This window comes from Chenopodium quinoa, unplaced genomic scaffold (assembly GCF_001683475.1).
Source record: "Chenopodium quinoa cultivar QQ74 unplaced genomic scaffold, ASM168347v1, whole genome shotgun sequence".
NCBI classification, from domain to species: domain Eukaryota; kingdom Viridiplantae; phylum Streptophyta; class Magnoliopsida; order Caryophyllales; family Amaranthaceae; genus Chenopodium; species Chenopodium quinoa.
The window spans coordinates 4317188-4389276 of NW_018742616.1; the positions used below are offsets into that span (position 1 = coordinate 4317188).

The 72089-nt window shown below is 34.2% G+C and overlaps 4 protein-coding genes and 1 long non-coding RNA gene across 5 annotated transcripts; 1 reads left to right on the forward strand and 4 right to left on the reverse strand.

The window, feature by feature from the left end:
* Positions 1 to 9149: 9149 nt before the first annotated feature.
* On the reverse strand, positions 9150 to 10113 carry LOC110721381 (expansin-A1-like). Its single transcript, XM_021900517.1, has 3 exons — positions 9886 to 10113; positions 9422 to 9743; positions 9150 to 9318 (listed from the first exon to the last, which is right to left on the reverse strand). Exons 1-3 carry the CDS (start codon positions 10031 to 10033, stop codon positions 9150 to 9152), a joined length of 639 nt encoding a protein of 212 aa, XP_021756209.1. The 5' UTR covers positions 10034 to 10113.
* Positions 10114 to 14708: 4595 nt separating this feature from the next.
* LOC110721352 (expansin-A1-like) lies at positions 14709 to 16086 on the reverse strand. Its single transcript, XM_021900490.1, has 3 exons — positions 15874 to 16086; positions 15413 to 15734; positions 14709 to 15297 (listed from the first exon to the last, which is right to left on the reverse strand). Exons 1-3 carry the CDS (start codon positions 16007 to 16009, stop codon positions 14988 to 14990), a joined length of 768 nt encoding a protein of 255 aa, XP_021756182.1. The 5' UTR covers positions 16010 to 16086; the 3' UTR covers positions 14709 to 14987.
* Positions 16087 to 20816: 4730 nt separating this feature from the next.
* Positions 20817 to 22299, reverse strand: LOC110721353 (expansin-A11-like). Its single transcript, XM_021900491.1, has 3 exons — positions 21968 to 22299; positions 21527 to 21848; positions 20817 to 21423 (listed from the first exon to the last, which is right to left on the reverse strand). The coding sequence occupies exons 1-3, from the start codon at positions 22107 to 22109 to the stop codon at positions 21114 to 21116; spliced, it is 774 nt and encodes a 257-aa protein (XP_021756183.1). The 5' UTR covers positions 22110 to 22299; the 3' UTR covers positions 20817 to 21113.
* Positions 22300 to 36640: 14341 nt separating this feature from the next.
* LOC110721382 (expansin-A11-like) lies at positions 36641 to 37655 on the reverse strand. The gene is made up of 3 exons (XM_021900518.1): positions 37508 to 37655; positions 37061 to 37382; positions 36641 to 36950 (listed from the first exon to the last, which is right to left on the reverse strand). The coding sequence occupies exons 1-3, from the start codon at positions 37653 to 37655 to the stop codon at positions 36641 to 36643; spliced, it is 780 nt and encodes a 259-aa protein (XP_021756210.1).
* A 27450-nt stretch (positions 37656 to 65105) lies between these two features.
* On the forward strand, positions 65106 to 70407 carry LOC110721689. Its single transcript, XR_002511456.1, has 3 exons — positions 65106 to 65604; positions 69286 to 69863; positions 70124 to 70407. It is a non-coding gene; the product is annotated as an uncharacterized LOC110721689 (long non-coding RNA).
* The last annotated feature ends 1682 nt before the right edge of the window (positions 70408 to 72089 follow it).

Consider the following 72089-nt stretch of genomic DNA (forward strand, 5'->3'; position numbering starts at 1 on the left):
TAGTTCTGAACAAATACCTGTACAAATGATTTATAACAATCATGTCCATGTAGCACAAGAAACGGTGCTATAAATCATACTACACACTAATCTCAAGTGGTCATTAAACGTCCATCGTTTAAATGACCTTGATTAGGGATAATTTTCGATTGAAATATTCAATGTTCACTTAACAGGTGTTTCTTTATCCAAGACATGGTCTTGATACCCTGTTTGAAAATTCTCATAAATCGAATAGACTCATTATTTAATTCTAAACCACAATTAAATAGAAATGGAGTAATAATAAATTTGCGGAAAATTTAATTGCTCCAAAACCGAATGGTTCAACATAGTGTTTTACATTAAGATATCAAGTTTAATTAAAACACATATACAGGGAAATCAAAGCCAATCTCCAACATGCTTGATTCCCACTGCCTCAACCTGCTTGTTGTGCTTCACTTGAGGTAAAGGTTTAGTCAATGGATCGGCTACATTGTCAACCGTTCCAATCTTACAAATTCTAATTTCACCCTCGGACTTCCATTCCCTTATCATGTGAAATCGCCGCTTGACATGTTTCACCTTCTGATGTTCCTTTGGCTCCCTGGCCTGAGCAATAGCTCCATTGTTATCACAATAGAGGTCTATTGGACCCTTGATGGAGGGTACAACATCAAGTTCACTAATGAACATACGAATCCAAACTGCCACCTAAGCTGCTTCCGAAGCTTCCAAGTATTCGACTTCAGTTATAGAATCTGCAGTGGTGCTTTGCTTAGCACTCTTCCAACTAAACGCTCCTATATTTAGGTAGAATATGTACCCTAACTGCGACTTGGAGTCGTCTCTGAGAGTCTGGAAGCTCGTGTCAGTACAACCTTCAATAACCATATCATTACTACCACCATAGACCAGGAACTTATCCTTGTTCCTTTTCAGGTACTTTAGGATATTCTTGTCCGCAGTCCAATGCGCCTCTCCTAGGTCTGTTTGGTATCGGCTCGTAGCACTCAAGGCATACGATACAGCTGGCCTAGTACATTTCACGGCATACATGATCGATCCAATAAGCGAAGCATATGGAATCTGACTCATCCTCTCTCGCTCATCAAGTGTCTGTGGACACTGCTTCTTGCTGAGAGTTATACCATGTGACATGGGTAGGTGCCCTCTCTTGGCCCCTTCCATGTTGAATCGTGCCAATACCTTATCAATATAAGTACTTTGGCTCAATTCAATCATCCTTTTTGATCTATCCCTATAGATCTTGATGACCAATATGTATTGTGCCTCTCCCAAGTCCTTCAATTCATTGAAAAGCACTTTCCAAGCCAGCCCTTTACAGACTCTAACAGTTTGTTGTTTCCAATGTGTAATATGTCATCGACATATAGGACGAGGAATGCGATGTCACTCCCACTGACCTTCTTGTAAACACAAGATTCATCTGGATTCTTGATAAAACCAAACTTACTAATGGCTTCATCGAATCGCAGATTCCAACTTCTGCTTGCCTGCCTTAGTCCATAAATGGACTTCTTAAGCTTGCATACCTTCCTAGCATTGCTTGGATCAACAAAACCATCTGGTTGTGTCATATACAGAGTTTCTTCCAAAATCCCATTAAGGAAGGCGGTTTTGACATCCATTTTCCATATTTCTTAATCATAATATGCAGCAATCGCTAAGATAATCCGGACAAACTTAAGCATGGAGACAGGCGAAAAGGCTTCATCATAATCAACGCCGTGAATTTGCCAATAACCTTTTGCCACCAATCTAGCTTTGTATATAGATACATTTCCATGTTTGTCGCTTTTCAACTTGAAATCCATTTGCAACCAATAGGTTTGTAACCTTCGGGCAAATCAACCAAGTCCCAGACTTGATTTTCAAACATGGAGTCCATCTCGGATTTCATGGCTTCTTGCCATTTTGCAAAGTCGAGGCTCATCATAGCTTGTTTGTATGTCGCTGGCTCATCTCCATCCATAACTAGATTGTCTTGATCTTCGGTTAAGACAATACCGAGGTATCTGTCTAGTTGAGATCTTGGCCGTTGCGACCTACGCAGGGTAATAGGTTGAGCATTTGCATTGTTGGTTTGACTCTGACCAATGTCATTAGCTGCTTCTAAAGCACTTTGATTGTCAGTTTTGTCAGGTTGACTTTGTTGCTCGTCCTCTCGAACTTCGTCGAGTTCGATTTTCCTTCCACTTGTCATTTTGGAAAGGTGTTTCTTCTCAAAAAAGACACCATCACGAGCAAAAAACACTTTGTTCTTGGATTTGTTGTAGAAGTAATACCACTTGGTTTCTCTTGGGTATCCCACAAAGAAACACTTGTCAGATTTTGGGTGAATATTCTCAGAAATTAATCTCTTAACATATGCTTCGTAACCCCAAATCTTAAGAAAAGACAACATCGGAGGTTTCTTCGTCCATAATTCATATGGAGTCTTTTTGACAGCTTTGGACGGAGCACGGTTCAGTGTTAGTGCCGCGGTCAGAAGTGCGTGTCCCCAAAGAGACATAGGAAGTTCACTAAGACCCATCAAAGATCGAACTATGTCTAACAAGGTTCAATTCCTTTGTTCAGACACTTCGTTTCATTGTGGAGTTCCAGGAGGTGTCAATTCTTAAAGAATACCATTTTCTTTCAAGTGATCGTTGAATTCATGGCTCAAATACTCGCCACCTCGATCCGATTGAAGCGCTTTGATTTTCTTGCCAAGATTTTTTTCAACTTCACTCTGAAACTCTTTGAATTTCTCAAAAGATTCAGATTTGGTTGACATAAGGTAGACATAGCCATATCCACTATAGTCGTCGGTAAAGGTAATGAAATATCAAAAACCTTGCCTTGCGGGTGTACTCATTGGTCCACATACGTCCGTGTGTATTAGACCCAATAAGTCACTAGCCCTTTCTCCCAACTTGGAGAATGGCTGCTTTATCATCTTGTCTAATAAACATCCTTCGCAACTTTCAAACGACTCTAAGTCGAATGAGTCAAGGATACCTTCATGAAGAAGTTTCTTGACGCGTTTGATGTTAATGTGGCCAAGACGACAATGCCACAAGTAGGTTTGATTTGACTTAGTGGTCTTAGCTCTTTTGGCGATATTGTTAACATTATAAACTTGTTTGTCTAATCATATGTAAAATATGAAATTTTCATAGAACATATAAGCAAGACATTCGAAAAATAACCATTGTTTTAGTCTTGTGATCAAGTAACCCGGCGTCCAACGCCATAGATCAAAATATGTTCAAAGGCATGATAATGAGTAGTAAAACCAATGAAATAAATTGCTACCTAGAACCTATTCATTTGCTTAAGTGGAATAGTTTACTAAGTGTACCCCGTGATGATCAATGATTTCCTTGTTCCTAGTCAGGAACTTGTTCTTAATTAACTCACAAACTTGCATAAAATCATGCACATTTAACATACCGATACTAGAATAAAGTAAACAAATATGTAATATTATTAAAATTTATAGAGATAAAATACTAACGTCATGTATTACCCTTCCTTTAATATGATTTGTTGCCATATGGACATAGTGACTTTAATTCCCTATAATAATGTTTAATTTACTTGAAAGACTCTTTATATGTAAAACCTCTCTATTTAATTTAAATTTAAATATCTTATATACATTAATGAAAGATAATATAGATTATTATATTTTTATTCAATTATTAATATTGTTCAACATTAAACCTTCTTAATTAATTTTGATCAAATTTATAAATTTATAACTAGATGAAACCCGTGCGATGCACAGTTCGTTTATATTTTTTAAAAACAAATATTTTTTGTATGTATGTGATAAAATTTGCTATTTTATTCGTTATACGTATGATATCATTTAATATTTTTATTTTAAAATAAATTTTGAATTTCCTCTCATTCTTTATATATTTAGATAAAATTCCTAATATTAAAAGATAATATTTATATTTAATTAATTTAAACTTTAAAAGCTCATTCGCCAAATTTTGCTTATGTGGCATTAATTATTTAATTCTAAAAGAAATTACAAATATTTTATTTAATTGGCTATTACTAAAATTTACAATCCATATCCTACGTGGCTCTCTAAAAGCTCAGGAAAAAACAAAACTTCCCTTTATATTAGTTTGGTGCCCCGTGCGATGTCCAGGTTGTTTATTGAATTTTAGGATAAACTTTTTATCTATGTACCAAGTTTTAAAATATATCATTGATATAAAATTAGTTAGAAATTGATGTGATTTTGTGACGATTTAAATTATGAAGTAGGCATGTAATGACTAATAATAACATTGGTGAAAATGTTTGATTTCTAAGCCCGTTAGGTTTAATGACTAATAATATTAGTAGGCATGTAATGACTTATAATAATATTGATGAAAAATGTAATGACTAATAATTATGTAGTGATCTTGACATAATAGAAATTTCTAAAAATTAGCCAAAAATAAAGTAAACAAAAAAATTGTTCTAAGCCCGTTAGGTTGACCCGAACCAAAACTTTTGGTTAGCATTGAATATTTCTTGACCCATGACCTGAAATGACTCTACTCGAAATGGCCTGTGACCCGACACGATTGATAGGTCTACATATAGTAATAAAATCAAATCAAATTGTGAAGTATTTTATTTCAATCGATTAGAATATATTACAAATGAATGTGGTACGTTTTGACATACTTTCTTCGCTCCCAAAAAAAATATGATATAAAAATACATTTATATGATGAATTATTATCTAATCTTTGTCTACGTAGCGCGACATTATTTGGTGAAAAGTTGAAATGTCAAGTGTCGTTGTCTCATGGTTTGGATAAACTTATAATTTATTTTATAACTATGAAATATTGATACGTAGTATTTTATCGGAAATAATTCGTAACCAACTATTTTATCATATGAATCTATCTAAATTTTATTGAAAATAAAACTCTAAAATAATTTTTTTATCCTAAAAAATCTATCCTAGTTTTTATCCTAATAAAAAAATAAAACTTTTTTATTCATAAAATTTTTATCCAAATAAATCCTACGTGTCTTATTAATATTTAATTATTGCCTATATGGCGTGACACTTGGCGAAAAGTAGAAACGCCAAGTGTCGAGGTTTCGTGACCTGGCTAAAAGTTTAGCTTGATATATTAGTTATATATAATATGATGTGGTGAGGTATCACCCGGACCGCTAATAACTATTTATATTTATATATGAAACTAACATGATTAAGTTAAAAATAACTTATTATTATTATTATTATTATTATTATTATTATTATTATTATTATTATTATTATTATTATTATAGCGCCATTTGTCTCTATCTACTGTCAAATTTATATTTTTACTAGTTTGGTGCCCCGTGCGATACCCGGGTTGTTTATTAAATTCAAGATAATTTTTTTTTATCTATATGCTAAATTTTAAAATATATCATTAATATAAACTTTTTATCTATCCAAATAAATTATACGTGTCAATCTAACGGTTATTTGTTACCTATGTGGAATGACACTTACGAAAAGTTGGAATGTCATATCTCGTGCCCTAGCTAATCGTACCGCTTAAGTTTTGTTATATTGTGTGACTTACAACTTTATATATTTAATAATGACTAAATTATATTTTATGTCAATTAATAAAATATGTCATAGATTTATTTTAAATTATTTTTTGTAGGGATATTTTGAATTACTCTTTAACACAAATATTATGATATAAGAAAAAAAATACATTTAAAAGATAATTATTGAATTGTTATAATCTAATTTTTTTATTTTATTTTATTTATTTTTTTTAATAAAGTTGTAATATAATTTGTTCATATGAATTATTGGTATTTTATCGAAAATAAAACTCTAAGCCAATAATTTTATCCTAAAATTCTATCCAAATTTTATTGAAAATAAAACTCTAAACTAACTTTGATATCCCACAAAATCCTTCTAATTCTATCCAGCATTTTATTAAAAAAAAATATTCAAATAAATCCTATGTGTCAAAATAATTATCCTTGTAGGTCGTCTATGTGGTGCGACACTTGGCAAAAAGTTAAAATGCCAAGTGTCGCTGTCTCTTAGCCTAGCTAAAAGTTTAGTTTTACATATTATTTACTAGTTTAGTGCCTGTGCGATGCTCGGGTTGTTTATTGAATTAGAAGATAAACTTTTTATTTATGTACCAAATTTTAAAATATATATCATGGATTCAAAATTAGTTAGAAATTGATGTAATTTTTTGACGATTTAAATAATGTATTAGGTATGTAATGACTAATAATAATATTGGTGAAAATGTTCAATTTAAAAAACTATAAAAAAAAAATAGTAAAATAAGCTTGAAATATTAGAAATTTATAAAAATTAGCCAAAAATAAATTAAACAAATAAAATTGTTCTAAGTCCGTTGGGTTGACCCGAGCCCGATATTTTGGGCTACCGTTGAACATTTCTTAACCTGTGACATGAAACGACTCGACCCGAAATGATCTGTGACCGACCCAATTGACAGGTCTACATATAGTAATAAAATTATATTCGATTGTGAAGTATTAAATTTCAATTGATTAGAATATATTTTTAATGAATGTTGTATGTTTTGAACTACTTCCTTCGCTCCAAAAAATAAATAAATTATAATATAAAAGTAAATTTATATGATAAATTATTTGACTGTTGTCTATGTGGTGCGATATTTGGTGAAAAAATGAAACGCCAAGTGATGCTGTCTCGTGATCTGGCTAAACATATAATTTATTTTTTACCTATGAAATATTGGTATTTTATCGGAATTAAAACTCTAAACCAACAATTTTATCCTATAATCTATCCAATTTTTATTGAAAATAAAACTCTAACTAACTTTTTTATCCTACAAAATCTATCTAATTTTGTATCCTAATAAAAAAATACAACTTTTTTATTCATAAAAAAAATCCAAATAAATCCTACATGTCATACTAATATTTCATTGTTGCCTACGTGGCTCGACACTTGGCGAAAAGTTTAAACGTCAAGTGTCGCTGTCTCGTGGCCTGGCTAAAAGTTTAGCTTTTGCGATGTCCGGGTTGTTTATTAAATTAGAAGATAAACTTTTAATTAATGTGCCAAGTTTTAAAATATATTATTAATACAAAATAAGTTAGGAATTGATGTGAGTTTTTGACTACTTAAATTATGTAGTAGATATGTAATGACTAATAATAATATCGGTAAAAATATTCAATTTAAAAAATTATAAAAAAAAAATAGCAAAATAAGCTTGAAATATTAGAAATTTCAAAAGTTAGCCAAAAATAAATTAAACAAATAAAATTGTTCTAAGCCCATTGGGTTGATCCAAGCCCGAAACTTTGGGATATCGTTGAACATTTCTTAACATGCGACATGAAGTGACTCAACTCGAAATGACTCGTGATTGACCTGATTGATAGGTCTACATACAGTAATAAAATTATATTAGATTGTGAAGTATTTTATTTCAATCGGTTAGAATGTATTATAAATGAATGTTGTATTGTTTGAACCACTTTCTTCGCTCCAAAAAAAATTATGATATCAAAATATATTTATATGATAAATTATTCGATTGTTGTCTATGTGCTGCAACATTTGGTGAAAAGTTGAAACGCTAAGTGACGTTGTGTCGTGATCTGGCAAAACTTATTATTTATTTTGTACCTGGAAAATATTGGTATTTTATCGGAATTAAAACTCTAAACAAACAATTTTATCCTATAAATCTATCCCTATTTTATTGAAAATAAAACTCTAAACTAACTTTTTTATCCTATAAAATCTATCCAAGTTTGTATCCTAATAAAAAAATACAACTTTTTTATTCATAAAAAGTATATATCCAAATAAATCCTACATGTCATACTAATATATAATTGTTGCCTATGTGACGCGCCACTTGGTGAAAAGTTAAAACGCCACGCGTCGTTGTCTCGTGGCCTAGCTAAAAGTTTAACTTTATATATTAGTTACTAGTTTTGTGCCCGGGCGATGCCCAGATTGTTGATAAAATTTTAGGTTAAACCTTTTGGTTTGAATGTTAAATATAGTTAAATAAACCCTTTTGGTAATGCAGAATAGTAAAAAAAATAAATATAAAAAGATAAAAAAAATAGGATTAGCATACAAGTTTTTATATTGAAACGTTTTTAAGTGAAAAACTGTAAAGTTCTAAGACCTTGCTAACATTGATATGAATTTACTTCAAAATTCCATTGTATTGTACAGTTTCTGTTGTGTCCTAATTTTAATAGTTTCATTAACAAAATCACAAAAATACACAAAAATATTAAAGCCTAATATGAAGAATAATTGATTCAAAAGCTTTGATGGTAAATCAATGGTAGACTAAAAAAAAAATAATAATACATGACCATATTTATAATTATAATTATGTGGTTATTCGTATAGGAGTAAAATTCTATTGTTAATTAGATATTCATATTAATTATAATATGTGGTGTGTTGCTATAAGTAAAATTCTATTGTCAATAAAAAGATAAAATTTTTCAAAAGAATTATCAATATTTTATGTATAATTTTTAATCCTAAACAAATCTATCCAATTTAATCTAACATGGCATCCAATCTAATCGCAATAATATCTATTTGACGACTACGTGGCGAGACATTTAGCGAAAAACTAGGATGCCAAGTGTCGCTGTCTCATGGCCTGGTTGCGAGACCGGCTTTATTTATTAGTGATATGATATGATTTTAAATAGATATTATCCTTCACTCTTTTACATAAATCTAATAATGAATTTTTTTTTCATTAATATTCAACATGATTTAATATCTTTTATGAATGTAGTTTAATGTTCATTCTTTCCTCTCCTACCTTTCCATTTTTCTTTAAATAAATAATACGATATGATATAATAATAAAAAAAAAATTTGATAACAGAGTAATACTAGTTAAATTCCCGTGCAATGCACGGATTTTACTAAATTATATAGTGAAATACAACATTAATTCCCGTGGAATAGATGCACGGTTATTTAATACGGAGTGATTATAATACAATAATTATAAAATGACATAAAAGAATAAGGACTCGACACCAATTATTAGAAAGTATGAAGTATATAAATAAAATAACCACATATAATAGTTATAATGAACAAAATATTATTTTAGAAAGTTTAGTTTAGACATCGCCATCCAGTTGGTTTTCGATCCCTTGATCGAAACAGATTGGATCGATCCTGCTCCACCTACATTGCTGATCAATACAAGCTCAAAGTAGTCCCTTCCATTGATAGTAAACCTCAAGCCTCCTTGCTTTATACAAGGAACCCTGTACATAATGAAAAACAATTCAGTATTTGGACGTATCATAAAATATATGCAACTAGGTGTTTAGACTAAGATCAAATAGGCTAATAAATGTTCTTAATTACCTTTGGAAGATGACAGGAATGATTCCACCTCTGTAAATGCCAATCTTCTCCCAGATGGGTTGTGCCATGTCAAAGTGTTGGCGAGGAGGATTACACCATCCTCCAGCATTGTTAGGCAATGCATAGTTTGGAGGGCAGAAGTTAGTTGCAGTAATAGTTACCGAAGCTCCCTTCCTACACCATGTTGGATCCGTGTTATAGTCACACATGATCCTGTAGCATTGCCCACATGCCGCACCATTGTTGAACAATGCAGTACTTAGAGCCGCGGTGCTTGTCCCATAGCCAGTGGAGTACAAGTTGCCGTACCCACATGCTCCTCCTGCAAATCAATGATCATTCGATAAGATTTAGTCCTTTGCTTCTTCGATTCGTTATGTTAGGGTAAACATATAAACGTATTATTGGTAGAATTGAATGATTTGTGCATCAATATAAATTTAAATGAAAAAAACTTGACATACCCATAGTTCCAGAAGCATCACTACCGCCGTAGAAAGTGGCATGAGCCTTTTGCCATCCAGAAGCCACAAAAGCATCAACATTAATGTTTAGGATACATAATCCTAGAAAAACAGTTGAAATGGCTAAGGCGGATTTGTTCATTTTCATGTTTCTCACTAAAAAACAGAGGAATGAAGAGGATTTAGCTAATTTTAGAAAGAATAATTTATGGAAAAGAGGATGTTGTATTTGCTGAAGTAAATGTTGGGAGTAATGCTTCCTTTTATAAGCAAGGGATTAGGCGTTTGTACGTGTAGTTGTAGGCCTTTAGTCCTTTACAAGTTAGCAACCACCTCACATGGAAAGTATATTATTGAGGTACGTAGGAGAGATGACAACACAAATATTAAATTTTATTATAATAATGTTTTTTAGTTATATAAAAAAAAGATAAACTTGGAGAGTTTGAAAATTTGGGAAGAAGTAAATCCCCTATTTAGGGTATGTATCTTCCAAAGGTAGTTTAATCCAGTGATTCAAGTTAGCATTTCAAATGAGTCGTATCTTTCTTACGAAGTAAAAGATTTTCTAATGTTTAAAACAATTCATTTAGACCAACAAAATGTAATTATCAATAAGAATTTTTTTTTTTTTTTTTTTTTTTTTTTTTTTTTTTTTTTTGGCGTATTGTCTTACTTAATAAGGTTGGGGTGTGTAAGGAGGGGAACAAAGAAATAAGAAAAAGTGCAGCTACTAAGCCTACTACTGAACGGAGGAAATACAATACAAAATATTTCTAAAATGAATGTGATGAACCTATGAAATGAAAGCAATACACTTTAGAAAAAGAAGGTTAATATAGCCTAATAAATGCCTAATCCTAAAACGTAACGTTTTCGGATCAATATGCATGTGGTCATGTTTGGGTATGTTATGTTGCGGTTTTGAAGGCCGCTTCTCATGCTCTTAATTTCCATTATCAAACTTGTTAACTAGCATATTTAGTTTATGCATTGAATGCTCTTAAATTCCATTATCAAACTTGTAAACTAGCGTATAGTTTATGCATTGATACGTTTTGCATCATATCGTACCAAATAATTTCAATAAGTTTATCTAACTTGTACCAACTTCCCTTATCATTCCTAAAATTCCGGTGAGTTCTGAGGTGCAATAATTGATAATAAGAAAACGATTAATGATTATCAACTCTGTAATATAAATATATAATGGATTGGTGTTAATAATTATGAAGCTAATTAAGATAGCTTGCTAGAAAATTCAGTCACCAATGACCTAATCAATATGCATCATAGCATATTAGCATGTGCTAATTATATGCGGATGTTGAGCCTTGGAAGTTAATTAAATTAACAAGCTTCAACTATATCTCTCTTTACAATGCAAGTAATAAGCATTATGGTTTACGGACACAAGTACAAATATGATCTAATTTGAATAACTATTTATAACTTTATTCATATCAATGAAATGAAAATATTCACCGTATACCCCCATTGGCCCCATATATACTTTGTATTAAGAGGCACATCGAGATAAATAGTTTTGATTGTACCATGCACAATGTATAATTGGTGATAATTGAAAATAGTTTATCATCTCCTAGCCTACTTTTATAAACTTTTCTAGAAAAGTTTGGTCAAATCCTTACGGTTTTAAATATTTTGTTTTCAAAAACCATTATTGGACCTTACTAATATAAGTATTATCTAGACATCTAGTAGGTTAGTTGGCATTCTTGGCAACATGACCCTGTGTAAATTGCCAAGCTTATGATCAACGGAATTAAAAAAATGCAAGTCACACTAAATATAGTAATCTAACATTGATCAACTATATTGCCCCATTATACGCACGATTTTTCGCCCTAAAATTCAACATCCGTATGTTAGTTAACACCATAAAGTACGTATAAAAGTACTAGTTGGTGCTTCATCATTGGCTTTTAACTAACAAACTAGTTTGTGGCTTGGGTGATGTCCAGAGTTTTATTTAAAATACAAAATGAAAAAATTACTTTAATTTTAAATAAAATTTAGAAAACATTACATTAGTTTAAAATAAAATTTAAAAAAAGGAAAATAAAAAATGGGAATAGAAAGAGAGATGTAGTAGTATACTTATAAATGTTACCGTCTAATTGCTAAGCTAGTATTGAATCTAGAAAATTAGCATCCAAGGAATCAACAACCATTAGTATGTGATTAATTTGTTACAAATTAATTTGTAGTTAATTGTGCAACTACTTAGAGGTTATATTATTCTAGGAAATATTAAGTATGAAGGTTACACATATCAAGAGTTTTAGAGTGATGACACAAATTGTGACATGTAAGGATGACACGTAATGATGATGTGGCGCCAAATCATATCGAGGAAATTGTGACACATGTTGTTAGCATCTTGTTCCATTGTGTTTTAATAATATTATAGATACTTGGTAATAATTATGTAAGGTCAAACGTATGATAATAATGTATTTGTACATAATAATGTCAATTGGGTGGATGATTATCTCTTCGTTCCCTTTGACTATTCATTCATTTGTTAATAGCTTAAGATCTATTTATATATCCGACTTTTTTATTGATCGAGTGAATCGCCCACCTTTTCTTCCCTTCTTTTTAACAACTAACAATAATGTATTTTGGCCTTCATGAAGGTTGACCTTATTAATTGTTAGCATATCCGTACATCTCATTCATTCATGGTTCTCATCTCAAAATAAGGTGGAAAGTAAAAATGTAAAATAGAAGTGTCAACAACTCAACACCCAAATATAGTAGTGGGCTAGGAACACAGCCATAATATATAATGAAGTATGAGGCTTAGCATTCAAAATTGGATTTTTGGAGGCCCATAAGTCTTGATCGCTTTTCTTTTTATTTAGGGATCGTTTGGTTGAATCATTTGAAATGAATTATAATGGAGTTAGAATCCATATTATCTACTTTTTTGTTTGGTTGATATTTTTAGTAATGGAATCTCATACCCAAGGGATTTTAATTCCCCCTCATACCCATGGAATCTCATACCCACCCCTCCCCCTAAGATTCACAATCCACTCTATTAATGAAGGATATAATCCATTCCAATTATAAAACCAAACAACTTTGGACTAGTATGGGTTTTAGAATCCATACCTCTTAAGTATGAGATTTCATACCACTCCATTCAAACTTGATGAACCAAACACCCCCTTACTGTATTAGATATATATATATATATATATATATATATATATATATATATATATATATATATATATATATATATATATATATATATATATATATATATATATATCTTTACTATATAAGTGTGTTTTTTTCTTCTTCTTTTTTTTTTGGTGTTTAGAGAGCCACAAGGGCGGAGGTGAGAATCGATCCCATAATCTCTTGAAAACGGGAGAGAAGCACTAACTACTTGAGCTATCCCTCACTCTCCTCTACTATATAAGTTAAGTCTAGAGAACTTTGATATACATCTTGATTATCTAATCTTCCTTACTTTTAATATACTCACTTGTGTTAAGCGATAAATCAGCCAAAAATAGTTGTTTAGAAAATTTAATAAATATATTTATAACTATTATTTTTATTTATTAGAAATTAGGCTTGAATTGATGTATGATTTGGACTTAAATGATACTTTTATAGAGAGTACAGGTTCCGCTTCTAAATATTTGAGAACCTGAATCGGAACCTTTTACAACAGGTTTTTCATTTTAGTACCCGGAATCAAAACCACTTGTACATGTTCTGGTTCTGGAATCTGCGGTTAGGGTTGTTCATCGGTCCAAGACCGAACCAGACCGAAAACCAAAAATTAGAATTTCAAGAACCGAAAACCAGACCAATTAATCTGGGACCGAACCCGAACCAGATCGGAAAAACTGGTCCAAAACCCAGACCGTACGGCTTTGGACCGATTTTAGAATTTTTTTTTTTTAAAAAATCTAACTTTTTAATAGTTTTATGGAAAAGTCAAAAAATAAAAGTGAAACAATATTATATCGTCTTTTTATGTATGATTAGTACAAAAAAGCTCAGACAATTAAATTTTTCTAAGCATATTAAGGATAATCTTAATCATTATTTATGGTTTTATGGATAATTTTAAGCAAAAAATCGGTCCGATCCAAAACCAATATTTATAGGGTTTTGGAACGAACCGAACTGAAAATCGGAAAATCAAATTTCTAAACCCAGTGACCGGACCAATTAATTCGGTCCGATCTGAGGTCGGTCCGGTCCATTTTTTAGGTTCGGACCGATTTTTAAACACCCTAGGTTCAACTTTTGTAGCAATTAAAAGGAAGCGGAGGTAGTATTATAAAATTTTCGCTTTAGTTACCACTCTAGCTGTATCTCAATTTCAGTGTGCTTACCTTGTTCAAGGCTACACAGAGACTTTCACAAAATGACGTAACTTGGTGGGCTCGTTGTACGTAATTTCATGTGCACTTCTTCGTCCAAATGTGGACTCATGAAGTAATGAGGTAATTTTATGTGACCACATCAGGCGACTTTTATGTTATGTTCTGTTGCTGTTGTCACCAACAATATCTCTATCTCCTAAATCACTAGTAGGCTGTGCAACGCCGATTGCTTTGTCGCATCCATTCATCTTTTACTTCGTATTTTTCTAACATCACCAACATCATCATTCACAAGTATTGTGGAAAGTGAGATCGTAATTAATTTCCTCTGTTTGGGGTTTTCCCAACGATCAAGTCCTAATAATGAATACAACAAATCATGGACATAATTAAGCAATTAAAGAACAAAATAAAATGAGAAAGTCCAATTATGCACAATTTTGTAAAAGGTGTATTATTCCAATATATATTGCATTATGTTAGACAAGAACTTAAATTCAGGATCATTAGAATTTTAACTAACTAAATACACACATTTTGTATATGAAGAAAGCAGCATAGTAGTTAATAGTCACTTGAATTGCTTGATTAAGCCAGCTTATATTACAAAGTGATATGTTATGGATTTTTGGCGGGTTGCTTCAGTGGGATAAAAACCAATGAGCATACCTCTGCCTATAATTATTCACTAAATGTACAGCAACCACATATTGTGTAATGTTACTTGAATTGTATACTACTCATAAATGTCTGTCCAAATCTCCAATTAGCAGGAACAATGTTGTTAAATGTTTGGGTTTGGCCATCAGTACTAGTGACTCTGAAGGACAGTGATTGTCCATTAAGATAAGCCAATGACTGCCAGTTAGCCCCCCAGTTTCGAGACATCGCCATCCAGTTGGTTTTCGATCCCTTTATCGAAACTGATTTGATTGATCCCGCTCCACCTACATTGGTGAGCAATACAAGCTCAAAGTAGTCCCTTCCGTTAATAGTAAACCTCACTCCTCCTTGCTTTATGCAGGGAACCCTGAATAAAATGAGAAAGTATTCAATATTAGAACTTTATTTATAACCCCCAACATACCATAAAATACATGCAATTATGTGTTAAATCTATGAGCAAATGTTCTTAAATTAATTACCTTTGGAAAATGACAGGAATGATTCCGCCTCTGTAAATGCCTATCTTCTCCCAGATAGGTTGCGACATGTCAAAATGTTGGCGAGGAGGGTTACACCAACCTCCAGCATCACTTGGTAATGCATAGTTCGGAGGGCAGAAGTTAGTCGCGGTAATAGTGACTGAAACTCCCTTCCGGCACCACCTGGGATCCGTCTTATAGTCACACATGATCCTGTAGCATTGCCCACATGCAGCACCATCATTGAACAATGCAGTACTTAGGGCTGCGGTGCTAGTCCCATAGCCAGTGGAATACAAGTTTCCGTACCCACAAGCTCCTCCTGCATAAAAATAATAATAATAATAATAATTCAGCCCTATGTTGTTTCGATTTATTATGTCATAATAAACAAAATCCATAAAAACCAAAGTGAATGATATCTACATCGAGTGACTAGAAACATAGATTTAAAAACATACCCATAGTTCCAGTAGCATCACTACCGCCGTAGAAAGTGGCAGAAGCCTTTTGCCATCCAGAAGTCACAAAAGCATTAACATTAACGTTTAGGAAACATAATCCTAGAAAAACAGTACCTAAGGCGGCTTTGTTCATTTTTGTTTATTTCTCACTAAAAAGAAAGCAGAGGAATGAAGAGGAAGTATTGTTTGTAAAAGAGGATGTTGCTGAATTTGCTCAACTAAATGTTGGAGTAATGCTTCCTATTTATAAGTAAGGAGTAGGCGTGTAGCTCTATTGTTTTTAGCACTTTGAAAGTTTGCAACAACCTCACATGGGAAGTGTATACAGGCATGTAGGAGAGAGAGCAAAAATTAATGGAGTTTCTATTTTTATTTATTTTTTAATAAAAACTAGAAAGTTAAAAATAATTGTCAAGTATTATTTCCAAATTTGCGGTTTCTTCCCTTGATGGTCTTGCATGTTGGTTATATTTGTAAATATTACAAGTTTTAAGTGGTGTTAGGTGACTTCTAAGTTGTTTTATCATAGACTTCACTAGTGCTGTCAGTTTTCGACCCGATCTTCTCTATAAATCATTCTAATTTAAACCCATTCATATTATTATTATTTTTTTTGACAAGAAACTCACTCGTATTATTGAAGTTTGAAATTAATGGTTGATCCAACTTGATTTTATTGAAGCTGAAATTTCGAAACCAAACATGTTGATTGAATTGTTTTATATAAGACATATAAATATAGAAGACCCATCTCAAAATCATCCAAGCCAAATATTGACCTAAATTGTTTCAACATGAGTAAAACACATGTCACTTGCATGATTCGTGATCCATTCACAACACCTGTCTTGAATTACCATATTCATTTTGATGCCATAAAATGTTGAACCCAACCAATCTAAATTTGTAACTTATTTACTTAGCCCGTTGACCGTGTTTGGCACAATGACACTTGAAAATGAGCTATATTGTTTAGGAGGCTGAAGTTTCTTTAATATATTTAAATTTTAAAGTTAAGATGATTTAGATAGTTTAATACAAAAAATTTCACCACCTGACTGTGAGTGTTTGAGTATGTGCTCTCTAATTAAGGTGCAAAAAATTCACAAGGAAATTGAAGGAGAGGAGAGTGTAGACACCATATGAGGAAGATGAGATCAACGAAAAAAACTAGCTAATTATGACAATAAAAGAAGTTACGAAATAATATTATAAATTGATTCATTATTACGACGAGTTACATTTTTACCATCTAATCAATATTTTTGGATCAAGATTAGCTTCAAGAATAAATTTTTATATTAAATATTTTATAAAAGTACGTAATACAACAAGCTAAGTATACTGTTGTGCCACAACGTATTTCTAGATCACACAAAAATCACGTAACTATCACGAGCCTAAAGGTTATCCCTTATCTAGAAGTATTGCCTAATTCTAAAATGAAAGGTCATTTAGATCCCAAGACTAAAATCTCTACGACAATATACATGTGCTCATGTTATGCTGCGCATTTGAAGGCTGCCTTCTAATGAATCAGAAATTCCATTATCAAATTTAAGTCTACGTTAGCAACCACAATGTCGTATCTATCTTTTTTGAATACTCCGTACTTTAAAGTACCAATTACTTGTATCATTTTATGCATTGATACGTCCTTTAACTTATATAAACTAGAGTTTATCAACTAATAACTGCCCTATCATTCCTATTATTCCGTTGAATACTGATATATTTATTATGGGATAAAATTAAGAAAATGAACAATAATACAATATTGATGTTGATGATTATGAAGTTAATAATTAAGATAGCCGTCTCTAATATTTAGTCAGCAATGACCTAACGAACCAATATGCCATGTGCTAATTTTAAGTGGATGTTGAGTCTTATAAATTAATTAAATTAGCAAGCTTCAACTTTATCGCTTTCATTGCAAGTAACAAAGCATTACGGACAGGTACAGAGGTACAATTATAATCCAATTTGTATGATACAGGAGTAGTCTACTACGAAGTAGTATGTAATCATTTACTCACATTAATGATCCATGTTAACGTGACACACTTTGTAATAATATAGACAAATCAATCGAAAACAAAATTATCGTTCATTGTCTACTCATTCTCCTTATATTTCTTTACATTATGGTTTTAATTCCCTTTACATTATCTTAACCCTTTATCTGAATTTTTTAGTCTTATCGTTTTACGTTAACTCGATTAGGAAAACAACATGATTTTACAAAATCGATCGGCTTTGATAAGAGTACCTAACTTCATAATACAAACTTTTAAATAGACATGATTTACATTAATTTATTGTCGAGCATTAATATTAGAGACACTATGGCCGTTTTGCTAATAAAAAAAAGGTCATTGTGTTAAACTAAAGGTTATTTGTTAAATAAAAGTCATTGTACTATTATAAAGGTCATTTAAAGTAAATTTTTTTTAATGAAATTAATGTTTTAATATAGTGGTCAATATGAATAATTAATTAAGGTCATTATGTTAAAAGTAGGGTCACTATACTCAACATAACGTCGGTGAACACGTGTGCACTTCAGGTTTACACTAATGTCACACAAGTTTAATAAAGGCCACAATGTTAAAATTAAGGTCATTATGAACTTAACGTCAGTTGTGCGCGTATGACCTCAGGTCCACAATAATATTATTGTGAACTTGGTCGATACAAGTTTTTTCCAGTTCATAAAATAAGTCTTAAGTAAGTCTAATAAATTCAGATAAGTTCATGTATATTCATATAACTTTAAATAAGATAAGATATATTTAGAAAAATAAAAATCAAATGAATAGAATATACTCTATATAAAAACATTTTCAAATTGTAAGTATGCCGGTACAAAATAAAAGCAGGGTTCACTAAGGCCCCTACCTCTATGCGGAAACAGATCAGAATTCAAAGGATTCGAACATATGGTTTTTATTATCTTTATTCGATTCAAAATCCACAACTATACTAATTAAACATTGATACCTATCAACTTCGTTCACAAATATTATACGTGCAAAGTTAGTTGACTGCTTGACATTTAATTTGGTTGTATGTAAATTGTCAAATTTATGATCAACAGTTAATTAATTAAAACAGTTGCTAGTGCTCATATTGACCACCTATAATCCCCCATTATAAGCATGATTTTTCGTGCTTAAATTCAACATCCGCAGCATTATTACTTTAATCAAAGGAAAACCAATCAAATACGTACAAAAGTACAATACTGAAATTGATGCTTCATCATTGGCTTTAATCTAACAACAAAGAGTAACAAGTAACAACCAAGTGGTGAGGTCAAACGTATGTCGATAACTTATTTGTAGTTTTTAATAATAGTGTTTATTGATTGAATAATTATCACTTCCCTATGACTTTTTATTGATTGATTTAATATAGTTTGAGGTCCATTATCCAACTTGTTAATTATGAATTGCCCACCTTTTTTTCCCTTGCAACAAAAGATGGTGCCAAATAATGACACTCTAGATTTAGTTTTATCGTGACATTGATCACAAAGCAACAGAGAAGGACTTTCCACCAAAGCTATTAGGGGCATATATGGCATCATAGGTTCCACATAAACGGATACTGACACGGATATTGGTACAAAATGGATACGGGAAAACATCTATCTCAAAATAAGAGACACGGGTACGGAATGTTAAAATTCATTATATATATATATATATATATTTTAAAAAAAAAAAAATCTGACCATATATTTGTCATTCTGTCCTCTCATTAGATCATGATGTATCATATTAACAATGAACTTTATATAAAGATACCCATATTATTTAACAATTACCTTATTTATCTTACTTTACTTAAATTTACAATTCATATCATAGTAGAATACGGCCCGTGACGTATTGTCGTGTGTCCCACAAGTGTCGGTGTTTGACACGCTGTCCGACACGGACACGAAAGTTGGATGAAGTGTCCATGTATCCTAGATGGCACCTGATTTTTGATCAATTATTGATTATTAGTTATTAAACTTAAATAAACCTAGTAGTATTTCAATTTATAAGATGTTGCCGCGCAGAAATCCCAAATACCCTTACAATTTTTTGGACCCTTATCCGCTACTACAAAGCAAGACATTTTGGCCTTTCATTGATTGTGAGGGTTAATAACCTTATAATCAAGGATAGAGGTTGAGTTATTATTAGCTAGGCAAGATATTGAGGGCATTTTTGTTCACATTTTTTTCACTTATTTTAAGTCTAATAAGTTTAGAAAAGTTCAGTTCAGGAAAAATAAGTTCCAATAAGGGTTGGTCAAGTTCAAATTACAACTAAAATAAGTTTTAATACAGTCTAATAAGTTCAGATAAGTTCAGATTAGTAAAAAATCAGGTAAAATAGTAGGTTTTGATTTTTTGCTTTGGTTATGTGTCAAGAGTGATGGGATTAGCGTAGCTCATTAACATTTATTAAACTGGCTATGTAATTATTGCGAAAAGACAAAATGAGATACTTTAAAAAATGAAAGGTGTATATATATAAATTGTGTACAAAACTAGTTCACCATTTACTGAATTTTTCCATTAAATCTTGAAGTTTCATCGTGTAAAATATTAAATTTTCTTCAATTTTGGTTACAGTTTTCTTTATCAAAGTGATACCATTAATCGATGAGAAATTCGGTTACAACTATGATATCCTATACAATCTAGACAAATTTAGCCAATGTTGTCTGAACATCACTCAAGCCATCACTCGAACCCTCTTGTCCACCTTGTGCATGCTCTGGTTCTAGCTACTTCTATGATGAGTTTGTAAACTAACAGTTATAGAGTATATATATATCATGGGAAAACCAATGTCCACCAGAATATTGTACAAAAAAAATTAAAATGAGGAAAGATAAAACTATGTCTTAGACTCTTAGTATAGAAGTAAATAGTACTTGTATAGTTGTATATTTCATTCAATATTGTAAGGTACTGTAGACAAGATCTTGAATTCTAAAACAAATGAATTCATTGCCAAACAATTATTACACAAAACAAAACCAAACTATACTGTAAAACATATGTATATGTGAAAGCAACTAAATAATTCCTAGTTGCTCTCTTGATTTAGCCAAATGATAAGAGTTGGCGGGTTGCTACAATGGGAAAAAACAAGCATTGAGCACACCTCTGCCAACCTTAGTCCTGGCTTAAACCCAAACGATACACTATAATGCAAACGCGCTCCATATTGTTACTTGAACTGTATACTACTCGAAAATGTCTGTCCAAATCTCCAATTAGCAGGAATAACGTTGTTAAATGTTTGAGTTTGGCCACCAGTAGTAGTGACTCTAAAGGACAGAGATTGTCCATTAAGGTAAGCTAAAGACTGCCAGTTAGCCCCCCAATTTCTAGACATCGCCATCCAGTTGGTTTTTGATCCCTTGATCGAAACAGATTGGATTGATCCTGCTCCACCTACATTGCTGATCAATACAAGCTCAAAGTAGTCCCTTCCATTGACAGTAAATCTCAAGCCTCCTTGCTTTATACAAGGAACCCTGTACATAATGAAAAACAATTCAGTATTTGGACGCATCATAAAATATATGCAACTACGTGTTTAGACTAAGATCAAATAGGCTAATAATTGTTCTTAATTACCTTTGGAAGATGACAGGAATGATTCCACCTCTGTAAATGCCAATCTTCTCCCAGATGGGTTGTGCCATGTCAAAGTGTTGGCGAGGAGGATTACACCATCCTCCAGCATTGTTAGGCAATGCATAGTTTGGAGGGCAGAAGTTAGTTGCAGTAATAGTTACCGAAGCTCCCTTCCTACACCATGTTGGATCCGTGTTATAGTCACACATGATCCTGTAGCATTGCCCACATGCCGCACCATTGTTGAACAATGCAGTACTTAGAGCCGCGGTGCTAGTCCCATACCCAGTAGAGTACAAGTTGCCATACCCACATGCTCCTCCTACATAACAATAACAAATTAAAAATTAGTCTTATATTGCTTCGATTTGTTTTGTCACAATCTATATTTGCCAAAGTTAATGATATGTAAATCGATTAAATGAAGGGACAAAAACATACCCATAGTTCCAGAAGCATCACTACCGCCATAGAAAGTGGCATGAGCCTTTTGCCACCCAGAAGCCACAAAAGCATCTACATTAATATTTAGGATACACAATACTAGAAAAACAGTAGATATGGCTAAGGCTGATTTGCTCATTTTATTTTTTAGTTCAAAAACAGAGAAAAAGGAAGTTAAGAATAATGAAGGGGGTTTGTGATAGAGAATGTTGTTGTATTTGATGAAATAAACGGACAAGTAATGCTTCCTTATAAACGCATGGAGTAGGTGTATCGCTCTCTAATTTCAAGCCATTTGCAACCACCTCACAAGGAACGAATATTGTACGTATGAGAGAGAACATTTATAAAATTGCAATGTTTAACAAATACCAAGTCAAACCCCAAATTTGGAGTATTTTTTCAAATAATTAAGTCTTATCTTAAGATTTTTGGTGTAACATCTTAAATTTTAACTTTGGAGGCGGTTTTCGGTTTATCTATCCTCGAAATTGTCCTAATATACTCTATACCATACAACAATTGTATTCCATCCGTTTTTTTTAAAGTGTCGCACTTTCCTTTCACGGCTAGTTTTTTTTATGTGTTATTACACTTCCTTTTTTGCAACCTATTCAATTTCAATACTACTCAATTCTCACTCCTCTAATAGTGTCCACTCAAACACATTACTATTTAATTATTTCTTATCCTCTTACATCTCTCATGTTTCAATTAATTAACCTCACTATCTTTTTTAAACTCCGTAATTTTTTAATACCTACATCACTAACATTTTTTTTATAATTAAGGCAATTAAGTTATCTAAAATTATGTACCGCTCAAAGTGTAACACTTAAAGAAAATAGGAGGGAGTACACAAAATTTTGCCAAACCTGTTGTAAACATTAAAACAAATGGCCAATTTGTTCCATAGAATACGTGATCATGTTATGGTAGAACTCTTGAAATCCGGCTATTGAGTCGGGTCATATCATGCTCATAAATATTATTGTTATCAAACATTATTCTACGTTACCAAACTGTACTTCCTGTTTGTTATCATTACAAATTATATGCATTATTAATTTATTATTGATACGTCCTGCGTCGTACCAAAATATTGAAGAAAAATTTATTAAAGCTTATCTTATTTGTACAAATTGCCCTATCATTCTATCAACCCTAATTTATGGTGATTAATAGTCTTTAATATTAAAAAATAATTACATAATCTAAGATTTTTGGTCAACGTTGCCGAGTTGGTGATTATGAAATTTATTAAGATGAATAGATGATTAATAAACATGCATTGTAATTTGTATACCGCCATGAAAACCAAAACGAACATGGCCTTATGGTGTGATATTTAATTTGAATTAATATTAATTATATTATATTATATTAGTGGATGTTGAGCCTTGGAAACGTTCAGCATTCACACTAGCACCTATATTTTCACGTACTTTCTCCATGCATATTATCTACATTTTTTATGGTTATTTGAATATAAAGAAAATAATACGGATTAGTTATGTTGAATCTCGATAAATTTGTTTCAACATTCATTTTTAAAATATCTAACTAATTTTTACTTCTATTTTTTTGCTACGTAACAATTAATCATATTAACGATAAAAAAAATGTGCATTAGAAAATTTGTCAACAAATAATGAAATTGAAGTATGACTTATTAGCAATTCGCAAGCTTCAACGATCTCTTTCAAAACAAACTTTTAAATTAACCAAATGGGCAATATTGTACATCCGTCGTAAACTAAAACCTTAAATGAAACGTTATGTCACTCCAACCATATCATATCATATTATATATCACTAAAAAAATAAAGTCGGTCTCCCAGCCAGACCACGAGACAGCGACACTTGGTATTCAAGTTTTTCACCAAGTGTCGAGCCACGTAGGCGACAAATAGATGTTATTGTGATTAGATTAGATGCCACGTTATATTAGATTGGATAGATTTGTTTAGGATATAAAAGCATACATAAAATAATTTATAATTCTTTTGGAAAAATTTATCTTTTTTTATTGACAATAGAATTTTACTTATAGCAACAGACCACATGTTATAATTAACTAGTACGTACCCCGGGCGATGCCCCGGGTTTCCTCCACAATATATATCCTTATGTTTTAAAAATCCTTACATTAATTGGCTAATTATAAAATAATTATAAAGTAATAATTTTATTCACAAAGGCATTATCACTAATGTCTACATCTCTCCACGTTTGAAATATTTGTTGCTTTAAATGTTCATAATTAAATGAGTAATTTAATTTTACGGTTTCATTGACATTTAACAATTTGAACTCCTATCTTAAAAAAAAAAAAAAAAAAAAAAAAAAAAAAAAAAAAAAATTGAACTCCTAGACTTATTCAAAACCCTTAGTTCGAAAGTAAGTTTTCGAGTCCTAGACTCTTAGGATTATTTTTTTTGAAAGACGATTGCCTATTTGGAATTTTAATTTTGCTGGCGATACCCGGTTAGTTTATTGAATTTTAAAATAAAATTTTTATCTATATGTCAAATTTTAAAACATATCATTGATATAAACATTGTTATGTAAGAGATGTATACCCCTTTTGATTTATGATATTTTGACGAAAAATACCATTGATTTTTGTGAGAGCGCGCAATATATATAATAGAAATATACACTGTATATGAGAAAAATGATACAAAAATTCTCTCTTAGATGAATTCTAATTGATTAATCCGATCCAATGTCCTTAAAAAAATAAAAATAAAAAATCTAATCCAATGTTGCATAATAGTATCTAAAAGTATATTGCAAGCTATAATCTTTATTGTACGTACTTCAACTACTAATTGTACGGAGTATAGTAAAATAAACCTTTATCACTAAACTTATGGGCTAATTCCACCAATTTTTTATTTTTTAGTTTTTATTTTGTTTTGAGGAATTTTTTTAATTACTCACTTATGTCATAATTTAGGAAACCTATGGGCTAAATATAGATTTATTGAAAGTTATAATTATTGAAAGGTATAAAATATTGGTATTTTATTAAAAATAAAACTCTAAACCAATAATTTTATCCTAAAAATCTTTCCAAATTTTATTGAATATAAAACTCTAACCTAACTTTTTTATCTTACAAAATCTATCTAAATCTTTCCAATATTTTTATCCTACGTGTCATATTAATAATTTATTGTTGTCTACGTGGCGTGACACTTGGCGAAAAGTTAAAACGCCAAGTGTTGTTATCTTGTGGCCTAGCTAAAAGTTTAGCTTTACCCTTTTGATAATGCAGGATATTTAGACATACGATATCCTATTGCTTATTTATAGAATAGTGTACTTTTTGTAATTTTATTTGTAAACAGATATCTACGTTATTATTGGCTTGAAATTATTGTTATTGAACTTAAATTATTTTTACTAAACTAAAAGTATATTTACCAAATTAAAATTTTTTTTACTGGTTAAAACTTATTTTTGTTGATTATCTATTATTGTTTTTACTAAATTAAATATTATAATTAAATATTTCTTTCTAAAAAAAAATTTAAGTTAGCTTCAAAACTTGATATTTAAAAGCAACAATAACTAAAAGCTAATTTTATCGGAAAAAAAAAGATAGATAATTTCAATTTTCATATATATGAATTTGACCGAATCAAAAAAAGAAAGATTTGTTACATATTAATAATTTCAGTTATTGATCTACTAAATAAATCAACTTGCAAAATTAATTTTACGTTAGTTGGTATTGTTTGTAAAGATCTCAATGGCATTCACCCAAATCATCCACAAACAATAATCGGGAAGATATAGGATGTTGCATGTAATGGTGTGTACAAAACTACAAATTCACCCAAATCAAGTCTTTTACAAATTCTATCGTCTAGTTTTGTGCTTGGACGATGTTCAAAGGGTTGATAAAAGTTTAAGATTGGATTGAATATTTAATGCGGTCATATAATCCCTTTGATAATGCATGATATTTAGACATACTGAACTGAAATTACATTTTATTGAACTGAAAGTATTTTTACCAAAACTAAATTTTTTTTCCTTGTTAAAACTTATTTTCACTGATTTTCTATTATTTTTGTAAATAAATTAAATATATTATAAATGAATCTTATTTTAAAGAACTTTTTAAGAAAATTTTTATGATGGAAATAGTACCTAGTTATAGGATATTTATTAAAAGTTATGATTAATTATATACTAGTTTAGTTCCCGTGTGATGCATGGTTTTAAACAAACATATTGTGAGATTTGTTTATAATATGGAAAAAGAAATTTTTCTACTTTGTTAATTTTTTTGTATACATGATAAGTAATTTCTACTACAACATATTACTTGTAAAATATACAAAAAAAAAAAAAAAAAAAAAATCACATTGAACATTTTTTAACATTGAAATATTAACATACTAATAAAAAAGAAAGGAGTCAGTAGAGACAAAGGATAAATCATATGAAAGGTTTATTAGATAAACAAAGATAGGTAAAAGTTAAAAAAAAAAAAAAACACTAATGACATCATCATAGTAAATTGGCGGGAAAAAAATTTGTGTCAGAGTGATATGTGTACAATTTGGAGAATGCATGATGTAACGTTTTGTTTTTTAGTATTAGTTAATAGATATATGAAATATTAGAATGCCAAGTTTACTTAAAAATATATTCAAACTTCGCTTACTTAGCATCATACGTGCCACAATAATATCTATTTGTCGCCTACGTGGCTCGACACTTGGCAAAAAACAAGAATGCCAAGTTTCGCTGTCTCGTGGCCTGGCTGCGAGACCTGCTTTATTTATTAGTGATATATGATATGATATGAATATCCAATTAACAATAGAATTTTTCTCCTATACGAATAACACGTAATTATAATTATATATATGACCATGTATTATTAATTTTTTATATCTAACAATTAAAATAATAATAATAATAATAATAATAATATTATTATTATTATTATTATTATTATTATTATTATTATTATTATACAAAACATGTCCATAAAGAAGTAGACCCTCTAAAATGGGTATTTGGAACAACATTTGGAGCACATACTAGTATATAAATTAAAGTTATATATTATTTTTGTTTCTTGGTGATAAAGTACATTGCTATCTTTTAAAAGTTTAAAAATCAAATTTTAATGTAGGAAGTAATCATATACTCACTCTGTTCCTATTTTTTTTTTTTTTTTTTTGTCCTTTTCCAATTTTCAAATAATTGGGTTAAACTTTAAAATCTTTGATATTAAATTCTCATTAAATTATAAGAGATAATATATTTCAGTGGGATCTTTTTGATTCGTGTCATTGTATATTTTATTAATATTAAGTTTTTATAATTTTTATGCATATAGACATGAAGTTATATGCGTCTTAGAGACCGTAAAAAGTCAAATGAGACAAAAAAAAAAAGGAACAGAGGGAATGCAATCCTTAAAAAATTATCTCATGACATATTACAGTAACTTAATCGTGTTAATTTAAGTTGGTTATGCTTAATTATTCGATGTGCACTAATATTATAATACACTTAGTGTACACAAAAGTGTTTGATTTGCACAGATAAAATCTAATTTGTATCATTTATATATTTCGTTTTGGAGTATATGTTCTTCCTTATTAATCAATAATATTTGGACTATTTATTTAGTTATTTTGAATTTTGTGACTGAAAATTAGAAATTATAATCATATTTTAGGGAGAACAATTCAAGTAGCATCAAACAATCAATTTGTATATCTTGTAGGAAATTCAGATCATAATTTAGGGAAAACAAGTAGCTAGACATTGTTATCGTGTTAGAGTCCAATTCTCTGTCATTATTTTGTTCCGTAATCTATGCTATTGAATCTTATTGATCCTCCCCATCATTTTAATCTGTTTTTTTTTTTTTTTTTATACAAGTTTAAAACAAATCTTAAGTCAATTGCCAAAATGTAAGCACATTTTTTTTTTTTTTTTTTTTAACCAACCTCTGTCCATTACCAAAAGTCTTATAGGTTAAAATAAGTTCAAACAATTATATTTTGCTATAATGACATTATGACAAACTAACATATTTTTGTATGTTTTTTACGTTTATTCGACACAGAATTATTTGCAATTTTTAAATTTTAGAGAATAAGATTTTTTTTTGAAACAAATCAATTCATTAATAAAAGCCATCCGACATCTACAAATTAAATGAAATCTAAATTAACAAATACATAAAATTGAATCAAATTAGGGTTTCCTTCATCACAGCTACGATCATTGAAAATATCTTCCACTAGGTACATCTCTCGCACACATTGCTGGAATATACAGTCTTTTCGGAGAGACGGTCTAACGATTTGTTGTAACCGTAAGGATGATTTTCATCCGATTCGCTTGAACGCATTTGAAAACTTGAGAACCGTTGCGATCCCGAACAAATCTTTTCCAACGAACTGACAATAGGACAAAAGATGATTACCTTTTTGATAAACTCTAACACATAAACAAACCCTAAATATAAACAAACAACTAAACTAACAAAAACTAACGACTCCACCATAGGGAGACGGACGAATATCTACACTACTCGTGTAGATTTATTGAAACCTAAATTGCAAAACTAAAGAAAAATAGGAAAAAAGGGTCGAAAATAGTCTAATTTCTGAAGAAATTAAACTATTTTCGACCTAAATGACCAAGATTTTGAAAAAAACACTAGAAGAGAGGAAGAGAGAAGAGGAGATGAGAGGCGAGAGATTTTTTTGTATATAACTAGTTAGAGAATAAGATATAGGTCTAGGCAATCAAATAAAAAAGAGAAATGAGGTGCACTTATAAACTCAAAGAGATACTATATTAAAATCAATAAGAGAAATTAGTGTGCGCAAGTGTGTGTGAGGTCCGATCTCATTCCTCTTACCATTTTCACAAAGTAGTACAAGTATTAAACTACTCACATATATACATAAAGGGGATTGTTAAACCTCGCTCCTATTTTACTAGGCATCGCTCGAATTTTTACTTGAAATTTCGTATTTACCCCTCGTATATAAATACTCTCGACAATCACAACACATTTTACGCTCGTACTTCACTCTAATTTTATCTCTCTAAAATTTAAAAATCTGAAAAAAAAACAGAAAAAAATGTAAACACATCCGCAACTCACCACCGATAGCCACCAATCCAAGGAGGGGAGAAGAAATTCGGCGATGGCGGACCCGCGGCGAATTCAGGTGACGTACGGTGATCGAGGCGGCGCATCGGAGGCGAACAGGTATGTGTTTACATTGAAAAAAAAAATCACAACTTGGAACATCCGCCAGAAATTTCCGGATGAACCAAGGAGGATCCGTCTGAAATTTCCGGATCCTCCTTGGTTCATCCGGAAATTTCAGGCAGATGTTCCAATTTTTTTTTTTTTTAAGTTATTAATTTTTTTTCAAAAAAATGAATATTATTATTTGTAACGTTATTATTATTATTGTTGTTGTTGTTATTATTATTATTGTTAATTGGTAATATTATCATTATTGTTTTTGTTATTAGTAATATTATTATTAATATTATTGTTGTTGTTGTTTTGTACTATTGTTATTAGTATGTTGCGAAATATGTGATTTATAATAATTATTATTATTGTTATTAATATTGTTATTATTGTTATTGTTATTATTGTTATTGTTATTATTGTAATTATTATTATTATTATTATTATTATTATTATTTTTATTATTATCATCATCATCATTATTATTATTATGATTATTATTATTATTATTATCGTCCTTATCATTATTAATAATGTTGTTGTTCTGAAATTATTTTTTTTTTAATATTAATATTTGTTGTTCAATTGTAATCAAATAGTTATATTTGTAATTATTACTGATATTTGATTTTGTACTTATTTAATGTAGATTGAGGGTTCAGGTGCTTGTCATGCAATATCAAGATGTTTGAATGCGTCTGTTAGGAGGGAGTCAGGTCATTCAATAATTACAGGGGCACCGTTTCGTCATGAGTAGTAATATGGGTCTCCTAGTAGTTGGTCGGGAGAGCATCAGTCACAAGGGAGCCACCCTATGTACTCGTCAGGTGGACTGCCTACATCTGACGATGAGGACGAAGAGTGGGCAAGTCATGCTGATCGAGACGAAGAGTATGACCCTTAGGATTATCATACAGTATATAGGGGTCAGCATGGGAGATTTGTTAGTAGTTAAGCAAGTCAACCTACTACCAGCTCAACAAAGACATGGTTAATGCAGCAGCCTATGCCAGGTGGTCTTGAGGATGAGACTGTTATCCCTAGTTTTGGTGGTCACATGGCGTCATATATATGGGGCAGGACGGAGCGAAATATTTTTCGTTGTTTGGGTAGGACACAGTTGTGTTTTGAATAGGTTAATTGGCGAGGTCGTCTTGCACAGGAGCACCTCGAATTGATTGATGGCAGTGGTATGTCTCACTTACCCGGGATTATGTTTAAGCGTCTTGACTGACCATTGATTTCTGCTTTTGTTGAGAGATGGCAACCAGATACGAACACGTTTCATATGCCATTTAGGGAGATCACGATCATGCTGCACGATGTGTACCATATTCTTGGGCTTCGTGTTGATGGTTCCATGGTTTGCACTACTCTTAGCACGAACGTCATACGGGTCGCGTGCTCGGTTACAATGGATATGACTGCGGAAGAGTTGAATGAGAAGTGCGGTTCTAAAACCATTAGGCAGGGTAGTGGGGTGCTAACTGAGAGGATTTTTGGTACGACTTTGAAGGCGCAGAGGTCATTCAGTGTCCATTATACTACATACATGTGGTTAGTACTAGGAGGATCACTGTTTTTGGACAAGAGTGGTAATCACACTCATCCTTCCTTCCTCCACGAGCTTGTTGTTGATGGTGTCCCGATTAATGAGTACTCTTGGGGTTCAGCTACTCTAGCCTACCTATATTGACAGTTGGGTACGACATCACGAAAAGATGCTTATTCGATCGCTGGTTGTTTCACGCTTCTGCAAGCGTGGATTTACGATTACTTTCCGTGCTTTCGTCCTTAGCAGGGTACCTTGACGAGGGAGCTTAATATCCCTCGTGCGTCTGCTTGGGATGTTGGATTGGGATGCCCTAACAAGAGCATGGAGCGCCTCTTAGCTTTTTGTGCTAGACTGGATGAGCTGACTGACCGTGAGGTTAACTGGCTCCCGTACGGTGTTGATCCTACACGACACGTGCCACACACTTTATTTACTGGCTGCATCCAGTTCCGTAGCATCATTGAGCCGTACATGCCTGATTGAGTGGTTCAACAACTTGGATTTGTGCATGACATTCCAAGGAGCATTATCAGGCCTAAGAAGGCCAAGAGACCGACCAACTTGAAGATGTATTAGGTTAAATTTCCGACCGAGATGACATCTGTGATGTGGACTAGGTTTGTCCCTGGTTCGTCTTTCAGTGTAGTTTTAGGTACCCACACCAGACTTGGTCGTCGAGCTCCTACGGTCGCTCCTGGTTACATGCAGTGGCTGTATAGATTTTCTCACCCTCGTGTATCTCCTGGGGGTTCATCTGCTGGGAGTAGCAGTCTACCTGAGAAGACTAACATAGATTATGAAAGTAGTTGTGTTTTATTATACTATTAATCCGACTTCCAGTAATTGTAATTTCTATAATATGTTGTTTTCTTATTTGTAGTGGTTGAGTCGTTCCATGGAGATTCACAAAAGAGCACTGGATGAGTATCCCAACATGTCGCTTAAAACAAGGGCAATGACTGAGCAGCTGGTATTTGACTGGAAAGCGATGATGGGGTAGTAGATTACTCTTTATTCATATTAGTGGTTGCATTTTTATCATTTGTCTTCATTATTTTATATTACTTTGTATTCGGCATGTAATGTAAGAACCGGAAGGCGATAATGGGGTGGGAACTTAGTTTAATTACTTTTATTAATCTATATTACATAGCTACAACTGTTCAACCTTAGTGAAAGTACATAAATGAGTTCACTACCTAATTAATGCATCCCACATATTCCTTCTAACTTCATATTGCTGATCCCATCCATCAACACTTGGCTCGTGGTGCTCGGTCCACCAACCTGCAATCGGGGGTAGAGGTGAATCTTGTGCAAGATCAAAACGGATGAAATGTGACCCACGAACTGTAGCGATCATGAACTAACTCTCGAGCGGGTGCCCTGACCGTGTTTCGTGCCCGCAACGGTAATACCGTGATGCATGGGTAGTAGCAGGTTGCATTGGTACGGTGCCTACACCGAGAAGAATCATCCTTGCGTTGAACCAAGTAGCAATAGAAAATAAATCTTGAAGTGCTACCACCCAATGCCGTGAATCAACCGCCCCACCATCCCATCGAATACGTTCTACATTCATCCAAACCCTCCCAATCCCGTAAATCCTTTCATACAACATTTGATGAGCGACGACCTCATTTGCTATTGTTTCCCAAGTGATAAACCATTGCGCTTGATCACCAAAGAAGAAGTTAGCCACACAACGAAAGCCACAATTTCCATCACCAATGACATCCTTCCATGTCGTGATGTAAGGCAACATCGGTCCTGGAAGCAAGTGCAAATACGTTCATTGACTGATGTCATATTGATCTTCTGCACAAAATTAATGGTCATTTATTAGTGCGCTACAAGATGAAATACGTGCAATTCACAATAGGCGTGTAATTCACAAGTGCAAATACTTGTAATTTCATGAGTTACCTTATTGTGTACCACGTTAAGTGTTTCGACTGTTTACATGTTCGAAATAACAAGGATCACGCCTGGTACCATTGTTCCTTCGTCGACCTCGAACATTGTGGTTTATATGTGGTTCTTCAAGGTTTTTATGATCTGGATGCAACTCCTCTTCAATGATCTGAGATACATTTCGAAGTATAGCAGGATCACTACCAATGACCTCATCAACCAGGGAACGAAAATGTGTAGCTTCCTTGGTTGAATCGTTAACGAACACAGGTATATCAACACCATCACCAATAACCTAGGTCTTCTAGAATGGATGAATTTTCCTGATATACAAGCCTGACAGTGCAACTAGCGAATCATATATCTGGCAAGCACATGGTAAACCATGGGTCACACGCATTGCACATCCACAACGCTCATATATTGGTAACTCAACTCCCTCATTCTTCTCGTCTCATCATCGAGAATTTTCAAACAATGTTGAGACACTTTGCCAATTATATGTGACAGTGACAATTGTCTGTACTTCTCACCAATTTTTGATCTTGATGCCTCCAAAACATTACGAATTGCAATGATCCGATTACCAATATGACAATGTACTTAAGCCCATACAGTATCCAAAGAACCTGCCGCTGATTCAAATTATAAAAAGAATTATGATTTTTAATTAAAATCCGAATTTTTTTGTAATTACTACCCCTAATTCACCTAAAAAGGACCGATTACTATCCTGTCCGCGCCCGCACCTTTTGAACCTGTAGATGGTGTGTCGCGCCCTCGGAGAGGGCTCTCCTAAGTCAGCCGCGGGCGCGGACAGGGAGCTCATCCTTTGAACCTGTAGATGGTGGGCCTCACCCTCGGAGAGGGCTCTCCCTAGTCAGCCGCGGGCGCGGACAAGGAGCTCATCCTTTGAACTTGTAGATGACGGGCCACGCCTTTGGAGATGGATCTCCCTAGTTAGCCGCAGGCGCGGACAAGGAGCTCATCCTTTGAACCTGTAGATGGTGGGCCGCGCCTTTGGAGAGGGCTCTCCCCAGTTAGCTGCAGGTGCGGCACACAAGGCCGCAGGCGCGGACAGGGTGAATTGGGTAAATTAGGGGGTAGTAATCCAAAACTTTTTAAATTAGGGGTAGTAATTCACAAAGCCTCTGTTTTTGAGCCAGTAATTAACAAAATTTCCTTAAAATTAATAAAACGAAGTAAAGACAACAACTACAACATTATATCAACGTGCCTGTCGATGAATCAAACCACGTCTTCACTGCCGAATGTTGGCTCTCAACTCTACAATTACTCGTGTTACCAAAGTGGAGAACTTGGCTCGTCCAAAATTTCACAAATTTGATTTTATGACAAAGCCATGTTCTCTCAACGTAAGTAATCACTGCCGGATAACTTGCCCACCTAGCTTTCATTGTATCTACAACAACATTATAATCCGCCTCGGTTGTAGTATCCATGATGCGTTTCCATTTGCCATTTTTAAAACTCGCACCGATCTTTTTATTTTTGAACATATAAATCACCCTAGCCTCCACATGTTTGTTAATGTGCCATCGACAAAGTAAATGCGACGTCCCTGGAAACACTTCTCTCAATGCCGCACAGAGGCCAAGTTCACAGTCTGACAAAAATACCGATGGTTCTTTATCATACCCAATCAACTCCCTTAATCTCTACAACACCCACCGATAACTTGCTGTGCACTTGTTGCGCATGAACACATAACCAACGAGGAAATTCTGATTCGTCGGTGTTACATCAACTATCTCAAAGAACGACATCCCGTATCGGTTGATCTTGTATGTCGAATCCATACCGATTACATGTAGGTATGTGCGTAGTATGTTTACCGTGATTGGGTGCACTATAAATGCATGTTGTAGAACATCGAGGTCATCGGCCATGACCCAGTAAATATAATGACTCTGTCTCACCAAATGAAGAAATTGCTGAACAACTCCTCTGCCTTCACACATCTTCGATCTCAATTCATTCCGGCAATTATAAATGTGTCTGATGGTTGGATGATCATCAGGAAATTGCTCTACAATAGTTGCCATGATGTCACGCGGTGCAACCTTGGACTTTTTCATGTCACGCACAACCTTTTTTTGCATCCGGGCTCAACCACTAATTTTACTATGACCCTCTTGATACACAATCATTGGATGGTTATGGGTCCCAGTTTCATCATTTTTTGCATGGATCTTCCAACTGTCTGTGATGAATTCATAATATATCTTGATGTAGAAAGGACAACCATTAGCTTTGGTTTTGTGTCCTCTCGTATTGCGTTCTCAAAATCTCTCGACTTGCTCTTCCGTCCCCGATCACATCTCAAATATGGATACGGCCGACCATCTCTGGTTTTGTTGTGAGACGATTTAACCAAAATAAATCCCAGATTTATGGAAACAACATCCACCCATTTAACTACATCATCAAATGTTGGAAATAACGTGTCCGTGACAAAATTCACACTATAATTCACACCATCACCGCCGTCTTCAGACTCCAAATCTTATAAAAATAAAAGAAAACACACAAAATTCTCCAACATTAACTAATATCACAACATTATTACAACATTAACTAATATTATCACATTAACTAATATCATAACATTAACTAATAATACTAATATTAACTAACATCAACTAACATTAACATTAACTAATATCACAACATTAACTAATACTAACTAACATTAACATTAATAACATTAACTAATATCATAAAAATAACTAATATTAACTAATAATACTAAAATCACAACATTAACTAATATTAAATAACATCAGCTAACACTAACATTAACTAACTAACATCAACTAACACTAACATTAACTAATATCACAACATTAACTAATATTAACTAACATTAACATTAATTAATATCACAAAATAACTAATATTAACTAATAATACTAATACTAATTACTCAAATTATCACAAAAATAATAATAATCACAATAAAAATTCTAATTATAATACAAATTAAAGATTACATTAATAAATTAGATTAATTGGTTTCAAAAAAAGAAATGATTTGATTAATTAAAAAAAACGAAAAATAAAAGCAGGCATCCGCCTGGAAAATCCGGATCCTCCTAGGTGGATCCGCCTAAAATTTCCGGATCCACCATGGAAGATTCAGGAATTCTAGGCGGATGTGTACATAGTCTTAGTTATGGAACCAAGTGGTGGATCGAATGTGCTCGGGAATAATATTAAAATGCTCGAGAATCTTTTTATCCAAGTGGTGGAGCCTTATATAGTCCAAGTTATGGAAAGGGCAATATGGTCCTTCCATGTCAAAATGGGAGTGATCCTTGATAAATTGGGAGCGACGTTTAGCAGTTCACATAAATAAAGGTAAGAAATGTCATGTGTAATCACGTGAGACTTTTCCTCATTTTTCAATTTTACTCTTTCTTTGTGCTGAAGTGATAAAAAAAAATAAATAAATAATCACACTCTCCTCTTTCTTCAATGTAGGACAACTCACATATGAATTACAATGAATACAATTTGTATTTCAAGAACTATATACAGAGCTGATTTACTACACACCAACATAAATTCATGTCATAAACTAAGACAAAAGATAAAAGAAGGGATGACCAAATAGTATATTTTCATTAAACATTGTATTAAGGTGGACAGGATCCTGAATTCATAAACGAATGAATTCACTGTCACTTATCACACAAAACAAACCAAATTAAATTACAATCATATTTATATGTATATGGAGAAAGCAACATAGTAAATAACAGTTTCTTTCTTAATCAAGCCTATAATTAATATATTACAAACTGATCCTTTTGGCGGGCTGCTTCAATGTGAAAAACAGAATGAGCACACCACAGCCTCTCATCACAATCCTTATTTAAACCCGTACAACACACTTTATGTACTGCGCTCCATAAGCTTACTTGAATTGTACACGACTCGAAAACGTCTGACCAAATCTCCAATTAGCAGGAACCACATTGTTAAAAGTTTGGGTTTGGCCATCAGTAGTAGTGACCCTGAAGGACAGAGATTGTCCATTAAGGTAAGCCAATGATTGCCAGTTAGCCCCCCAATTTCTAGACATCGCCATCCAGTTGGTTTTCGATCCCTTAATTGAAACAGATTTGATGGATCCTGCTCCTCCTACATTGCTTATCAATACAAGCTCAAAGTAGTCCCTTCCATTGATGCTGAATCTCACTCCTCCTCGCTTTATGCAAGGTACCCTGTAACAAAATGAAATAACAGTTCGATATTTGATCATATCATATAATATAGGAAATTATATGTTAAGACTTAAGAGTAAAGACTTATAAGAGTAAGTGTTATAAATTACCTTTGGTACATGACAGGAATGATTCCACCTCTGTAAATGCCAATCTTCTCCCAGATAGGTTGCGCCATGTCAAAGTGTTGGCGAGGAGGATTACACCATCCTCCAGCATTGTTTGGCAATGCATAGTTTGGAGGGCAGAAATTAGTTGCAGTAATAGTTACCGAAGCTCCCTTCCTACACCATGTTGGATCCGTCTTATAGTCACACATGATCCTATAGCACTGCCCACATGCAGCACCACTGTTGAACAATGCTGTACTTAAAGCCGCGGTACTAGTCCCATAACCAGTAGAGTACAAGTTGCCGTACCCACAAGCTCCCCCTGCATTACAATATTAAAAATTCAGTTCTATGTTGCTTCAATTTTATGTACAGTCCATATAAGCTGAAGTGATGAATGATATCTAAATCAATAAAGTTGCTATAAGTTAATAATATTTAACATACCCATAGTTCCAGAAGCATCACTACCACCGTAGAAAGTGGCATGAGCCTTTTCCCATCCAGAAGCCACAAAGGCATCGACGTTAGTATTCAAGAAACATAATCCTAAAAGAGTAGTAACCAAGGCTAAGATAGCTTTGTTCCATTTCATTTTTCACTTCAAAAGCAGAAAATAGAAAAGGACGAAGCTAAGAAGTTGAGAGAAAATGAGGTTATTAAGAATAAAGGAGAATTTTTGTGTAGGAGAATGTTGTATTTGATGAAAAAAATGCTAAGGTTTTTATATAAAAAATAAATAAATAAATTCATGAGGGGGATTGGAGTAGAAAGGCGGATCCAGACATCACTTGGTCACGAATGAGGAATTGTTTCTTGAGAGTGGCCAAAGAGGTCTTAGGGGAATCAAGGGGGAGAACTTTGATGCACAGAGCTACTTCGTGGTGGAATGAAGATGTATGTGAAAGTAGTAATTAAGCAAAAAGGGAATGCTATCATGAAAATTCTAATATAGTCTTATGACTTTTGACTACCACAATTTTCTTTTAAATGGACGGCTGAGATTGTTTGTTTTTTTAATTTATCTTTAATTAGTAATATTAATTTAAAATTATTTTTTTAATTATTTTATATATATATTTTATTTTCAGAATTTCGAAAATATTAGAAAACTAATTTCTGGAAGATAAAAATGTATTTAAAATAATTAAAAATTTATTTTTAATTAAAATTACTAATTAAAAATAAATAAAAAAAAACAAATCATCTCAACTGTCAAATTTAAAATATTGAGGTAGGCAAAAGTCATAAAACTACATTAGAATCAAGCCTTGGGAAAATGTAATAGCGACGAAACCTTTGCAGCGTATATGAAGGCTAAGATCAGAGTAAGGCAAAGATAATTGTTCGCCAAGCGAGAGAAAAGGTTTATTAGAAGGTTTATGAAAAGCTTGACTCTAAGGAGGGAGAAAAGATGATTTATAAGATGGCGAAGAGAAAACAAGAGGCAAGGAAATATATTGGCATGGTAAAGTGTGTGAAAGATAAGAACCAAATTATTCTAGTACAAGATGAGGACATCAAAGATAGGTGAAAGGGGTACTTCGATGAATTGTTTTATGGAAGCCATGGAGCTGTGACAGGTGATAGCTCTGTGAGTGAGGAAGGAGTCAACATGGAATATGTGTGGAGGATTAGGAGAGTAAAGGTGGAGATTGCACCGAATAAGATGAAGCCTAAGAAGGCGCACTACTATAAACAGGGCCATTTCTGACAGAATCCTTCTGACAGACCCAAAATTCCGTCGAAAATTTCAAATTTTCCGATGGAATTTAATCTATCAGAATAATCCGACGAAATGTCATGTTTCCTGTAGAATATCCCGACGGATTATTCCGTCAAAAACACTAATTTCTAACAAAAAATAATTCCGTCGGAAAATCTCGATTTAAAAAAGGGGGGAGGGGCTCTATTCTACATTAATTCAAAATAGAAAGAGAGAGAGAGGAAAAGAGAGAACGACGGAGAGAGAAAGAGTGACTTGTAGTGGTGGTTGGCTCTGATGGTATACCGATACAGGTGCATGTAGAGGTGTTTGGGTAAGATTGGTATTGATTGGTTAATAGACCCCTTTAACAAGATATGGATCGGAGGGCTACAAGGATCCCGCAAGATTGGAGGAAGAGACGCTCAAGATTGTTCTAACTATCGAGGGATCAAGCTTATGAGCCACACTATGAAGTTGTGGGAAAGAGTGATTGAACATAGGATGAGGGTATGAACAAGCATTTCGGATAGCCAATTTTGGTTTTATGCCTGGGAGATCTACAATGGATGCAATCCATTTGATAAGATAAATGATGGAGCTTTATAGGGTAAACAAGAAGGATTTTCATATGGTCTTTATTGATTTAGAGAAGGCATATGACAAGGTTTCAATAAAGTACTTTGGTGGGCAATGTTGAAGAACATGTGTAATAAAGATAGAATCAGAAATGAGGTTATTCGAAAGAAAGTAGGGGTGGCAGACATTGCAGACAAACTAAGGGAAAATCGCCTATATTGGTTTGGACATGTTGAAGAGTGGAAGAGTGGCACCATTCAGGGGTCAAACGAGGTAGAGGGAACCGAAAATAACTTGGTTGGAAGGAGTTAGGAATGACATGAAATATATGGATTTACATGAGGATGAGGCATTGGATTGCAAGGGATGGATCGAAGGAGGAAGATTTTTGTCGATGACTACATGGAATAATTACTTTTGGTTCATGTAACCGACCCCACTTATGGGATTAAGGCTTAGACTGATTGATTGGCTTAATCAAGGGTTCAAATCCGTTGTCCCATTAATTTGTACCAATCTATATGCTGGCCACTAACTTATATTGGTCCGTGGATGACCAACTAGCTTATATGTTGGTTAAATCTTTGAGGGATGATATTCCAAAATATATATAATCTAGATCAAATCCTTTCTTTATTATTTGTCTTTGTGGATAACCTTTGCAAGCAATTGTACATCTTCAATTTCGGGTAAAAATATGTTTTAATTAGCCATTTTTAATCGACTCTTTTCAAACACCAATTTTATTGGCCCTCTTTCGTATTTTTACTTATTAGTTGTCAAAATTGTCGACAAATTTTGTATTATATATATATATATATATATATATATATATATGTTTATTTTGAATGTGGGGTTTTTAGTATTATAATGGGAGTAAACACCTGATGAATGAAGATGAAAGTTTAGAGGATATTTGAATTATTAAAAATAATTAAGATCAAAGGCCAAAAATGATAAAAATGATTGGACCAAAAAGGCAATAAGTGTAAAGGATAAAGATGACTATATCATCATTATCATTATTAGTTATTGTTTATAATTTGTATTAATTGTGTAATCTCTTGCTTTACTCTTTTAGGTTGATAGTCAAAGTATATCCGTTATAATTAGCTCTTGTAACTAGTGATGGTATCATGAGCTATTGATCCATTTTTTTCCAGCCTTCCGCTATTACATCCATCGAAACCCTTTGCCGATGCCGGCAAATGATGGTGACCATATCAAACTTCCTTCTCGAAAAGGTTTAAACCTAAAACTTCCACTCAAACTCTTTTGGCACTGCATACTTCGTATGTGAAGCTAGTTTAATTTATAAGTATTAAATTGATCCTCAAATACCTAAATCAGGTCACCCAATACTTTAGGGAGTAAATAATTATGGAGAGTATTGAACTTTTCCATTAGTTGCAACTAGGGTATATTGAAGTTTGAAGTGAAGCAAACAAGGTACTCATTTGGCAACCAGAGGTAACTTCTCCGATTTTAACCTGTTATAACAAATTAGAAGGAGAATTTTTAAATATAAAAATAAGAAAAAAAAAATTGAAGTTTTTTTTTTTTTTTTTTTTTTTTTTTTTTTTTTTTTTTTTTTAATCTTTCCTCCTCAGCTCCTTCCTTCTATGGCAGGGCAGCCATACCCCTTAGATGCTTCCTTTTATCATGAAAATATACATAAAATCAACCAGAAACTCATGAATTAGAACACCCACTTACCCAAATATGCAAAATTCAACCCAAACAAACATGTTTCCCTTCTTCTCTCACTTCAACCTACTCATGAATTAAACATAAATTCAACCAAAAACTCATCCAAACTTCACCTCTTCTATAGTTCCTTCTAAACCTTGTTGCCCATTAAATTTTTTTTTAAGAAAATTTCAATGCTTGTCATGATTGAGAAAATCAGGGAGAGATTTGCCTACAATTCGCTCAAGCTTATGGTTTTAATACTTTTTCTTCTATTCCCCCTTAATTTCTTTTTCTATACTTTGTGATCTTTAATCATCAATTAAAATTTCTATAAAATTCATATGTTTTTTTTACATAATATTTAAAATTTGTTGGTTTTTTTTCTTTTTCTTTTTCTAGGGTTTTTATGTGTGAAGTTTAGTTGTGGAGATTTTTAATTTTAAAATTATAATTGTTTTGCAATTTCAGCCATTAATTTTCCTTAAATTTTAATTGCTTTTTAATTGTCTCTTTTGATACATTTTTTATCCTCCTGTGAAGAGGTTGCTTCAATGGAGAGAGCTCTCAAACTGCTTTAATGGAGGATAAGTGTACTTGTAATTAAGAAATTTGTGGAAATTATCCAAACTTTAGTACCTTAAGTTATTTGTGTTAAGAATTTTTAATTTTCCTTTTTTTTGGCTTAGTTTTACCGGTTGTCCAAGGTCATTTGGAGGAGGTAACCTATTTGAGTACCTTGTTTGGTTAACTCCAAACGTCAGTACCTCATCTGCAACTAATAGAAAAGTTCACTACCTTGTATGAGGAGGGTAGCCCGTCGTTAGGGATCCCACTTCCTCTATACTCATGGCCCTTTAAACACCTAGGACTTTACACTTTTGAAGGTGCATTAGGATTTGAATTCCTGACTATTTGGGGACCTTGAATTAGAATTGTTTCTATCATTACTCTTTTTTGTAAGAAACTAATAGGGAGTCGCCAATGAGTTAAGAAACCTCATTCATGTCTTTCACCCAAGTAGATTTCAAGGAATATTTAGCATGAATCATAAGTTTTACCCATACCCAAATTGGTCTACTTGTACTAGAATTGAGTTTGGGAGCGAGGGTACTAAAATACCATTCCCTTTAGGGAGAATAGCTATCTTAGCGCTAGTGCGGCCTTTACTAGCTCTTCCTTTTTCACAATTTCATCACCAATCAATATATGCAACATGATACCTAAAACTAAGTTAGTTGATTTAATTTACAAGAATAAATCACAAAAAGTATACATTACAACGAATGTCGTTATTCTTATTTAATTCAGATTCATGAAAGGAGCAAGAAATAACACAAGATTCGCCTTGACTTAAGTGATAAACAACAATTAATTATTCCAATTCTATTATTTAATTAACGATAGGATACTATGCGAATAAATTAATTTAAATCCGTTTTAAAGTGATCAAACAACACTAATTAATTGTTTAAAGTTATTTAAACAAGAAAAGAAAAGTGATTTATCTAACTGCTCAGGAAACTAACCGTCCTCCTTTATTTGCTAAATCTCGTTTTATGCGTTTATGGACTTTCCTCCTTCGTACCTCCAAGGACTTCAATAGGATGGATTAGGGTTGAAGAGTAGTTGGGAAGAGAGGGGAAAAGTAGTATGATAGTAATAGAATTTGAGAGACTAGGGTTTTCATATTTCTAGGGCTGAATTTATGATTTTTCTGTTGTGATTAGGGCTAACAAAGACCCCTATTTATAGGCGTAGGAATCTAGGTTTAGGGTTTTAGAGCTGTAGAGTTAGGTGGGGCATGCAACACTTAGAGTCGCACTAGAGTTCCGAGCGCAACTCTATGACTTGCTTGCGGTTTGCTTATACAAAAATACGTTTTTTAAGCTTCCATAACTTTTGATTGCAAAGTCGGATTAAGGCAAATAAGATATCATTGGAAATCTCTGAATGTCTAATTTTCAATTCCATTAGAATTAGGTCAAAACATGTTATGGATCAAAAGATATGGCCGTTTGAGTGCAAGGGAATCGGTTTTAGGGCCCGGTTTAGTATTTTGATGATAACTTCTACGTTTTAACTCAGAATTGAGCTTATAATATATCGTTGGAAAGATCTTTGAAAGGGCTACCCATATTTATAGGATGTGAATGGATATTATATGGTTATATTCTGATTGTCTCGGTTTTCAACAATGTAAGATCCATTGGATCCAATCATTGCATTTGACGCATTTAGGTCCATCCAATCATTGCATTTGACGCATTTAGGTGTCATTAATAAAGTTTAAACATGTATGAGCACGTTTTAGGCCTAATTAGTAATTGGACTAGGCTCTAAGATAATTTGGTCTCAAATTATGGTTTTATCTCACTTCATAATGTATTTCAGAGTCCATAAACACTTCAATTTTGATCTAGCATGGAGAATGGGTTTTTGTAACATCATCGCACTTCCCGTCAGGACAAGAGGACAAAATTAGGTGTCTAAAATTAGCCCTCCACTTTGATCGAGTCTAGAATAGACGATGATTAAAGTAGTTAAGGAAATAAATTTGAGACTCATTCAGCGAAGTTCCTTAAGGATACGAAATCTTTCAGTAGTGTTGAGAATGTCGAAACTATTCTTGATTTCATAAGTGTTCAAGACAAGTAGCTGCTAAGGCAAGAAAAGGTATTTTCGGGATTTAGTGTGCTAAAGAATATAGATTGACCCTTTGCTAGTTTAGAACGCTTTTAGAAGTAAAGGTTGTCCTGGATGATGTCATGTTTTGAGAAGTTATTTGGTTTAAAAAGATTAGAAGGGGATGAAACCCTCTCAATATGTCATCGGCAGTCTAAAGTCCCTTGATCTATCATTGGAACTTTAGTCCATGATTTTAACAGAGGAAAAGATGATAAATGGGGGGGGGGGGGTTGGCATTCGTAGCCTAACATTTGAATAAAAGATTGACATACGCTGCCTAATAAAATATTCGATGTCCATAGGATGGAAATACATGTCTCAGGACTGGAGGCATATATCCAAATCTAGTGAGAGAGAAGAAAATTGGTAACTCTCTCAATAGTTTTGTCCACGAGATGAAAACACGTGTCTCAGGACTGAGGGGCACATGTCTAAATGGGTGCAGCTTCAGTTTGGGCTGCTCATTATATAGAGGGTGGACGGACACCCTAATTGTCCAGTAAAGCATGACATCTTTCAAGCTAACCGTATTTGCTTCCAACGGGGGTCGTCTGACCCCAATGGTTCGGCGCGCCTGTCGACTCGTTAAGCTAACGCCTTTAACAGAAACAGGGTTCTACCGTTTTTGACGAGAGGCAGATCACGTTGCTAGTGCAATTTTACATAGCACATACGCCGTACAATTTTACGCTGTACGTGCACGGTATTTTTGTTAAGTAACACCATAAAAAACGAAAAACGTGACATTTCTTTAAGGGTAGTATAGGAGATTGCCAAACTATCTATGGGAGCTTTTACGTAAAGCACCACTACAGGATATTTTGTTGACACTTTTCCGAAAAACATCCAAAATGTATGCTTAGGGTAGGCACAAAGCACGATGCACATGCAGGATGAAGCAAAAAAGTATCAAAGGAGAAAATATAGTACAAAATGCAAAGCAATTTAAAAGGGTGTTGATGATTCGCATGTTATTACGTCTAACAACGCACAAAACCGTTAGAAAAAATTCAAAACGGATCAAAATTCCGGATACCAGTCTTTTAAGTGACTAGTATCCGCGCGCAACTCTAGGGGTCACGCTGGCCAGGCGTGCGCAAGGTTTAGAGTTGCGCTGGGATCACTACACGAAATCAGCAAATTGGCAACGGTTCAAACCCCCCAAAGGCAACGGTTTTGAACCATTAAGTATTTGAGGGTTGCCAAATCCCAAAAAAATTAGCAACGGTTCAAAACCGTTGCCAACTCAAGCAATTGGCAACGGTTAACTGTTGCCATTGACCATGGCGCATTTTTTTTTTGTTTTTAAAAGTAATTGGCAACGGTTAACCGTTGCCAATTGCTTTAGTTAAAACCGGTTAACCGTTGCCAAAGCCAATGGCTCGCCTTTTTTTTTTTTTTTAAACATTGGCAAAGTTAACCGTTGCCAATGACCTGTATTGTTTTTTTTTTGGCTGCACTAATATTGACCTGTTTTTTGTTTTTTTTTTGCTGCACTAATATTGACCTGTTTTTTTTTTTTGATGCAATATTATTATTATATTAATAATAATAATTATTATTAATATTATAATAGTAATAATAATAATAATTATTATTATTATTATTATTATTATATATGATAATAGTAACAATAATTAGTAACATTAATAACAAAACATAAATAATTAATAATAACAATCGCAAGAGATGATATAATAAATTAGAAAAATGTTTCATGTATAGTACATAATTAATAAGCTAAGGCTAGGATTGATGAAGAGATGATATAGTACAAAAATGTATGATGATATTTACAAATTAAATGTGACGTAGGTCGCCAACATCTCCCGAATTACATGGAGTTCCTCGCTCGTGTATGGAAGTCCCGTTTGCCCCTTGCAAAACTTAGAATACACAAAACGTGAGTTAGTAGAAGTGAAATAATAATAATTGGGGTTATTTATAGGTGACTAATGCTTGAGATTACAAGAAAAGATCAAGTAAGAGGTTTTGGGACGCAATTTCAACCAAAATGGCTCAAGTAAAGCCATTTTGGCTACTAGGATGCCTATTTTCTATATTTCTTGTCTATTGAACTCATAACCAGTTAAAACATGTCATTATCACTTAGTAATAGGTGACCAATGCTTGAGATTACAACAAAAGAGCAAATAAGAGGTTTTGGGACGCAATTTGAACCAAAATGGCTCAAGTAAGGCCATTTTGGCTACTAGGATGCCTATTTTCTATATTTCTTGTCTATTGAACTCATAACTAGTTAAAACATGTCATTATAACTTATTTATAGGTGAATAATGCTTGAGATTACAAGAAAAGAGCAAGTAAGTGGTTTTGGGACGCAATTTCAACCAAAATGGCTCAAGTAAGGCCATTTTGGCTACTAGGATGCCTATTTTCTATATTTCTTGTCTATTGAACTCATAACTAGTTAAAAAATGTCATTATCACTTAGTTATAGGTGACTAATGCTTGAGATTACAAGAAAAGAGCAAGTAACAGGTTTTGGGACGCAATTTCAACCAAAATGGCTCAAGTAAGGCCATTTTTTCTACTATGATGCCTATTTTCTACAATTCTTGTCTATTGAACTCATAACTAGTTAAAACATGTCATTATCACTTAGTTATAGGTGACTAATGCTTGAGATTACAAGAAAAGAGCAAGTAAGAGGTTTTGGGACGCAATTTCAACCAAAATGGCTCAAGTAAGGCCATTTTGGCTACTAGGATGCCTATTTTCTACAATTCATGTCTATTGAACTCATAACTAGTTAAAACATGTCATTATCATTTAGTTAAATGTGACTAATGCTTGAGATTACAAGAAAAGAGCAAGTAAGATGTTTTGGTACGCAATTTCAACCAAAATGGCATACCTCTTCAAGCTGACGTGTGTCTGTACAATGACTCATCACTATGTCATACATGAATCTCATCACGTATAGGCCACAGTCAACTCCGTTTTCCTGTTGTGCGCACTAGCATGAGGAACAAAGCACATGAATCAAAATGCATAGCAAATAAGCAACATCTTAAGCATTGTAAAGTAAAAAAATCACAACATCATGGGTGACTTACCTTGGGTGCTTTCCATGTAGGACCTCGAGGAGATCGAGGATTTATCTTCTTCATGGTACTACAAAAAATCAAAGTAATAAGTTCAAATTTGACTAGTATAATCAATACATATGAGTTCAGATATGAAAATGAATAACAAGAAGTGAAACAAACTAGATGCTTACTTTTGCAGTATGGACCTCACAAGGCGCTTTCTTACTTGAGGTAACCGAGCAGAATCGAAGTAGAAGATTGTGTTACTGGAAACACAAATCACAAGTAGGGTCCAATGATAACTACACACGAGACAAAAAAATCAATAGTTAGCCTGTTACAACAAATAAACTAGGAAAACAAATGAACTTGACTAGCATAATCAGACGTACTCCTTATAGTATGGGACGAATATAAACTTGTCTCCTGCACTCACTGATTTCCTGATACCCCGTTCAGCATAGTACAACACGTCAGCGGAGTTGCCTAAGATTCTAGCAGTGGACATCTGCTCATGGCACAATCACCCAACTTGACAAGGAGATTCAAGCTCCCATATTTGCTCCTGGAGTGCTCTGCATGCATGATAACACAATGTTAATCGAAAACCAAACGACAAACACCACTAAACTGAATAACATAAATTGAGTACCAGTTGAATTACCTCATAGATATTTGAATGAGGGAAATGTTAAGCATTGCACCACTTAGAAATTCCTTCACATCTTCTTTGAATAGCCATGCCGTTGCATCATTATCGTAGTGGAATATTTCCTTAGGAAGTTGAATTTGGATGGGGCTGTCATTAGGCAACACGCAAACATGGTTGTGCAAATAAGCTAACTCCTGAGATAGCGATTGAAGCACCGTGTCTTCAACTAATGGAGTAGCTTGCGTAGCTGAACCTCGTGAAGGGCTCTTCATCGACGCCTTTCCACTCACCGAGCCATGTTCACTTCTGTTCTTTGGCCCCTCCACCCTCTTCTTTGGCGTTTGGCTTTTCCTCGATAGCTAATAAGTATGATCACACAAATGGTTAGAAAAGATTTCCATCCAACTCTTGGGAAGAAAGGATTAAAGCGTGAAATCTAAATCTTAATTACCTGGTTCATCAACCGTATCCAAGCAGATGGCAATTGCACAAAACTACCTTTTGCTGCCCAGAGTGTAGTGAACTCATCCTCCTCCACGTGCACAGGTATTAAGAGGTCCTCGGACCCGGGAACCACAAAATGGATCCCGACAGAATAATGCTCAAGCAGAAGAGGTCGAAGATGGACCGTACCTTGTTCGGCCGGTTGTGCACTACCATAGGCAACAACATGCAAAGGTCCATCATATGATTCGCCCGGGTGAAGAAGTTCACAACGGGTCTCTTCCTGCACCAATTACGAAGATACTTCATTTACATATACATAACTAAGTATCTTAGGTGTAATATAAGAGTTAAATCAAGCATTGAGCTAAAATCACGAAAAATGGGCAAGTTAGAACTCATTTAGGCCATTTCAAGCCGTAAATACTGTAAATGAACCTAAATCTTGTGAAATTGCTTTTTTTAGGTCGTTTCAAGCCATAAATATTCATAACTAAGTATCTTAGGTGTAATATAGGAGTTAAATCAATCATTGAGCTAAAATCATGAAAAATGGGCAAGTTAGAACTGATTTAGGCCATTTCGAGCCGTAAATACTGTAAATGAACCTCAAACTTGTGAAATTGCTTTTTAAGGTTGTTTCAAGCCATACATATTCATCACTAAGTATCTTAGGTGCTAGTTAAAAAAAAAAAAAAAAAAAAAAAAAAAAAAAAAAAACCAAAACGAGTGCAAAAAAAAAAAAAAACCCGAGCGCGAAGGGCAGTAGCTGCAAGCTGCACAGCTGCTGCGAGCCTGCACAGCGCTGCACAGCTGCTGCAGCCTCTCCGGCAGCCCCTCCGGCAGCCTCTCCTACCTTCTCCGCTTCCCAATGAGAAAGAGAAGGAGAAGGAGAAGGAGAAGGAAAAAGAGAAGGAGAAGGAGAAGGAGAAGAAAGAGAAGGAGGAGGAGGATAATGAGAAGGAGAAAGAGAAGGAGAAGGAGAAGAAAGAGAAGGAGGAGGAGGAGAAGGAGAAGGAGAAGAAAGAGAAGGAGGAGGAGGAGGAGAAGGAGAAGGAGATGGAGAAAGAGAAGGAGGAAAATGAGGAGAAGGAGAAGGAAGAGGAGAATGAGGAGAATGAGAAGGAAGAGAAAACAACAACACATGACATCAACAAAGCATACTGACAACACACCACAGCGAACTTGACCATTTCACAGCCAACTTAACCATTTCACAACACAATCCAAAAACAAATATCATTATCCAAACAAGTAAGCACAAAATCACCTGATAGTTTGGAGTATTTTTTGCACCCAGGATACAAAGGCTTTTTAGAAGCCTCCGATAATGACTCAAACACGTCACCTTCAAAACCACGCATCATCTCATCCACACCTTCATCTTCAACCTCATCCACATGATCATCCACAAATCCCTCCTCAGCACCATCATCATCAATATGTTCATCATTCTTGTATTCCTCGTCCACACGGATATCATTGCTTCTATCATCATGCACATCATACCCAATATCACCCCCACTGTACTCTCCTTCTTCACCATGCCAAATCCACACATGATATTTAACCCTAAACCCACGACAAACTACATGATCTCTAATGATATCAACACTATTGACCACCTTCACATTATTACAATCAACATAAGGACAATAGAGGCACTCAAAACCCATTATGCGCTGATAAGATGAAGCCGTCTCGCAGAACTCTTGAACCCCATTAAAGAATTCCAATGTATCACGTCTACCATACATCCATCCACGATCCCTCTCCATTAAGTAAATTGTCTCTAAACATGGCAACATATTACGAATAATGTATAATTGCTACATCTATTATATATACAAATCAAATTCAAACACACAACATGCATATAACATTCATATAGATACAAAAATGCATATATGCTTCCAAAGGGTCCTTATCACTCCAACCTAACCCATCCTTGAACGTTTACTCTCACTAGTGAATGTATATCAGATTTCCAATTTTAAGGAAAATCCGGCAGCATTTCCCCCCAGTTCTCCAAGTACACGACGTAGGTAATTACTTACCCACATATGTACCCAGAGAACATGGTGATCGAGGAAATGCTAAGCCAAGATGTTCCATAAAATCGAAAAAACTGACATACATTCACCACCTAAGTGAGAGTAAACGTTCAAGAACAGTCCCAACCGGGGACTATTCAAGACGTTCTCCTAATGAGAAAGCCTTGAACGGGTATCTAGGCATATGATGATACATGCAATCAATTAAAAACCAATGGTTTAATCACACATCATGATAGAAGATGCACCAAAGTTATATCACACACCATCTCCACAAAATTGTGCAACCAAGAACTTATTTAAAGCACATAAAGTTATATATATATATAACTGAGTACCTATAAAGGCTCAACACTCTCAAATAGAAGGTCAATGCCAAGGTCTTTGCTTCGCCCAAAAATTCCTAATAATCTTTTTCAGTGTAACCTATATAGAACACAAATAGAAAACCAAATTAAGGGAAAATATAAGAATGATATTAGTGAGCAATGCAAGAACAAGGACAGTCAGAGTAAGATACCATACCAGGATGTTTTCCGCCCACTCTCCAAACTGATGATTTTACCCTAGAAGCCCTTGACACCCATTTCTTAGCCTGAAACACGCATATATATAGTGAGAAGCAACTCATAAAGAAAAGTATATTCAAACCCTAAACCCTAAACCCTTAACCCTTAACCCTAAACCCTAAACCCTTAACCCTAAACCCTAAACTCTCAACCCTAAACCCTAAACCCTAAACCCTAAACTATAAACCCTAAACTCTAAACCCTAAAGCTTTATTTATTTATAAAGCTAAGGTATTTTGGTGAAGGGCTTTTTGAATCTTGATTATAAGCTCTTTTGCGATAAGTTCATATACAAAACATGCATGGTTTTATATTAAGCTAAAGTATATATGAACATATAATAGTGTGTGAACTACTTTGCAATACCTCTTAGTGCTGCAATTATAATGCTACATGACTTATTACTTTTTTGATAACATATTGTATGTAGTTTTTATGTATAGTGGATAGGTGAATTTGAGGGTGCTACTTTGGAGGTTTGGGGTAAACAGCAACAAAGTTTAATTAATTGACTAAACAACAACAATAACAACTACAAAGGACTTACATTGTGGAGGGGCAGCCTTGTGCGTTTAATAGAGGAGGAGCCTTGCGCGTTTAACGGACAAGCCCTAGCAATTACAAGAAACTTTCAAATATTAAACTAAAGACAAATTCCTCAAAAAACCCAACAATGGTTTTAATGCAATACATAGAGAAGATAAGTGAATGGAGGAGCGTTATTACTTACCTAGGTCAAAGCTGCTTCAATAACGCATGGAGAGAGGCAGAAGAGAAGAACTGAGTGCGTGCGTGAGGAGAAGAACGAAGCCCAGACAAGAGGCTGCGTGCGTGAGGAGGCAGAACCTTCAATGGAAGCTTCAATGGAAAATGGAGAAGAACGAAGCCCAGACAGGAGTGTAGTGCGTGAGGAGAAGAACGAATTGAAGCCCAAATAGGAGCTGCTGCTTGCAATGTACGTTGATAACAATGGAAGATTCAGTGGAAAATGGAGGAAGCTAAGCGTTTGGGAATTGAATGAAAGCAGAGGCGTCGTGGGAGGGAAAGCAGAACGAAAATCGAATTGAATTGAATGAATGAAAGTTGAAGATGAACGTTGTAAACCGGAAATTTTTTTTTTTTTACTTGGCAACGGTTAATCATTGCCAAACCTTTACCTTTTATTTTATTTTTTATTTCTTTTAAAAAAAAACGCAATTGGCAACGGTTAACTGTTGCCAATGTTAATCAATTTTATTTTTTTTTTAAAAAAAATTGGCAACGGTTAACCGTTGCCAACTCTGATATTTAAAATGGCGCTCACTTAAGTTGGCAACGGTTTTTATGAACCGTTGCCATAGGGGGGTTGCCTATTTCATTTTTTCTACTAGTGGATGTTGCGTGCAACTTCAGAGTTGTGTGCGACATTTAAGGTAGTAAAAACGAGGGATTAAGAGCGCGATCTGCAGCTCGTTCTTCTTCTCCCTTCTTTTCGCCATTTTTTATGTCTTTCTTTAGAACTCCATTATCATTTTAAACTAAGGAAAGTAGATATTACTCCAATTTTATTTTGCCATACTTTGAATTTGGTCAATAAAAATGGAGAAAGTCGAACAAAGAACCCTATTTTTTTTTTTTTGAAATTGGGGGTCTTTATTCGGCTTGTTTCAATGAATTTGTTTGTTCTATGCTGTCGCGACATATTACAACAAATTTCATTGTAAAATGGTAAAGTTTTGATCTTGTATGAGCATATACAAGCATATATGTGTTTTTTTCCTTCATTTGATTTCAAATCTGTGCTTAAACTTTTTTTTCTTTTTGCTCATGGACTTTACTTGTCAATTTTACTATAATTGAAGTGTTAGAATGACAATTATGCACTAAAATTAGGATCGAAATTTTGAACTTTGATAATGGCATGAAATTGTTCCTGCGGCTCATGTTTATTTTTGCCATGCATAAGTTATAAAATTGATTTATCAATGATAACAATAACCGATAGTTATTATTATTCACTTATAAAACTATGATTTCAAGATTTGCATAAAATTAGTTAGTTTAGGAAATTCTTAAAGACATCATCGAATTGGTGTAATAATTTGGTTATATTTCGGGCTTTCGAGCCCCCATTTTATATTTTCGGGTGTTGTATCCCCCAATATTGGGTGACTTCGATGACTTGTTTGTTTTTAAGAATTATTAGACCCTTTCATGTTGCTCGAAATGGGTCTAGAAATCCCACGTTTTGTCTTATTATGGTAACAACTAGGATCTTGGAAACGATTAAATGAGTGTGTTTAAATCGTTTTTTACTATTCATAGTTTTAAAAAAGGAAATTTTCTAAGTCTAGTAATATTGGTCGTGTATTAGAACAAGTAAGAGGAAAAATGAAATTTTGTTCAACTTCTTCCTCTATTCTCGCTACTTTCGAATTCTTTCCTTTGAGCTCAAATTTTGTTATTGATTGAAGCTTGAGAAAGTAGATAATATCCTCTTTGCGAAATTCCAATGTTTTCAATTTTGTCATTCGCGCAATAATAGAGAATTTTAAATGAAGACCCTTTAATTTTGAACTTAGAGTCTTTTTTTCTTTCATGAAATTGTTTGTGTTATGTTATTGAAGCGTCTTGATACAATTTTCATGATGAACGATTGAGTATTAAACTTTTGTATGAGCAGACATGTTGTATGCGTTTTGAATTCTAAATTGATAGGTTTTGTTTCTTTCGCTCTATACTAGTCATACGCTCTAATCTCTAGTGTAAATTTAAGTGTTGAAATAACAATTATGCACTAAGATTAGATTTTTAGGTTGAACTTGAAAATGGCTTGAATATGTGGTATGTTTATAATTTGTTTTATGGCCAAGTTTAGTTGCAAACATAGTTTTCAAATGAGCATAATGATTATTGAATCATTGTGATGCATTTGAAAATTGTGAGGCTCGAGATCTACGTAAACTATGAATATTTCATTTTGTTTGTTATGGATATTGGAGCCCCCATGTGTCAGGTTATGCACATTCTTGCTATTTCTCAAGTCTTGAAGCCCCCAATTTGGGGTAGTTCTAATGAATTGCTATTGTTTAGACCATTCATATCATCATGATGTGGGAATTATCCAATGTTTTTTATGTTATGCGTTTTGAGAATATTTTAAGATAATGACATGGCTTACGCATTTTTAGCTAAAGTCATGTTTAAGGAATCAAGTGAGTTCTTTGCTTATTTATAAACCAAAAACAATTGTAGTTAAGGTTTAATAACCTTTACCTAATGTCAAAAGGTTTGTAAAGATCATTGCGGTGATATTATTCTCAAAGTTGATTTAGAACATCAAATATGTTCTTCGTTTTTATCAATCTTTGATTTTGGTCTTGTAGGTGGTTCGTTTACCATCCCTTAGCCAATATTCACAGGATGACTAAGCGAGAACAAGTTCGAGTTAAGAAAAAGTCGAATCTTGGTTCATTCCTTTTGTATTGTCCAAAAGGTTATGGAAAATCTAGAAATTTATTTATTTTGTGAAAATGAACTAAAATTCAGAAAGAGAATTTTGAAGACTATTTTTTGAGAGAGTAGGAAACACGTTATTTCGAACTAGAATTCAAAATTTGGAAAGGGTCCAATAAATTTAATGACAATTTGTTTTAAAAATAAAGTGAAGCTACTAATTCTAGTACGCAAAATACATAATCATGTTATTTTCAAAACTTGACCCAAAATGGAAAGAAAAGCCTAGCTCGTAATTGAGTGTGACTTTTTTGTCCAAAATTGATGAAGATAAGTTGTAATTTGCAACGTATTTCAAAAAGATATGAAAATGTGAGCAAACTTTTGTATATATAATCTTGTTATCTCTTTTTTTTAGTGTTTGTCATTATTGTCATATTTGCTTGTTGAAAGTGAAGTTCTTCCAATTAAGCAGGCGCCATGGTTTGAAAATGAATATTTATCAAACTTAGGCTTGATGGAGTGTTATAATAATTTATAAAACCATTCGAATCACTTTCCAAAATATGGTCTTAAAAAACGAAAGTTAAGGTGGGACCTATATTTTTGTAGCCCCCAAGTGTAGACTTAGGTATTTTGTATATGTTTATCATGAATTGTTTAATCAAGTAACATAATTATCTTGGTCAAATAATAGGAAGTAGTATTTTTCTCGTTGCTATTTAAAGTTACTAAGATGGTTCATAGTAAGCTTTATTTGACATTGATTTTGCCACATACAAGTTACCAATCAATTAGCGTGTTCAAATCTGTAAATAGAGGGAAGTGGGGATGTCCTGGGTTTCTTAGCCTCTAGTTTGAGGCAAAGAGAGAAAAATATACTGTTTTTTAGAGTTTTTAGTTTCTAATGGGAGGGATCATCCCGATTTACCCCCCCAAAAAAAATGAACAAAAAAACGGATTTGCATAAAAAAGGAAGGGGAATCCAACTTTCCCATAAAAGAATAAAGAAAGAGAATTAGACATGTTTTCGAAAAGCAAGGATTATTGACTTAATAGTTGAATTATCGTGATGACTTGGCAGTGAGGTATACGTATAATAGCGATAACGATCATTTTTCCCATGTAGTGATCATGTTCTATCAATGTTCCTCTCTTAGAGAAGATGAATATCCCACATAGGCGGCCATGATATATGAGATGGCTAATTCTCAAGAGTTGTAAGAGACATCTAAAGTTGACGTCGAGGCTGTTAATATATCAAATCGATTTACTGTATTCAATCGTTTTCTTTTAGGTAATGCATACAGGACTTGAATCACCTTAGTAATTAATAAATAGCCCTATTATTAATAGAAAATAAGAGGATTGTTTTTGGAAGTGATAGTCATCTTAATTTTCTTGGCAAAAGATATGGAAAATATCAAATAAATTTGATTCGATTACTCTACTAACAATGACGTAATCAAGCCAATGGCTATCAAATCATCCAAATTATCTGATTTAATTTTTTTTCTATTTTGTAATCATTGCTCAACACTTCAAGCACTTTATGTATGGGCATAACTACTCAATAGTAGGTCCATATGTGCAAAGGCCTAAGGTGAGCCATATTTCTGTATGACTTTTGTTGTTCATTGCTATGGTTTACCTCAAGGAGGGTCTTTCCAAGGTTGTAACCTGGCTAGGCTCAAGGTTATGAAAAAATGGACAGGCTCTAGTATACCCCCTTAATCCCTTACTTTTGGTGCTTCTCTAATTAAAACCTTTCTAGTTTGTTTAAGAACTCTTACATTTGATGCTTTTTTCCTTGCCCTCTCTTTTTTCTTTTTCTCTCTTTTTCTTTTGGGCAAGTTTGGTTTTGGGTTTAGAATGATTTTTTTTTTTTTTTGTATTGTATCTTTTCTTTTTGGGTTTAGACCAACTTTGTGTCCCCCTCTTATGTTTCGTTCCCCCAATTTTTAATTCCTATATTTTTTTGCACCATTCCCATCCCAAGTTTTGGAATAATGTAGAATGAAAAGATAAGGCCCAATCGACGAGGCTCAAAAGGGCTACCAAAAGATGGTTTTTGGTTCAAGGTTAAAAACATGGGATTATCTTTTTGGAGTTTCAAGTTTCCTCCTGTGTTGGTGTGATCATCATATCTTTTCTTTGTGGGCCAAAGATGGGCCTCTTTTCATTCGATTAATCTTTTTAAGCCAAAGCTCATCAAGATTCTTAAAGTGTTGAGTATGTTTGCCCTTTTTTTTATATTGTCTGTTTACATGTGTATGTTTCATTTCATTCGAGCTAATAACAACAAAGTGATTGAAAAGAGAACAAGATAAACGTACTTAAAAATAGAATTTTTTTATTCATTATTAATGAGAGTACATAATAAGTAGATTTGACAGCATGAATCTCTTAGTCTATCATGAAGAAAACAAAAAAGGAAAACAAAACAAGACCTAGGGTGCTACATCTTGAATTGTTGACAACTTCTTGAGATTGCGTCTTCGAGCTTTGTCCGTTTCCAACGTAGATGAGATCCTCTCTAAATACTAGTCCATCTATATGATTCATGGTTTCATTTATCAAGTCCCTTTCAATTAATGTTCCCACGGTATAGACTTTACAAAATGTGTCTAAACCAAGGTATTGTAAATGACACTTGTATGGTAAATACATGTTGTCTATGAACTTTGGGACAAGTTCATGATCCGGAGGTCTTTGTTAAATAAGAGAAACCTTTGATCGCCACCTGGAAAAGAAGTCAATAAAGCCTTCTTCTTCCCCTTTCTTGGATAATTCAAGATCGCGTAAGGTAGTTGTGAGCTCGATGTTATCTCCATATTAGGCTAAAAATGCTTTTACAACGTTACCCCAAGTGGAATTTTGTTTTGCATCGAGCTTATAGAACTATGATCTAGCAGTTGGGTCTAATAAAAGAGGAAAAGTACATGCATATAAGCTATGCTAAAACCTTTTCAGTGCATAATTCCAAGAAAGCTCATTAAGTGAGTCCTAGGAATGTACGTATTCTTAATGATCGGAAAATCCGTAGTCAAGAAATATTCTAGGAGAGTCTTGCCACTAGGTTGTGGTGCAAGCTCATAATTAAATAACTTAGTCCCTAAGCTAGCTCGAAGGACAAGTTTCTCCAAGGCCTCTAGTCTTTCGTCACTTGCTTTTTCTTACATAATTTTTCTTTTTCTTTCTCCTTTTTATTTTAGCGTTTTCTGTTTTTCTATGAGCCTTAATTTTGGCTTCTTCTCGTAGGGCCTTTAGGTTTTGGAGATCCTTTCAAAATTTCTCCAATGCTGCTTTGTCACCCATGATTGGACTAGGATGTGAATGTAGAATATGATCTACTAATGTGTATCATGAGAAATTGAGTGCGTTCACTAAAGACCTTTCCTGCCAAGCATTCAAACAATGAAACAAAGTCAAAATGATTGTTTTTTTTTTTTATCCTTCTAATACGAATTTACTTTGAGCAAGTTTTTTAATGAAAAATGTCAATAAATTCACGAACAATCATTAATGGAATGTCATGATTTATGTTGACTTCAATAAGTAATCATCTAAGGATTTTACTTTAGGTGAACCGTTTTCGAAAAAAGATGGAAGAGAATGAAAAGGGAAAGTTGGATTGAAAAAACGCTCTTCAAATTTTTAGAAATATTAATCAACCCGAATAAACTCCTTAAAATGATCAATATACTAGAATGTGGTATTTGTTGATCATTTAGATTTCAACAGAGATCTTTATTATTTATTTTCTTTTTAAGATTCTCATATTGCTCATCTTTAAAGGATAATCACTACTAGAAATAGGTCGTTTTCCGACGAAATCGTTCCGACGGACATAAATTCCGTCGGAAAATTCGTACTTTCCGACAGAATTAGGGTCTGTCAAGAAATTCCGTCGGAAATGGTAGGTTACGACGGAAAATCCGTCGGAATTCTTGCGACGGAAATTAGTTTCCTCGGAACTATAGGCTTCCAACGGAATATTCCATCAGAAAGTAAAATTTCCGGCGGAATTATAATCCGTCGAAAATTTTCGACGGAATAATCCCTCAGAAATCCCAAAGATTCCGACGGATTTTTATTCCGTCGAAAATTTCCGACGGAATTTCCGTCGGAATCTTATTTAAAAAAAAAACAAAAACCTTAAAAACCCGAAAACCCAAATCCCCCTCCCCTTTCATTTCTCTTTTCTCGCTCCTCTCTTCTGTCTCTTTTCCCTTTCTCTCTCCTCTCCTCCTCTTCTCCTTCCTCCTTCTTCTCCCCGTAATCTCTCTCCTCCTTCCTACTCTGATATCTTCTCCTTCTCCTCTCTATTTTCCATTGTCTTCTCCTCCTCCTCCTTTTCTCTTCTCTCTCATCAACCACAATAACCAAGCCGCCATTGTCATTTTTTAAGGTTTTTAAGGTCAATTTCGACCAAGAAAACTCTAATTTGGCCTTATTAACCAAGTTTGAGGTGAAGTTCGAACCTATTTCAGATTTTGAGGTAAGTTTTCGTGTTTTTAATTTTTTTTGTTTTTTTTTTAAATTGGTGAAATTCGATTTCCGGTTGGCTTTTGTGGTAGGTTTCGGACGGTTTGGGTGGTGACGGTGGTGGTTTGGGAGGGTTGGGAATGCCGAGGTGGGTGGTGGTGGTGGGGATCTTGGATTTGTGGTTAATTTCAAACGGTTTGGGTGGTTTTGATGGTGGATTGGGTGGCTTGGGTGTTTTCGGGGGTGGTGGGTGCGTGTGGTGGGTGGCTTGGGTGTTTTCGGAAGTGGTGGGTGCGTGTAGTGGGTGCGTGTGGTGGGTATGTGTGGTGGGGATAGGGGGGTGGGCTGGTGGTGGGGTGGTGGGGGTGGGGGGGGTGCGTGTGGTGGGTGTGCAGTGGTCTGGTGGGGGGGGGGGCTGGTAGTGGTCTGGTGGGGATGTGGGGGTGGGCTGGTGGTAGGGGTGGTGGGTGGGAAATTTGCGACGGAATTTCGTTAAAAGTGAAATCCAGCTCCGACAAAATGTATTCCGTCGGAAAAGTGGATTCCGACGGAATTTCTCTCGGAAAAAGTCGAATTTCCTACAAAGTATAATGCCACGCTGCTTTCCGACGGAATTCCGTCGAAAATGGGCATTTCCGACGGAATTTCAGGGTTTTCTGACGGAATTTTTGCGTCGTTGATTGGCTGTTTTCTAGTAGTGAATTACTATTAGTTTAAATAGAATGGTTGCCTTCGAACGTAAAATCCAAGAAATAATTAAATCATTTCTCGGATTTATCATTCATTATTCATTCTCTCTTTTTTTTGTAGAGAATAATATCTTTTTTTGAGCTTCTCTTTTTGTATCAAACCTTTTTTTTTTAGAATAATTTCTCGAATTTGTTTGCTCTTTTTTTTTGTGAGGCAATTATCCCAAGTAAAGTTCTCGGGATTTTCTTTTTAAACCATAAAAGAGTTAAATAAGTTATACTCTTAAATCAAGGGTGATTAATTACAACTAAAAGATGACGACCATGAAAATAGGCATGTTTAGGAATAAGAATATTGATGACGTCCTATTAGAGGATGCGAACTTCTAATGATGAACCTTATAAGAAGAAATGTCACAAGTTCGATTAAAAAGTACGTAAATAAATCATCATAATCGAAAATAGTATTGCGTACAATTTTCCGTCTTGCGCTAAGGTGGAGAGCGCAACTTAGAGAGTAGCGTCTGCCACATGCGGTTTTTTTTTTGGCTCTAAAATTAAGGATAATGCAAGGATTTTTTGAATTTTGAAATAACGACGTTTTTGGAAATTTTTTTATAAGAGAAAGAACGATTAAAAGACATGTTTTTTGGAATTTTTTTTTAAAAAAGAAAAAATAAACAAAGTAAAAGCAACTAAGTTAGACAACCTTGTTAGCCAAAGAGATATTATTAGCACCTACTCCCTCCGTCCCTTATTTTTTTCCCCAAGCAAATATGTGGGTCAAATTTTTATAACTTTGACCATGTATTGTCGTTAATCTATAATTGATAATATATTCATGTGGGATCTTGTTTGAATCGTCTAATAGTATATTTTATTAATATCAAGTTTTATAATTTTTACGCGTATTAAATGGAGATAATACGTTTAAAGATACGTCTTGGAGACCGTGAAAAGTCAAATGGGGCAAAAATAAGGGACAGAGGGAGTACTTAATGATTAACCTTGAAGCAGTAATATCGTTCTCTCCGTATAACATTGCTCGTATGAGTCAAAATCAACATTAAACAGTGAGCGCGCGCAAGAATTAGAGTTGTGCAGAAGAGTCACGCGCAACTTTTGGACTTGCGCTTGGAGGGCGCTCACAACTTTGACAATTGCGCGCGCCACCTTGCAAGTTCGACATTTTGATTTTTTTTTTTCAATCGAAACGATTTTTTTTAATCACAACGTTGTTTTTTTTTTAACAATCGAAACAATTTTTTTTTTTTTTTTTTTTTTTTGTCGAACCACAAAATTTTATTCGAATTTTTTTATTATCTCTAGATAACAAGTTGGAATTAATTAGATTAGACACGAAGCATATATATAAGCACATATTCATGTAGTCATATAAGTACATAAAAGGAACTGTCAAAGCATATAATGTCGTTCTATGGTCAAGACTTGGGTGTCCAAAGGTACCATATCTTAAGAAGTGATGCATGAATCAATCACTCAATGTTTTAACCCATGACATGGTTCTCCCAAAATTTTGTTGGCGACATGGGTGGGATGAATGTTATTGATTTCGGGATAGAAGCGTAGTGTTGACGACCCCTAATCAATGAGCCAATCCCAATAGTTTAAAGTGTGTTATGATTATGTATGATGCAATGTCGCTTATTTGGCTTTTAGTCTTGTGAAAAAGGAAGATATTATGCGTTCAAGCCTCGTTCTCTAACTAGAGATTATCCAAGTTAGCCTTCGTAACAACTCATAGGTAACCTAAGTTGGAAACTTTAAAACATAACCAAAGCTAATCTTGTAGCCTCTAAGTCCCCAGTTGAGTTGCCACTATGAGGAGGGTAGCCCGTCGTTGGGGATCCCACTTTCTCTATGCTCATGGCCCTTCAAAAGCCTAGGAATTTACACTTTTGAAGGTGTGTTAGGATTTGAATTCCTGATTGTTTGGGGGACCTTGAATTAGAATTGATTCTATCATTATGCTTTCTTGTAAGAAACTAATAGGAAGTCGCCAATGAGTTTTAGGAAAACTTATAAACCTCGTTCATGCCTTTCTTTCAACTGGAGTTCAAGGGATATTAAGCACGAATCTTAAGTTTACCCATGCCCAAATTGGTCTACTTGTACCATAAATGAGTTCGGGAGCGAGGATACTAAAATAACGTTTTCTTTAAAGGGGAATCGCTATCTTAGCCCTAGGTCGGCCTCTACCAGCTCTTCCTTTTTCACAATTTCATCACCAAACGATATATGCAACGTGATACCTAAAACTAAGTTAGTTGATTTTATTTACAAGCATTAATCACAAAAATTCTACATTGCAACGAATGCGTTATTCTTTTTTAATTCAGATTCATGAAAGGAGCAAGAAATAAAATAAGATTCGCCTTCACTTAAGTCATAAAACAATAATTAGTTATTCCAATTCTAGTTTTTAATTAATTAAAGAATAATATGTGAATAAATTAATTATAATCCGTTTCAAAGTGACCAAACAACACTAATTAATTGTTTAAAGTTATTTAATTAAACAAGAAAAGAAAAGTGATTTATCTAAGTGCTCAGGAAACTAACCGTCCTCCTTTGTTTGCTAAATCTCGTTCTATGCGTTTATGGACTTTCCTCCTTCTTCGTACCTCCAAAGAATTAAATGGGATGGATTAGGGTTGAAGAGTAGTTGGGAAGAGAGGGGAAAATTAGTATGATAGTAATAGAATTTGAGAGATTAGAGTTTTCATAATTCTAGGGCTGAATTTCTGAATTTTCTGTTGTAATTAGGGCTAACGAAGACCCCTATTTATAAGTGTAGGAATCTAGGTTTAGGGTTTTAGAGCCACGCTGTTAGGTGGCACGCGCACCTCCTAGATTTGCGTTGGAGTGCCGAGTGCAACTTTATGACTTGCGCGCGGCAAGAGAGTTGCGCGCAGTGCGGTTTGCCTTATACGAAAACGCGTTTTTAAAACTTCCATAAATTTTGATTGCAAAGTCAGATTAAGGAAAATAAGATATCGGAAAGCTATGAATGTCTAATTTCCAATTCATCTATAATTATTTTAAAATCTATTTTGTATCCCAAGATATGACCGCTTTAATGCAAGGGTGGCGGTTTTAGGGCCCGGTTTAGTATTTTGATGATAACTTTTTCGTTTTAACTCGGAATTGAGCTTATAATATATCATTGGAAAGCTCTTTGAAAGGGATACACATATTTATAGGCCATTAACGGATATTATTGAAAGGAATGGTGTCATTCCAACAAGTGTATTATTCCGATAGAGGGTTCAGAATTATCGGAAAGCTAATTCTTCAGAAAGGTCAAGTGATCGGAATGCCTAGGTGGAGGCTGCTTCCGATCAGTGATATTAATGTACAATTAATATTACAGCTTAATCTTGACTGAACCCTTCGGGTCGAACCCAATCGAACAGCCGATCCGAGACGACGAATCAATCCGAAAGATTTGATGAGTCGTCGGAGTTTTACGAACAAAGACGTCGGATATCGAGCTTAGAGCGTCGAGATCGAGCGTCGCAAGTCAAGTCGAATTTAGAATTCGATGAGACGAGAAAAATCAACAAGTATGTGCTAAGCCGTAGCCTCGCATTGGCCTAGCCATGCGAGTGCTAGGCTAGCCTAGGCCACACACCCATACCGAGCTTGCTAGCATCGCATGCTAGCAGCGTTGGCTAGCTAGCTGGTATGGCAAGACTAGCATCGCTGGCGCGCTAGGCGTGCTAGCATGCTAGCGCCTCGCACATAGCAGCATTAGCGTAGCATCGCAAGGCCAGCTGCAGCACGCAAGTGTTGGCCCTCGCTAGCAACGTTGTGCGTGCTAGCCAAAGCAGTTCAGCCGTTGCAACGTGTTGTGCTTGCTTGCTAGCGTAGCAGCACGTCACTGTGTGTGCTAGCGCTATGTGCGTGTATGGCTAGCGAGCAATGCCAGGCACCAGCACCTAGCAAGCAAGGCCAGGCACCAGCGCCTAGCAAGCAGTACTAGGCACCAGCGCCCAGCATGCATGGTGTGCCTGCTGCGTGTGTGCGTAGGCTGGCTGGCCAGCAAGCCCTGCCTTGGTGCTAGGCGCCATCTTGGATCATTGCCTTGAGGAGCAAGGCTATGGTCCCCCCTTGGAAATGGTCCTTACCTAACCAATCATCCTCCATGTGCTACTTGTTGATTGTTTATTGCATTGCTTATTAATTTATTTTTGATTAAAATAAATTAGTAAGAAAATGCAATTCTCCTACATGGATGGGAGAAGGGAGATTCAAGTTTCCTTTCCCTATAAATACCCAAGTTTGGGTTTTGGGAAAAACCACTTGAGTAGAACTTAATGAGGCATGTTCCATTAGGTGAGAAAACCTCTAAGTTCGTAAAACTCCAAGTTTTTATTGGTCGAGTCCCGACTAACCTTCGGGACTTGGACCGTTCGGGTCGGGTTCGTGGGTACGAGCCGTTGGAGGCGTTCACACTAGTGACGCTCGAGCTTTCGAAGTAAGAGTTCGATTTGCGAGCGAAGCACGCATCGAGGGTATAACTTCTATCACTCCTTTTTAAATGTTGCTTAATTATGTTTATGCTTGTCTTAATTGCTTTAGTTATCGGGGCGGGTCTTGGGGGGTTTCCTTTCCGCGTAGTGTGGGTCACTACGAAACCCTACAATTATGTGGTTAATTGTTTTGATTGGCTCGGTTTTCAACAATGTAAGGTCCATTGAATCCAATCATTGCATTTGACGCATTTGGGTTAGTTATTAATCATGTTTAAGCATTTATGAGCACATTTTAGGCCTAATTAGTAATCGGACTAGACTCTAAGATAATTTGGTCTCAAATACAGGTTTTATCTCACTTCGTAATGTATTTCAGAATCAATAAACGCTTCAACTTTGATCTAGCATCACTACAAAAATAATGAGAATAGGCAACACCTAATATTGCAACACTAAAACAACTATTACCCTAGGTAACCTAAGGCAACAATTTTTAAATGTTACCATGAACTAAAATAATAATACTAGATCTGTGTGCAACAATTAAAAAGTGTTGCTATACACCATTAAAGACAACAATCACCTAAAATGTTGTTTTTCTCTTGTCTAAGGCAGCATTTTTAGGAAATGTTGCTGGAAAGATAAAAACAACATATTTGTTAGGTTTATGTTGATCATCTATGACATCATATCATTGAATACACAACATTAGCAATGTGTTGCTAATTATACTTCGTAAGATGTTTTTATCTAATTAAATGTTTTAAAAGAAAATTATGGGGTTGCTCTATTTTTTTTCTTATGTAACTTATAAATAATATTTAAAGGCAAATGAAGAAAAAATTATATCCTAGTTTCACTTATAAAATAGAGATAAGTGAAAATAAGATGAATAGAATGTACCTTACATCATTTTGATCTAAAAAATGAAAGAATAAATACAATAGAGGTATTAAAAAATAATTAGGTTATCCCAGGGTTAAGTATAAAATTATGTGCCCAAACCTACAAAATGAGGTCGGGCTTGTTTGGTGTTTTTTGGTCTGAGACCGAGGTTTGGCCGATCTAAAAATATATTCTTACGCTTAGACCTGCTAACGGACTAGGGTATTGTTGATCACCTCTAGAAAATTAAATAACAATTATATAACTCGAAAACAATTTTATTGGTTAAAAAACTTAGTTTATTTTTACAACTATTTTATTATGTTTGTTTCTGATTTTTATCAATTAAAAATATTTCTAATACTCTATTATCATGTATTTATTAAATATAAATCTCTTGGTTGATGTTGTATGTTTTTTTTTTTTAATTTATGAACCAACCTTTATTTTAAAAAAAATCAATTTATTTGAGTCTTCCCAAGTGTACGCATGCCGCAAATAGTCATACATCACTCCCTCCGTATTTGAATAAGTGAAACAATTTGATGTTTTGCACTATTCATCTAATTCACTTTGACTAATTTTTGTGCTTTATGCATAAGAATAAATATAGTCTTGTGGGTAATTTTTGAAAAATTGTCTCAATAAATAGTTTATTAATATGCAACTGTCACTAGTTGAAATACACAAATGTGCATCAACAAATGGGCACCGATGTTCGAAAAACAATGCATAAAACATAAGTCTAGACCCAAAAAAATTAAAAATCAGCTTAAATTAAATTAAAACTGGTGCCCTTAATCCCAAAAACATTAAAAAAAACTCGCTTCACTTCTCTTAGATCTCTAACCCTCTTTCCCTTTATCTCTGATCTCTCTCGCTCTCTATCTCTTTCTCTTTCATTCACCCCTTCCACCGCCGACGACCACTCTATCTCTCTATTTTTTACTCCACTTCTCATTCCCTCTCCTCTGCTCGTGGTCCACATTTTCTCACTCCTCGTTTCTCTCTGATACCTCAAAGTCTCCAGATCTACTTGCCGCAATGAATTGAAGTGCTGGTTATTCATCATCTTCAAGAGGCATGTCGATTCTTCTCCTAGTTTTCATACCCCTGTAATGCCTTTTCTTTATTTCTTTCATTATTTAGGGGTTTCTTACTTTTTTTGATTGATTTTTGTTTTCGGGTTATTTTGTTTCTAGAAATTTTCTCCGCTTAATTTGGTAGGATATTGACGATTGCAGTTCATTAATTGTTTATTTGACTGTGAAATTGACATTTAATTGCTGAATTTGTTTCTGGGTGTTCAAGATTTTGGGGTTTTTTTTTTTTTTTTTGACAAATTCGGTGGTGGGTGTTTGATGATTTAGGGTTTTATTTCTGAAATTGTTGATGGGTGTGTTTGTTTTCTTAATTCTATCTGGTGGGTATTGACAATTTAGAACTATATCCTGGTGAAATCTTCTCTGTTGTGTTGAAATTCTGCTAATTTTTGTTAATTAATTGTTGGTTTGCTTGATGTACGGAGTTCAAATTGCTTGTAGTTATAGGCTTGTAGCAAGGTTTCTGCTTATAGGTTTGTGTTTTGTCTACCCAATTTTAGGGTTGGGTAGGTTTTAGTTCAAGAATTTTAGTGATTTTGGAGTTGCGCTTAGTTGTTTGATTGCGTTATAATATATTGGATTTAGGGTTTTTTTTTTATTTTAGGCTCCGTTTGTTTTAAAGGAAAACAATTGTCATGGGAAATCACTTTTCAAGGAAAACAATTTTCAATGGAAACATGTTTTTATAAAAAGTTTTCCTTTGTTTGTTTGATTAGAGGAAAACATAAGGAGAAAAAGAAAGGAAGGTGGGAGGAGAGTATTAAGGAGAAGTAATAAGTGAAGAGGAAAATGTGGCATACCTTCTTTTTCTAAGGAAAACTGTTTTCCTTTTCTAAAGTGCAATTTTCCACCTTTAGAAAAGTTGTTTTCCATCTTTTATCAAAACAAACAGAGGAAAATGGAAAGATGAAGGAAAATCATTTTCTAGGAAAATATTTGTAAGGTTTCGTAGTGACCCGACACTACGCGGAAGGAAACCCACCAAGACCCGCCCCTTAATTAAAGCAATTAAACAAGCATAATAAACTTAATCAAACAAGATTAAGGACAAGAATTATACCTTTGATGCGTGCTTCGCTCCTAAAGAGCTCTTACTTCAAAATCCCAAAAAGACGAGATCTCCGACGGATCGTACCCTCGACCCGACCCGAGCGTCCCAAGTCTTGAAGGTTAGTCAAGACCCGGACAAAATAACTATGAGTTTTACGAATCAAAGGTTTACTCTTTTCTTAGAGTTGCCTTTTTAATTCCACTCAAGGTTGTATTCTCAAAATCCCAACCAAGTGGGTATTTATAGAGAATGGGGACTTGAAACCCCTTTTCATGATCAATGTGGGATCATGTGCAATTGCAATAATTTATTTAATTCTAAAATAAATAATTATGCAAAACAATCACAAGCCAACAAGTGGCAAAAGGAGAGAATGGGTTAGGTGAGGACCATATCCCATGGGGGGGACCATTGCCTTGCTCCCCAAGGGAAGCTTGGTGGCTTTGGTCCCCACTTCCCCTTCAAACCGCCACTTGCAAGGCAGCTAGGTTGGCTGCCACCTGGCGCTGCCGGCACGCACATCCAGCTAGCTTGCTTGGCTGGCGCACCATGCATCACGCACCAATGTGCCCAGCGCCACTATCGCACGCACAGCATGCATCGCCCAGCTAGCACTTGCTGGGCATCGCTGGCGCTGGTGCCTTGCTGCCGCAGGCATACGCACACACATATGCGTGGTGCTGCCTTGCTGCTATCGCAGGCACACACACACGCATATGCGTGGTGCTGCCTAGCCATCAACATGTGCAGCGATGCATCGCCCAGCTAGTGCCTGCTGGGCATCGCTGATGCTGGCCCTCGCATCCCTCGCTGCACTTCACGCATTGCCAACCCACACATTGCTAGCCCATACGCACATGCACACACTCGCACTAGCCAGTGCCTAGCACTGCTTGTGCTTAGGTGCGAGGCATGCGCACACGCACACGCACATGCATGCGTGGTACTGCTGCCTAGCACCTAGCCAGCCATTGCACGCACACGCACCAGCCCACATGCATTAGCGCGGCTGCTGTGAGAGGCCAGTGTGCGAGGCTGCGAGGCACACACGCACACACACGCATGCCCCTGGCATTGCGATGGTGCTTGTGCGTGGTGCCAGGCCTTGCGATGGTGCCTAGCAAGGCCTGTGCGCTGCGATAGGGCACCACATGCACCCAGGCACCACGCTAGCATACTGCTAGCTGTTATGGGCTATCTGGTGCCTGTGTGGCCTGCGATGGCTGCCATGCGCACCTAGGCACCCATGCTAGCATGCTGCTAGCTTGCGATGGGCTGCCAGGGTGCGCCTTGGCTGCGATGGTGTCTAGCACATCATGGTGCGCCTAGCACACACATGGTGCACCTAGGCATGCTATGAGCTAGCCTGGCCTAGCTACGGCTACGCTCATACTTGTTGCTTGTGATTTTGCGACGCTCGGTATCGACGCCCTAGGCTCGATTTCCGACGTCTGTATTCGTAAAAATCTGTCGACTCATTAAATCCTTTCGGATCAATTCGACGTCTCGGATCGGAGATTCGAATGGGTTCGACCCGAAGGGTTCAGTTAAGATTAAGCTGTAATATCAATTGTACCTCGATATTACTGATCGGAAGCGGCCTCCACCTAGGCATTCCGATCACTTGACCTTACTGAAGAATTAGCTCTGTAATAATTCTGAACCCTCTATCGGAATAATACACTTGTTGGAAGGACACCATTCCTTTCAATATTTTCCACCAAAACAAACAGAGCCTTAATTTTTTGTGATTTGAGGAAATTGTTATGTGTTTATGCTTGGTTGAAGAGTATTGATTGACATTCTGTTCTCTAATTTTCAATTTTTCAATGCAATACTCTTCTAAGTGATTAAGTTTTAACTACTGACAATGTTCTTGATTATGGTGTCTTGGTCATTCTTGTTAGAACTCAATAGCTGTTAAAAGAGGCATATCCTATACTAGTCTCTTGCTCACATTCAGGGTATACATGTTGGTGTGTAGGCTTTCATTTTATGGTGTTTTTAGCTTAAAAGTTGAAATTGTTGTTACTAACTTATTACTCATTCTTACTGCGCGGAGTAGTTTGCTAAATATTCGCATTATTGGTGACTTGGTACTTACCTGATGTTGCTTCTTTCATATTTTTACCGTAGCAATACATTGATTTGTGATATTATACTATACATAGAAGTTCTTTTAATGCATTGGATCCGAACCCTTAGCTCATAGACCAACTAAATATGGTGGTGCGAATATACTTGTCTAATTGGCTAGTCAACTTTTAGGGATCTTCTAAATCAATTTCATTATGGGGGGGGGGGGTTACTTTCAGATTTAATATGATGTGTCAGAAGATACAATAACATTTCACCAAATTGCTTATCTTTCTTTTTCTTGTATCAATCTATTCAAACATTTCAAGAAATTGTTTTTACAACTTTAGACTCTTAAGATTACATTTGGTGTTACTTAAATGTTTGAGCTTTTGAGAATGAGGGAATGCTCTTTATATCAGTTGTTTGAGTTCAGCTATATCATCTGTTTGACTTATTGCTGGAGTGATGGGTCAAATACTCTTTTGCTTGTTTCCTTCTACAAGTTTTTTGAATTACGGTCAAGTGTAGCTTAATTTGTGTTGTGTTGTGTTGTAAAATGCCAGGGATTCTTGATTGAGGCATACAGATTGACGGCCTTGGAATCAAGAGTTTCATGACATATGAAAGCAATGTCCTCTTTGATTTCCGTTTCATGATTGATTGTAATGTTGTTGGTGGGAACTAAATTGAGGTTCCTGTTGGAAAATTTAGGGCGACTGGCAAAAACTTGTCCTCTTGCCAGCTGGAATTTGATTGATTGTATCCTCTTTATTTAAATTTCTTTTCCTGATTTAGGTTTCTTACTTATGAATGTTAGGTCCATTATCATGTTAAACTTTGGTATACCGTACTTTTTCATTGTTGCAGAAACATTATATTGTTGCATTAATGAAGGAAGTTGAAAAGAAGCATGCTAAGAGTTGAAGCTATGCAAAAAAATTACAAGGATAAAAGACAACAAGATAGAAGGGAAATGGCAAATGGTCTTCGCTCCATCTTTTCTCAACTTCAGCAACAAAATCCTCAAATGTATTTTGATCTAAGCATGTTTGGCTCTTTCTTTTTTGATAATAAATCTGAGAAGGATGGTAATTTGACAGAGATGCTTTAACTTCATTCTTTATCTTCTACATCCAAGAAGGTACAAACCCCTTGATTACTATGCTATGCAAAGTAGTAGAGGTAGATATTGACAAAGGTTTTGATTTTTTTTTATTTTTTTTTTTTGGTGCATTTGAAAGATAATATGAAGCTTAATTGTTCGTCTTAGCAAACAAAATTATCCAAGCCTTTCTAACTTTCATTTTATACATTTTTTTTTTGTAATTTTTATTATGTCATTAGTTACACATTTACATTGGTACATTTGAAATATATTTATTCTAGACTTTTTTTTTCTAGGGATTGAATATTATGGAAAGTGAGCAAGAAGATAGAAGATGAAGAAGGCAGCAAGTAGAAAGAAGAATGTGATGGCATCGATCAATTTGAATTTTCTTTAAATTCTTCATTGTTATTTATCATTTGGACACATTTTTTTCTTCAATTTATTAGCTAGACTAAAATTATGCCTGCAATATATACTCTAAAACAGGTTATTGAGATGTATTTGTCTTAAAAACATGTTGATATTGTTTTTTTTTGTTTTTTTTATTATTACAAATTTACTACTTTTGAATTATTTAGTTAAATGTTTACAACATATTTTGATGTTAAACATTTTTCTTCTATAGCAACTTCACAAGAATACAATGATACATTATTTCCACCCTTTTAACATAGTATAACAATAAATGATTACTTACAATACGAAAAAAGTTGATTCATTTTAGTTTTTCAATGTATATAAAATAATATTTAAAGCGTTGTCTTAAATATGTTTGACAACACTTATGTATTGTTACTAGCAAATACATCAATAGAAAGGTTGTTTCATACTATGACATAAGGTGATAACTTTGAATTATCTCCTTAGATGGCAACATTTTTCATTTGTTGCCTTTAGAAAAGTGTTGCCTTAGGTATCATTTTACCTTAGCCTTGAAAATTGTTTCCTTTGAATAAAAAAGTGTTGCTTTAGGAATAGACAACGAGGGCATAAACTACGCCTAACATGTGTTGCCTTACCTACAAAGCAACACTTTTTTTATATAAGGCAATAGTTTTACGCTGTTGCCTATGCTTTATATGGAGAACAGGTTTTTGTAACATCATCACACTTCTCGTCAGAACAAGAGGCCAAAAAGAGGTGTCTACACCTTGTATTTATGTTTACTCAAACTTTAGGTGATTGAATTCTTTTGATCCAGCCCTTTGTAATTGCTATTAACCTAGAAGAATCGCCAAGCAATAAGGAATTCGGCCTTTGAAGTTTTAGATATTATAGTTTAGACATAGAAATTGGAGTCATTGCAATTACCAACGAATCAATAAGGATCCTTTTTTAGGTTTAGGATATGGGAATAGAGAGTTCAAATCAAAATAATATTTTTATTATTGTGTCAATGATAAATTAAAAACTTGTACGAAAATTTAGGGGTGTAAATGAACCGATCCGACCAATAAACTATTTAAGTTCGAGCTTTGAAGCTCATTCATGTTTGTTTATTAAATAAATGAGTCGAGCTTGAACAAATTTTAAAGCTCGTGTAATAAATGAGCTTGAACACAAACATAGATATAAGTTCATGAACAACTCGTTTATTTATGTTCACGAACTACTCGTCTATTTATATTCACGAACTACTCATTTATTTATGCTCATGAGTTACTCGTTTATCTCAAAGACACAAAGTGCTTTTATGAGAAATATGATATAAATTGGTCATTTATAACTTTTTATAAATTATTGACTTATTCACAATTGTTAATTTAATTTTTAAGTTTATATTTAGGATTTAATTATTATGCTAATTTTGAGTTTTTCAACTGTCAAAAGTACAAAGTAATAAGCTCGTAAATTAGAGAAGCTCGTTTATTATGAAGCTTGTTCATGAAAAATGCTCTTTTAGCAATTCGTTTAATAAATGAGTCGCCCACACAAACCGTTCGCGAACATATAATGTATAGTGTACCAAATGAGCCGAGCTTGAAATTTTTTTTGAGCTCACTAGAATGCTCAAGATCGTGCTAGGACTCGTCTAAATTAAACGAGCTTGAACATGAACAAGGTAGTATTCGATTCGGGTCGGATCGGCTCATTTACACCCCTGTATGAAATAGTATTCTTTATTTCCTTTCAAGTCAATTTGAGCTCTTAGAAAACGCATGTATTATTATAAGATAAATAATTTCTATGGTTACCTAAAATTATTACAAACTTTTCTAGAAACATTTGTTTCCATTCATTGGGGTTTTATATATTTTG

Excerpts from the sequence above, each read along its gene's own strand:
- LOC110721381 (XM_021900517.1), bottom strand. The coding sequence starts at position 10,033 with ATGAAAATGAACAAATCCGCCTTAGCCATTTCAACTGTTTTTCTAGGA. Across the intron at positions 9,744-9,885 it reads TGATGCTTCTGGAACTATGG|GAGGAGCATGTGGGTACGGC; the intron begins GTATGTCAAGTT and ends ATTGATTTGCAG. Across the intron at positions 9,319-9,421 it reads ATTCCTGTCATCTTCCAAAG|GGTTCCTTGTATAAAGCAAG; the intron begins GTAATTAAGAAC and ends CATTATGTACAG.
- LOC110721382 (XM_021900518.1), bottom strand. The coding sequence starts at position 37,655 with ATGAAATGGAACAAAGCTATCTTAGCCTTGGTTACTACTCTTTTAGGA. Across the intron at positions 37,383-37,507 it reads TGATGCTTCTGGAACTATGG|GGGGAGCTTGTGGGTACGGC; the intron begins GTATGTTAAATA and ends ATTGTAATGCAG. Across the intron at positions 36,951-37,060 it reads ATTCCTGTCATGTACCAAAG|GGTACCTTGCATAAAGCGAG; the intron begins GTAATTTATAAC and ends ATTTTGTTACAG.
- LOC110721353 (XM_021900491.1), bottom strand. The coding sequence starts at position 22,109 with ATGAGCAAATCAGCCTTAGCCATATCTACTGTTTTTCTAGTATTGTGT. Across the intron at positions 21,849-21,967 it reads TGATGCTTCTGGAACTATGG|GAGGAGCATGTGGGTATGGC; the intron begins GTATGTTTTTGT and ends ATTGTTATGTAG. Across the intron at positions 21,424-21,526 it reads ATTCCTGTCATCTTCCAAAG|GGTTCCTTGTATAAAGCAAG; the intron begins GTAATTAAGAAC and ends CATTATGTACAG.
- LOC110721352 (XM_021900490.1), bottom strand. The coding sequence starts at position 16,009 with ATGAACAAAGCCGCCTTAGGTACTGTTTTTCTAGGATTATGTTTCCTA. Across the intron at positions 15,735-15,873 it reads TGATGCTACTGGAACTATGG|GAGGAGCTTGTGGGTACGGA; the intron begins GTATGTTTTTAA and ends ATTTTTATGCAG. Across the intron at positions 15,298-15,412 it reads ATTCCTGTCATTTTCCAAAG|GGTTCCCTGCATAAAGCAAG; the intron begins GTAATTAATTTA and ends CATTTTATTCAG.